The following is a 58,395-nucleotide window of genomic DNA, read 5'->3' as shown; positions in this document are numbered from 1 at the left end:
GAGGGGAAGCCCTCCTGAGGACCGTCATCAGACGACTCGGAAAGACTAGCGTCTATATCCGAGCAACCAGGTGAAAGATGAACAACATCATCGTCCTCTGCCATACCCGCGCCCTCAACGTCCATAGCCTCCACACCATCCAGACCAAAAGCCTCGGGCTGAGGAATTGGGCCAGCCAATGGGGCCAACCCGAGAGAAGGCTCCCCGTACCGGCGTTTAGGTGCAGTGCGCCTAACGGCCGTGGCTGTAGGTTTAGGCTTAGTAGCCAAAACCCTACCCTTGGACCCAGAGACCAACGAGCCTGCCCGAGAGGCAGAAGTCCTAAAGGTCCGACACACCTTCTTAGGACCGGCCGATAAGGCCCCCGAAGTAGCAGAAAGTTGGGGGGGGTCAACAGAACTGCTAACACGTCTCCGCGAGGGAGAGACCAAACCCCAAGGATTCCATGACGGAAATGCCATGGGGTTAAACCCATATCCCGGAGGATAGGGGAAAGGTCCCGCGGGCTGGGAGTGACCCCAGAACTGGCCAAACTGGCCTGCCTGAGACTGGGGCTGGCCAACTTGCCCAAAGGGCGAAGGTGGACCGCCACTCCCTCCAGGTGGAAACCCGGACATGTACGGGCTAAGCCCGTAACTGCCGGGATGCTGCCGCAACCCAAAACCATCCGCAGGCTGGTAAGGGCGGCCCAAGGATGGTTGCCCGCAGGCACCCGTATACCCTAAGCCAGGGGAAAACGGAGGCCGGAAACCGGCCCCCTGTCCAGCAAACCCAACCCCTGGGGGGAAACCCCCCAGGTTCCCAGAAGAATGAAACTCGGGACCGGACCTAATAGGACCGGGTCCGGGTAACTGACCGGGAGGGTATGCCTGACCAGCATTGATGCCGGGATTAGTGAGCTGCGCGTCACTAATCCCGGTAGACACAGACAATCCCGAAAGAAAGTCTGTTGTCACACCAGGACCTGAACCCGAAAGAACAGGCCCGGCACCAAGACTGTCCCCAACGACAGCACCACCTGGAATGCCGGGATCACTGACAGAGTCAGTGACCGGCGGCCGGTAGTCCCTACCCGAAGGCAAGCGCGAAAGCTTACGGGCGTTCCCGGCCAATTCGACCCTTGGCTGTGCCAAGCCAGGGTCAGGCTGCCCCTCCCCTACTCCAGGGAGTTCCTGGACAGGAAGGGCCACCCCCTGCTCACGAGAGGGACTTGCCGAAGCAAGACCCCCCGAGACAGGAACAGAGACAGTACCACCAGACCCCAGAGAGCTGGTGGCACGACCCCTACCTCTCTGCTTCCCTCGCTTACCGGAAGAAACAGACGAATCTGTCTTACGGTAAGTTGAGGGTAGCTTTGGAACAATGAAGTCCTTGTCCTGAGATTTAGTCTGTGAACAAAGTTCACAAGGCGAAACCTCACTGCAAGGACGACACCTGGGACAAGCATCATGAGGGTCCCGTTCCACAAAGAAATGGGAACACCCATGAGCTCTACCTCGTCGCTGTCCCGACCGAGACATACCCTCCAATTTCACCCGTTATATAAATCAGAAAACGGTTAAAATAAATAACGTTTGCCGAAACAAACAACCGTCACCGAAATAAACAGAGGTCGGAAATTAACCCACGATAATGGCGGACCGTGTCACACCACCGGCACACGAGGAGTAAAATAACCGGCCGTAAAAGGCACAAAAATAATTTTCAACAATAATTAATTATATTAACAAGGGCAGATGGGTACACACATACTGCGCAAAAAAAATTAAACAACATTAAACCAAACCAAACCAATCAACAGAATTACTTTATAAGATAGTTATTACATTTTTCCCTGAACACATTCTTAATATTCGAAGGACCTAAGCGTTTTTCATGTCAAATTATTTAAGTTTTACCTGATTTATTACCAAGATATAGGATTTACATCTATTCCTCTATAATCGTTGTCTCCTTGGCTCAAGTACGCTTCGCACAAGTTTTGTTTCAAATCCTTAAATCTGTAATCAAGAAAAAGGATTTTATATCTTTTCCCTGTCTTTCCATGGCCTGGCCTCCTACCCCTTGATGGTTTACGCCCTTTATTAATAAATACATTGTTTGTTGATTTCCCATGGCCATAACATTTTTCGTTCACTAACTATTATGTACAGTGTCTTGATGCAGTATAAAACACTAACTCTCATGTAGAGTATTAATACAGCAGAAATACCATGTCAAATATGTCAATACAGCACATTTCGCGTACATTGCGTCAATTCATGTAATTCTAGTTTAATACGATATTTTGCTTCATGCGAGAGATGAAAATACCACAATTGATTTAACGCTAGAGATATTAGACACAGATATCCTTATTTCAGTTTGATGAGCTGTAGTTTTTGGACGTTCAGGAGGATGGGGATACCGGATCCAACACCTCTACCAATCGTCGGCAATATGGTGGCCATGTTGTCGGAGGTAAATACACCAGGCAAAGATTTAACTTCACTTTTTAAATAAAGGAACTGCTCTGACTACCTTGAAATATGGATCTGCTCTTCTAGGATTTTAATCACATTCAAATTTCCTTTTGATCTAGTGTAACAGGATTTTGTTTTTTAATTTAACGAATTATGGCCAGTTTGAAAAGGAAACATGTATCTGAAATATTGTCAAAATACAAGACACATGTTCATATTGCTTAAGGACCTTTTTCAATTTTTTAATTACCAGTTCGGCAGCCGTTTTGAATATTCTCAGAAAACGTGTGTTTGTTGCCAGCGTTTAACCTTTTTCAAGACTAGAGTCATCACTGAAAAAGTCATAATGTCACCTGTTTTAACTGTTGCTAGTGATTTTTGCTTTACACGTTAAAACCGTTCAGAAAATAATACGTTTCAAAGGGGAAAATTGTAAAGTTTTGGTATTTTAAAACATCTATCAACTAAAAGCCTTTAGTTTTTCCCCTGAAAAAGTTGCAAAATAACAATATAATAAAGCAAAACACAAGCCACGGATCCCCAATACTCGAGAAAAAAACCGCGTATTCTTTCAATGTAGCGAATATTTGATCATAAAGGTCATCGAGACATTTTATATTCATTGTTAACCAGCACAATAAGGTTGTTTGAAAAATAAACATGTGTTTTGTAAACACTGTATGTGACGTCATTAGCCTGGAATGTCTACCCATAGTATTATAACATTAACACCTTATTGATTAGTACATCAACATTAAAACAATTTATGATTGGAATGTGTATTTATAGTTTTAAAATAAACAACTTATTGATACGTACGTGAACATTAAAACAATTTGTGATTGGAATGTGTACTTATAGTGTTTAAATAAACAACTTATTGATAAGTACGTGAACATTAAAAACTAGAACTGTGGCCTATGGGCTTACTAAAATCCCCCGCATTTCGACTGCTTGCTGCCCCTGTAGGGGCTAAATAAACATGGAAAAAAATATAAAGAAAGATCAAGGGTCATGACAAAGTCTTATCTAAGATGTCGTGTCGACAGACCGAATGAAAAGACAAATACCACTACTGTGACCTTTGACTCAATGAACTCGGAATTTCGTCACAATGTAGCTTGCATCAATGCTACATTTACTCAGAGGTATGTATATACAAAATACCAACCATTTCTGTCATAAGTAGCAATTTCAGTAACATAATGCATCTGTGACCTTTGACCTCATAACCTTTGAAGTTTGTCATTATATAGCCTGCATAATTGACTACGATACTCTTATGTATATGTATATACAAAATACCAACTGTTTCCGAGATAATTAGCCATTTCGGTAACGTAATTCATTCGTGACCTTTGACCTCCAAACTCACGACCTCGGAGGTTGTAAGTAGAGTAGATTGCATAAATGCCTACAATATTTTAATGTAATATGTGTATACAAAATACCTTCGTTTCCAAGATATTAAGCCACTGCAGTAACGTAATTCATTCGTGGCCTTTGACCTTTTAAAACGCGGAAATTTGCAACCTGACAAAAAACCCGTTATGCATGTGTAACATTATTGCTTCTAGTATTACTATACTTAATTGGGACGGAATTGAATAAAACATAAACAAGTTCGTGGGTTTTCTATACAATGTTATGGTCTAAAGAAGTTTATAAACCGACGGCCAAAACTTCGTGAAAAGAGGAGATAACCCAATGCAAAGTACTTTACGCACATCTCCAAACTGCAAGGATCGTTTCATCCAGTAGTTTAGGAGGAGTACACGCCAATACATTGCGTCCACAGACGAACGGACGGACAACCTGATTTCAGTATACCCCCTAACTTCGTTGCGGAGGGGTTATACAAATTATGATTGGGATGTGTACTAATAATGTATAACATGAACAACTTATTGATTAGAACATCAATATTAAACAATATATGACTGGAATGTGTACCTATATTGCTATAACATAAACACCTTATTGATTAGTACATCAACATTAAAACAATTTATGACTGGAATGTGTACTTATACTGTTCCTTTATTTACTATCCACTGTGTATATTCTTAGCCTCAGACTTGTATTGTTTTGACATCTTTTTAATGATGGGATTGAACTTGTGACAGTGACATATATCTATGTAACGCTTCTGTGTTTTATCACTAGCAAAGTCATACATATACTATTCCGTTAATCACCACGTATGTCGCATATTGTTAACATACTTTTGTTTTTGTCGGTGATTTCTTCCATCATAAACAATACCGTATATTTTTCAAAGCATATCGATAATAGTTATTTATATTAAGACCGTTTTTTGTTAAGCATACTTTAAAAAATCATATAAGATGTCTTGCTCTGCTTGTATCTTAATGTTATTTTTTTACAGGGTCTCCGCGCTTTTGATCGGAATGCAATTCAGAAATATGGGAAAGTGTTTGGGTAGGTAATTGGTTAAAAGAATAAAACATACCTGTTTAAATATTTAATTGGTTTGAAAAGTAAAACATAACTGTTATAGTATTTACGTTTCGACAGGAGATTTTATATTTTGTTGATGTTGGTATATCTTGTTTCTATTTTATTTTGAAGACATTTCGACGTTCTTTCTACGAATTTAGTGGTAGCAGATAAAGAGATGTTGAGGGAAATACTGGTGAAGCAGTTTAACAACTTCCCAGATAGAAGGGTATGCATCGTTTGCGACGAGGTTAATTATATAGATGTTAAAATCTGTAGACAATTAAAAAGGATGGCAAACTACTGCATAAATATTTGTTAGTTGATATAAATCAGTTTTATAAAACGATGATAAAGAGATCAAACCTGACCACAGCTGTGAGTAAATTATCCATTTGAGGCTTAACGAAGACAGACTTGATCAGGTTTCGCGTAAATATCTTCTACCTCCTTTCCTAAACATTTAGAACAGTTTTATACAGAAAATAAATTAAGACCTCAAAAAACGTATACAAAATGTAAGACAAACAAATGTACATACTATTTATTCAAACATTCTGTTATCAAAAACATTTTTGTTACATCTGCATTTTAAGTACGTAAATGTATCTTTATTGAAAATTATTAACAATCATATTTTTACGCTATTCATATTTTAGACTATTATTATAAGTATGTAAGTGTTCCATTTAAACTAAGGGTAGTTTATCTGTTTTCCCTTTGACAAATTCGAACGTGAATATTGAACTAGCCTGTCTCCAACTCAAACACTATATGATAGGCCTTCGTGTCCACTAAATATGTGCAGGATTGTGAAGTCCTATCTGACAGCGATTTTCGAGTCTTTGTATGTCCTTAACTCCGCATTGCTAGATTCAGGCTTAATAAAGCTTCGTTAAACATCGTGTATTTTAAAGGAACGACACTTAACCATCTCTGTACTCCAGTTGTGTTCAGTGTATCATTGTACGCAAAAGGTTATTTAGTGGAACTTATAATCTTCACGTCCTATTAACAATTCAAACGCGCAAGAAAATCATATGTATTACATGTATTAAGTGAATTAGCAAAAGCAGAATATACATGGGTCAGTTTTATTGAATATGAGATCATCGAGCATACAAAGACACTAAATTGACCTATGTGATGACTTTGATCATGTGTACACGTATTTGATATTTATATATATTTAGTAGATCTAAGATGTGCAACATATCATAGGTTCAATATCAATAAAGAAAATCCCTCCCGTCACATTATGATAGCACGATAAATATTAACATCAAAGTCATTATAAATGAATCAAGTTATTAGATTGAACTGATTTTAAATAAGCAAGATAATGGTACTTTACGCAAACATTTCTATAAACAGGATATATTAAATTATCAACAACAAAATTAGTACTTCATCAATAAAAAACGTTTGTTATCATGCAAAAAGCTTGATTTCGTTTGTGTAAAAAGGTGACTGATGACAATCGTTCGTTTCTGTAATAAATGAGTTAACAATGATATAAAAGAATGAAATACATTCACAAGGGTTCATGTTTTTCTTCACTAGTTTGAATTTTCGATATTGCAGAACAAAAATAAATTACCTTATTGGTATAATATTTACTCGTGTTACACCTCGATATCTTTTCCAACATTATGACAGGGCAATTACATTTTGCTCATGACGAACGCATGCATTGATATATTTCTATTTAAAGACAGTTGATGGATTCGCAGGAGATCTAGAGCATGGTCTGGTTAATGTCAAAGGATCCCACTGGAAACACAATAGAAGAATTATTACCCCGACATTTTCATCTGGAAAACTTCGTCAGGTAGTCTTATAACAACAACACTAGTGCAATGTATTCGACTTCGTCTTAATACTTAACCAATGTTACTTTCCATTTTAACTGATTTATTACGCCTCTGCCACCTTAGCATGAAACACGTTTTCTTTTTTATATAGATGATGCCATTGATTCAGGAAGCGTGCGACACCCTAGTAAAAACATCACAGAATCTCATGGAGAGTGGGGACGATGGTCAAGTGGAAATGAGAAGGTAACTTTATTGTTTCTTAGGACAACATATAAACCGTGTCATCAACACACAAATACAACATATATACCACTTCGTCAACACACAAATACAACATAAACCACATCGTCAACACACATATACAACATAAACCACATCGTCAGCACACATATACAACATGTACCACATCGTTAACACACAAATACAACATACAGGTATACCACATGGCCGATAAAGTACACCAGTGGCAAAATGTACTCGTCAATATACAACCTAAGGACAAAATATAACAAATCATTTATATATCAGAGCGAGCAACAGCTACCGGTATAACATACGTTAAAGCATGTGACCTTTCTTCATCACATGTTTGGCGAACTTCATGCTGTTTGCTATGTGTGCGCTTACTGCTGGAACGTTAAAATCAAACGAGACTGCATTAATGCAGAAAGCCAATTAAAGAGTTCTCAAATCTTTGAAAAACCAAGAAATTGAGCGTTCATCTGGCCATCATAACGACAGATTTAGAAAGATGCGGTTAATCAATATGAATATGTTAAAGTAATCTGTCTATCCCTCAGTACAGTGTACGTAACAGTATCTGTGTTTATGTCCGACGACAATATACAAATAACAATGGGCACCTGTATGCGTTGCCTCTCTCTTAAAATCGGCAGTGAAATCGGCAGCGGCAATTGCGAAAACTTTTATTGAAAAAATAAAGTGGTTTGCCGCTTTTCCACAAGAAACAGCACAAATTGCACGCCAGACTAAAGCTAGCCCGTTATCAACATATTTGTTAACTGCTTGTTATACAAGAAGTTGTTGCATTTTGTTCTCTGATTATCAAAAGGAAAAAGAAAACTATTCAATCGCGAACACTTATCTTTTTCCGTGGTATGGAGAGCAACAAGACGAATACACCCATTAGTCGAAGAAAATATATTTCCTCCTTATATTTGCCTTAAAAAACAAAAATGAAAATGATATACATTTTTCTTGATGGTTTGTTTTTGCTCATGAGTCAATATAAACAAACGGTTTCTTTTATCTGGCGACAGACGTTATAAAAAACTAATCGGAATTTTTCTTCGAAGTTTGAATATGACCTCACAGCATCATTTGACACCAGCTATATCAATAGCACTCATTAGCAATATGATGGAAAGACCATAACATTCTCAAATTAGAATGGATTTATATATGTGCTTTTCGTTTAATTGTTTTTAGCTCACCTGGCCCGAAGGGCCATGTCCGTCGTCCGTCCGTCAACTTTTTCTTTTGAACGACTGCTTCTGATGAACTGTAGGACCTAGGGTCATGATATTTGGTCATTAGGTACCTGGGATGGAGTGCTATAAAGTTTCCTCATTAAAATGACCTTGACCTACTTTCAAGGTCACAGCGGTCAAATATGTTAAAAATGTCAAACAACAATATCCTAAGAACCATTTGAACTAGAGTCATGATACTTGGATATGTTATGTAGACCAGCAGTGCGAATATTTTTCTCAATTACAATAATGAGGTCAAAGGTTGTTAAATGCTAGTCGGAGGTCAAATGTCAACTTTGGTTTAAATCTTTAACAGTCTTCTCCTCAAGTTCCATGAGGCCCTGGGTCATGATATTTGGTCAGTAGGTACCTGGGATGGAGTGCTACATTATGTATCAAGTATTCTCATTAAAATGACCTTGACCTACTTTCAAGGTCACAGCGGTCAAATATGTTAAAAATTTCAAACAACAATATCCTAAGAACCATTTCAACTAGAGTCATGATACTTGAGTATGTTATGTAGACCAGCAGTGCGAATATTTTTCTTAATTACAATAATGAGGTCAAAGGTCAACTTCAAATGCTAGTTGGGGGTCAAATGTCAACTTGGGTTAAAAGCTTTAACAATCTTCTTCTCAAGTTCCATAAGGCCCTGGGTCATGATATTTGGCCAGTAGGTACCTGGGAGGGAGTGCTAAAAATTTCCTCATTAAAATGACATTGACATACTTTAAAGGTCACAGCGGTTAAATATGTTAAAAATTTCAAACAACAATATTCTAAGAACCATTTCAACTAGAGTCATGATACTTGGGTATGTTATGTAGACTAGCAGTGCAAATATTTTTTTCAATTACAGTTATAAGGTCAAAGGTCAACTTTAAATACTAGTGGGGGGTCAAATGTCAACTTTGGTTAAAAGCTTTAACAATCTCCTTCTCAAGTTCCATTAGGCCCAGGGTCATGATATTTAGCCAGTAGGTACCTGGGATGAAGTGCTATAAAGTTTCCTCATTAAAATTACCTTGACCTATTTTCAAGGTCACAGGGGTCAAATATGTTTAAAACAATATCCTAAGAACCATTTGGACTAGTCATGATACTTAGGTATGTTATGTAGACCAGCTGTGTGAATTGTTTTCTTCATTACAGTAATGAGGTCAAAGGTCAACTTTAAGTGCAAATCGGGATTCAAAGGTCAATATGGGTAAAAAGCTTTAAAATTAAAATTTTAAGTTTCAAACAACAATATCTTCAGAACCGTTTAAGAGATGTTAAAATGTCTTGTGTTCTAGTTACCAAATTTGGTCTTAAGTTACCTATATGTCAGTTGCATGTAACAAAAGAAACAGGTGAGCGATACAGGCCCTCTGGGCCTCTTGTTAGTTTTGTAATTTGAAAGGATGTACATAAAGTATGTAAACATTGCATAGTATTGAAGAAATAATCAACGTGTGCTCGTGTATTATAGAGGACTATATAACGAGGATGAGTTAATGTTGGGGAAAAACGTTTTTCAAAGGCCGCTGTTTTGATTATTTTTCAAACATGTTCGCATCCCGAGTACAATTCCGCGATTATGTCAAAACATCGGTTAATTATATTTATTCTACCATGTCAAATGTAACTAAATTCTTTGTTCGTGTCTACCTCAGTGTCCATATGCTTTTACTATGCTAGCTGAGCTAGCTAGCTAATTACTTAAATAAGGCTGCTCTGATGCCGGTGCTGATACTTTTCACGTGGTGCCTATATGTCTTCATTGCACAACAGACTGCGCGTTTTTATCATTTTTTGACTCTGTTCAGTAATCCAATTTTGTCTAATAAACATATTTAGGAAGATTTTATTTTTTTCATTTTCAGTCGCCATTCGATAAACAATAAACACTAACGTAATGCTTTATGCTTTTTTGAAAAAATATATTCAATCAATCAAATCCACCAATCTATCGACATCGCTCGTCAACATATAAATTCAGCATTTGACGGAAACACAAGCACTATTTCATTTCACCTTCGCGATAAGTTCAGCGACACCACCTGACCATTAGTTTTACAGGTTTTAAGTTGATTTAGAGGTAAAATAGATTTTTTTGTTTGTCCGCTAGCAAATCTTCAAAAGCATACACTATTAAATGCGAGTACCTTCATTCGACAAATGAAACAAGTTCTGTTGAAAAAGACACGCATGCGCATGGCGTATCATCCAATAATCCATGGTTATTAACCAATGAAAACTATAACATCGCAAAAGTGGTAAAGTTAAGGAATGCGATATAACTGCGTTCTTCCTTACTACAGGTTATTTGGAGGATACACAATGGATGGGATTAGTTCCACAGCTTTCGGTATCCACGTGGATTCTCAGAGTAATCAGGATGACCTCTTTGTAATGCATGCTAAGAAGATGTTTGACATTTCATTCACCAAACCTTGGATGCTCGTTGTATGTACGTATAAATCTATTTTAACTAACTGATGTATCATGCATTCTTCCTCTCCAACTCCTCGAACTATCGTATATTTTTCTTTCCACACTCCCCGACGTATTATGCATTCTTGCTTTCCTGCTCCTTGAACTATCATACATTCTTCATCCTCACTCAAAGGCCTTCCTTATTCCTTCTCTCCCGCTCCTCAACCTGTCCTGTATTCGTCCCTCCAGTTCTTCAAACTATCATACATTCGTCCTTTCCAACCGTTCAACATTCCCTGTATTTTTCCTCTCAAAGTCATACATTCGTCCTTTCCCACGCCACGACCTGTCCTGTTTTCTTCCTCGTAAAGTCATGCATTATTCCCTTCTCACGCCACGACTTATCCTTTATTCTTCCTCTCCCATTCCACGATACATACATGATTCTTTTCTAGCTCTTCGACCTTTCCTGTTTTTCTTCCTCTCCAATATCTCTATCATTCATACATTCTACTTCCCCGCTACACGACCTATCTTTTATTCCTACTCTCCATATCCTCGATGTACATGTATCATGCATTCTTCATCTCCAACTCCTTGAACTATTATATATTCTTCATCCTCATTCTACGACCTGTCCTTACGTTTTCCTCTCCCACTCCTCGACCTTTCCTTCATTCTTCCTTTCCCGCCCTCGACCTATCCTGTATTCTTCCTCTCCGATTCCTCAAATTATCATACATTCGGCCTTTCCACTTTCCAACTCCTCAAAATATGTACCAAAACGTTTGTCTTTTCTTTGATTTTTGACTTTGCTGACGGACTTACAACAAAGGATTTCCGACGATACAGGTTGATGAAGATTATGGAATATATCTTGGTCGCACTCTGGATCTCTCTGGGAAATCTGTTATTTATTTGTGTGATACGAGAATAGTGAACATTGTGATTCTGCTCATTAGATTGCCTTGCGGTTTTGTTGTTACTACCTACTTTCTCGATGTGAGGACGTGACAGTCCTATTTTACATGGCAGGTGAAATGGATCCAACAACATACGCTGACCCTTCCGGTACACCTTGTCTTATTCTTTTAGTATTTGTTCGATGGTCTTCATGTGAATACTTTCTTTGTTTATATTTTGGCCTAGTTTTATTGATTTTAAGTTTCATTATAGCTTTGTTGACAACTCGGTATTTTCTTGTTCTCTTTTGTTTCCTATCTTTATATAAAGGAGAGTTTATGTATTTTTGGTTACTTTTTGTAGTACAATTAAAATATGAATGCAATTTGTTTTTATTCCCTGTGATTTTGACTTCATTTTCATTGTGACGTTTATAACAGAATGTATATGGTCACCGGCTGGTATTAGCATGTACCACACGATAGTTTTTCAATGTAAAAGCAATCACTTATTTGTCGATGTTATTGTATTTATAAAGCGGCAATCCTAATGAAAAAATATAAGGACTGGGGCGTAATGTTTTATATCTTCATCCTTTTGCAGTGTTTTGTCAGGCGTTAAAGCCTCTATTACTGAAAATTGGGGTATGTAAGTCCCACATGATAGTATGGCATACTTTCGCACACTAACTATTCATCTACTGGAAGAAAGACGGAAACAAAAGGAGGTAGGATACAGAACATAAACTTAATTTGTTTTACAGCGATTAAGAAACAAGTTATTTAATTTATATTAATCACTCTTGTTGGCCCAAAAGTAAGCATGCAGAGGGTCTTAATGTGGGAGAAAACCCACGTGGTCGGGCATGTGACCCGGTACGTTTTCACGTCCAATCGGGGAATCGATCCCGACCACCTGACCACCTGACCACCCTAGGTGATGATAAGGTGACTTATAAGTATATGATTTAAAATAATGATAAAAAGCGGTTTTCGAAGTTGCATCAGCCAGCATGTTACCTGAATAACTTAATGATATTTTACTTCCAAGTATATGGCATTACATGGAACTAACATTTAGGAATACTTTAGTCGCGTAGGTTATTGAGGTAAATGGAAAAGCTACTTCCTGTGTTGTAGACATTACACTTTTTTTCACTATTCAGCAACTCAGAGTGTATGTCATAAACGTTCACGGTAAGACTGTCTTGTGAGTATTTCTCAACTGATTAGGCTGACAATTTTGCGTTTATCATCACAACTTATTCTACTGTGAAATTGTATGATTTCTACTTGGAAGGATTTTGATTGGTGTAGGTAGATTGTGATACTTTATTACTATCGTTATATGTTAGCCTTGATTGTATACTAATAGTGATGTAGGTAGATTGTAGCACTGTATTACTACTGTTATAGGTTTGCCTTGATTGTATACGAATATTGTTGTAGGTACATGAATTATAAATACTGTTATATACTTGCCATGATCGTATACGAATACTGCTGTAGGTAAATCGTAATACTTATATGGTATCCCTAATCGTATACGAATTCTGCTGTAGGCAGTTTTACTACTGTTATAGGTTAGCCTTGATCGTATACGAATACTGATGTAGGTAGTATTACTACTGTTATAGGTTAGCCGTGATCGTTTACGAATGCTGATGTAGGTAGTATTACTACTGTTATAGGTTAGCCGTGATCGTATACGAATATTGCTATAGGTAGTACTACTACCGTTATAGGTTAGCCTTGATCGTATACGAATTCTGCTGTAGGTAGCGTTTCTACTGTTATAGGTTAGCCTTGATCGTATACGAATTCTGCTGAAGGTAGTATTACTACTGTTATAGGTTAGCCTTGATCGTATAAGAATTCTGCTGTAGGTAGTATTACTACTGTTATAGATTAGCCGTGATCGTATACGAATACTGATGGAGGTAGTATTACTACTGTTATAGGTTAGCCTTGATCGGATACGAATACTGATGGAGGTAGTATTCCTTCTGTTATAGGTTAGCCTTGATAGTATACGAATACTGATGGAGGGAGTATTACTACTGTTATAGGTTATCCTTGATCGTATACGAATACTGCTATAGGTAGTACTTCTATCTTTATAGGTTAGCCTTGCTCGTATACGAATACTGATGGGGGTAGTATTACTACTGTTATAGATTAGCCGTGCTCGTATACGAATACTGATGGAGGTAGGATTACTACTGTTATAGGTTAGCCTTGATCGTATACGAATACTGATAGAGGTAGTATTACTACTGTTATATGTTAGCCTTGATCGTATACGAATACTGATGGAGGTAGTATTACTTCTGTTATAGGTTAGCCTTGATCGTATACGCATTCTGATGTAGGTAGTATTACTACTATTATAGGTTAGCCGTGATCGTATACGAATACTGCTATAGGTAGTACTACTATCTTTATAGGTTAGCCTTGATCGTATACGAATACTGATGTAGGTAGCATTTCTACTGTTATAGACTAGCCTTGATCTTATACGTTTACTGCTGTTGGTAGACCGTAAAACGTTTCTACTACTGTTAGGGAAGTTGCCTTGATTGTATACGAATACTGCTGTAGGTAGATCGTAATAAATAATTATTTCTGTTAAGGGGTTTGCTTTTATTGTATATGAATACTACTGCAGGTACTTCCTCCAACTGATGATCGATGCACAGGAAGGTAAATTAAAACTGGATGATGATGAGGAGGATTCTAAAGAACAGAACAATTGGTCTTCTGAAGGTCATCAAGGTAATTAGAATGAACAGTCCTTGTTTATAAGACATATCGAGAATAATTTCAATGAATGCACATTTTCTTCTCATTGCAAAGAACGTATGCCACATGACGCATGTTACGTTATACAATTATTGATTTTTGTGCTGGTGAATATGATGTGATATGAACCTGAAGAAGGGAAATTGATTGAGGCGAAGCCTGTTTATCATTGATAACTTATGGGAATTTCAGGACATATATAAATATGTGGAACATCTATTGTGATTTCAGTGTTGATGTTTAAAGTAAATACATCTGTATTTAAGGCCTTACATTTGATGAAATCCTGGGAAATGCAAAATTGTTCTTTGTTGCGGGCTACGAAACGACGGCTTTGACACCCACCATGAATGCATACAACCTCGCTACGAACCCAGAGTGTCAGGAAAGGCTACGTCAGGAAATTGAGGAAAAATTAGGGTCGGTATGTACATAAAAATAGACCACTTAAGAAAAATAGGAACTGCATTTTTACTATAGATTGGACTTTAAATGCCATACATCACGAGACACACGTCGAAGCGTATTTATTCAACACACACAGGAACTACAATACCCAATGTTAACAAACATGACGGATGCTGTAATATCGCTGAGCATTGTGAGATTTGACAATGTATGTGTGAAAAGAATGGAGATTAAAAAAAAATAAAAAAAATTATTACGACAAAAAAAGACAGGTGTGGAATATCGTACAAAATGCAAATCGGTTGAACTACCCAATGAAAACAATTTAAACACTTATCCAATATTATCAGAAATACCGTCTGTTACACTGCACTGATCTTATCATGACAGAATCAAACGATTTCCAACTTTTTACTAGGATTTACTCGGTGATGAATTAACATCTAGCGGGTTTGAAACTTTAATAAATACAATAACAAATGTATTGAGTTGGTGAACATATATTTTGATACAATACATTGACACGAATGAAAGTTCATCAAAAATCGTACAATGTTTGAATTATCAAAAATTTGAGACAAGGCATATCAGGTTTATGTCTAACCACAAAAACGAATCCTCACTCCGGTCATATAACAGGACCGTTTCAATATCACACAAGGAAGCAATGAGTGGCGCACTTCCTTTTTATACTCATCCTGAGTTACAATCAGCTGTTGTTCTACGCTCTGTCGCAAGATCACACACTTCAAACGGTATCACGCGTTGAACAGCCACGGTTTCCTCAGGTTCTGACGACATGTCAAATAACGAGTCTGTTGTAGCATCTACCAACTGTAGCAAGGTTTACATGCAATAAAAAAAATCACACCTGGTTTCATCGCAAATTCGAACTTTCATCACTGCTCAATCGACTTCTAAAAATAACTCCCTCGTGTCTATGGAAGGGGATCACCGCCATAAATATTTTTTATATAATTAGTTACTTCTGGTTTTGAATCTCATTCTTTGTACATTTGTATTATTTCCCTAGTTGATAAGTTATAGAATTAGTTCCTTCTGGTTTTGAATCTCATTCTATGTACATAGAATGAGATTCAAAACCAGAAGGAACTAATTCTATAACTTATCAACTAGGGAAATAATACAAATGTAGAAAGAATGAGATTCAAAACCAGAAGTAACTAATTCTGGTTTTGAATCTCATTCTATGTACATTTGTATTATTTCCCTAGTTGATAAGTTTTTAGAATTAGTTACGTTCATTTGTATTAATTCCCTAGTTGATAAGTGTCTTTTTTCCATTCTATGTGCATTTGTGTTGTTGCACTCGTTTACAAATCTATTGCGTGTTCATTCCATACTATGCTAGTTTTCTTTCCATGCTATACTAGTTTTACCGATCGCGATTTCGTGTTAGCTTTTAGTATTCAATCAATTCCAGACTTACGTGATGTATATACTCAGTACATTCTAGCGGTTGATCTGAAGCTTTCGTCATTCTTGTAAAAACAGAATTTCGAAACTAACTTTTAATTCAGAAATAGCTAGCTAGTCAACTAGTAAACGAGTAAGCCAACAGTTGAAATACGAGAGGTTTCCTTATTATGACGACAAGCGGCGCTGCGATAGTCTTAAATATACACGGACCGCTCCCCAACCGCATCCGGATCACCGCAAGGACGCAATGTCGTTATTTGTTTACGTTTTGAGTATTGTATTTTTAAGGTTCTTATATTCATTACTGCATAAATTAAATAAATGTTCAAGAACATATTAATGACGCCGTCAATATTGATGTAGACTGGGACAGTGCGAGAAACATTTTAAGGGCCTGCACAAGAAGAACAATTAGATTAGACTTGCTCAAGTCCAGAAAAATAATCACATAAACTAAATGCAAGTCTTATCTCGACAGAGCGTAGAGCTTTTCTTCCCCACTCCAATAAAAACAATAAACAAAAGGAATTGTATCATAAGATAATGTATTCATACATCTATGTAGGTTAAATGTTGCAGTAACTTAACAGTCTCTTGCCCCCTATGACAATCTCATCCCACCACCATCCCAATTACAATTAATTCTTTATCACCTGTACTGTGCACGTCTTATTCTTATATATACATTTTAGCTTAAGTTTGGAGAATTTTGAAGTGGCTTTTGAGGCAAGATTACCAAAGGTCAAAGATAAGAGAAGAATATGAACCAACTTCCTCCACCTAACAAGTTATTTTTAGTGTCAATCAGAGTAAACCATTATGTGTTTTTGTCCATACCAATGAAACAGGCGTTTTTGATAAGAATGTTCAATTGAAACAAAATCATACATACTTTCAAACCCAACAAAAACGTGCTGTCATCAATATCCACTGCTTCATAGACAAGTCCATAGCAGATGTCCATGTAAAAATTTAGTAAATTCACAGACTTAATTTTATGGTAAAGTATACAATTGTGAATGGTTATATATTTCTAACAGAATAATTCAAATCAAATAAATAACCTTTAATTGCTCTAATATAATGACAAATATATTTAGTTTGCAACACTGAACATTTTTTAAAAGTTACTATCTATTTACAATTACCCAAATATGCAATTCCCTTTTAAGGTTAAAGTTTATTTATGTGGCAGGGTCTCAATTGTACATAGGATTAAGGTCGCCTTCTAGCTTCGAGCTAGAGCGAATTTTCCGTTAGCTCAGTGGTAAAGAGTCCGACTAGGAACCTGGAGATCGAGGGTTCGAGCCCCGGTGGAAGCACACTATTATCTTTCTTGTTACAAATGGTGTCCGTGGCCCTTCCTGTAGTGACAGGGAGTTAGAACATGGGTTGTGGTGTTCGAGGGCGAACACATTTAAAAAGGTGGGAGTAGTGTGGCAGGGTTCAATTGTACATAGGATTAAGGTCGCCTCCTAGCTTCCGAGCTAGAGGGAATTTCCCTTTAGCTCAGTGGTAGAGCGTCTGACTAGGAACCTGGTGATCAAGGGTTCGATCCCCGGTGAAAGCACACTATTCTCTTTCCTGTTACATTTATATTTAAAATAAAAGAAAGGCACAGAAGTGTTTAATGAAAGGTCAGCTTAAGCATCCTCACCATGCATGCATGCATTCAGTAGAGCAACCCTACCTGCATCATTAATTGAAGTTTTACCCATATAATAGTTTTTGTTACTGAGATATGGACTTAAACAACTTTTCCTAAAGTGCACTTGACGTACAATGTAGAAGGAAGTCACTCAAGTCTATGCATGTATTACCTAGATGTACCCATAAATGGACCCAACACTTTTTCTTAATGGAAATGGAGGGCAAGACCGAATCCATTAATTCATCCTCTGCAAACTTCGTTGAGTAGGGGCTGGGAATAATAAATGTTACTTGTGAGCAGAGACGTATACGTTTCTAGGCAAACATACAAAGATGAAGATAAATAACAACATACATATTTACATCAGTGAACGATTTAATTTCATAAAAAAATATCAATATGCATAAAAGTTAACAGAACATTCACTACGACAAAGTTATCAACAAGTATGCTGTCATATATTTGATGGAACACTTTTTTTGTTTTTTTTGTTTTTAAACAAAGCAATGCAAAGGAATACTGAATAAAATATAATCATCATGAAATATCATGACTCAAGACCAGTTTTTAAGAAACTGATGCCTGTTTTTGACACCTTCCACTGTGACCTTGAAAGGAGGTCAATGTAATCTACACGATGAAACTTTAAAGTATTTATCCCAGGTACTTGCTGACCAAATATAACGGCCCTGAGCTTTTCAATTTAAAAAAGTAATTTAAAGAAAAAGTTGACAGACAGACTTATGACAGACACTTCACTATACCATAATATTATGACAGTTTGTACCAGAGGAGCTCTTAAGTGTATCTGAAGTTCATGAACCATGATATTTGTCTTTCCCTCACTTTGACTGTATGGTCAAATCAGAAAAATCACAACAATTATCAATCACTAGTAACAGTATACATGTCATTGGTCAATGCTCTTTTTAATTAATGTCCAACAATATGGTATTTTCATCGTCACATAAACAGCAATGTCTTGTTTTCTCCATTCAAAAGGCTTAGGAATTCCAGAAGGACAAAGCTTTTGCAGTGTCTTACAGGACACTGCATCCTGATGGTAGGTCTGGATTTTCCAAGAAAAGTTGGACACTGTATATTTGATAGTTGTAACTGTATGATATGCTTTTGTGGGAGAATAGCAATATATACTCTGCGAGGTCACCCATTCAACGTTTGAAATTTGACTAAAAGTTGGTTCATACTAAACCTACAATAAAACATAATATACAATGTACCTTGAATACATCAGCATCATTTCATAGAAGAAACATATGTTTTAAGTATATATACAGATCCCACTATGGAACTTTCGAAACTGTGTTTATGATAATATGACTAATTTATTATAAATACACCTAATTTTGAATATACTTAAGCTAACCACCTGTTTCAGGACTGTCAGTCACTGGTAGTGAATTACAAAGCAAGTTTCCATCTCATGGTTTGCATGTCTTTAGAAAGCTTCTGTTGTTGTGTCTCGAGGATGTCGCTAAATAAAGAGGACAATTCAAATAACAAGTTAAAACTATGACGGGTTATCCATATAAATCTTGACATTCCATTTAGGTAACTAAACAAAATATTAAATTCTTTTGTTGATCAGCATGCCGTTTAATTGTAGTGTGTTTAATATGTCTTTGTATTAAATGTCACCTAAGTGACAGGCATCTGGTTTCAAAAGCATATCCGATGGTCAGTTTACTGGAAGTAGTAAACTGATGGCTGAATGATTGCATAATTATAAAGTCTATACTTTTATGGTGCTTAATTACTGAATCAATAGACAGAGTTGTTAACTATACATTAGGTTTCCTGCTTCAGTATTTTACATAATTAACTATAACATCAATCATATAATAAATATTGAGCCAAACAAGAAATGTTGTTTGTTTCCAGTTACCCTCCCTAATGATTTGTGCCTCCTCTATATTATAGTCAGGATCACTTCCTACATAAGCGTTGTGGGAAAAAAGAAAAAAACATTACATTTGTAACTACATGTACCCAACCCTAATTCATATTTTTTGTTCAGACATGTAACAGGAAACCATCCTATTTTTTTTATGCCTACCTATTATTTTGGTAAAAATTCAAGGAAGCACTTTTAACATGTAACATGAAGCCAACCTGATTTGTTTTGTTAAGCCTTTAACAAAATAAAAAGCTCAGACTTACAATATACATTTGACACTTGAGTTCAGTAATGGACAGATCAAATTATGGCATTTGTACCCGTAATCAATAATTAAAAAAAAACCAAGCTGATCAATTTTGAGTTATATTATCAAGTATTGGCCTATCACTAGTTACAGTTGTGGGATCGCACAACGTTACACGATGTGCGGTGTGCGCACGATGTGTGCACGGTGTGTGAACGGTGTGTGCACAATGGGCGAACGATAAAAAGCTGAACGATCATTGCTTGCGCACATATGTGCGCACGATGGACGGTCGTTGTGCGATAACAATCGTGGTTGGTGTAAATTGAGGAATGCCTTAACGATTTATACGGTTTCGTGTTTAAACATATAAACTTGATATTTACGTATGTTTCTATATTCTAGCAACATCTATAAACTTATCTTTCTGTCAATATATTCTTATATTTAGGAATTGTGTTTTCTGTGTTTTTAAACAAACTTAATCGACACATGTAAAATTACAACACAATCCCGTATACAGGTAAACATAACCACTTTGTACATGTACCTGGACCGTAGTTTTCTCCCCGCCTGGGGCATTTACGTAACTCGTCGGGTAAGGCCGGGGTGTGAAAATCCAGGTGAAGGGGAGCTATAGGCAAGCGAATGCAAATAACAAATACTATTCATTACGGTCAAACGGTATCGCATATCAGCTCTGTGTGTCAGGCACTGGTCAGGTAAAACTCCGGACACTCATAAAATTGTTATTTACCTGTTCTGTTACCTTGGAGCCAAACCCATTCTTGACAGCCTAACGGTCGCTGTAATACTGTGTAACACGCATTGTGAAATTGTATAATCTTGATTATTGTGATGAGAAATTACAGATATATACACAGTGTACATTATCGCATACAAGCCTTCCGTATTTTTGTCATTCCGTAATTTTGATCTACAAATGATACCAAATCGCACAGTTGTGCGGAGAGAAGCGCACAACGGGGCGAACGATTGCTAAATCGCACAGTTGTGCGCACCATGTGTGGACGATGTGCGGACGGTGTGTGAACGATGTATGCACGGCGTGCGCACGCTATTTTTGGTGCGTGGTGCGGTCCCACAACTGTACCATTAGATGTAAAAAAAATAAAGAGACAAACAAGAGGCCTAGAGGGCCTGAATCCCTCAACTGGATATTTAAACAACCACGGGAACATATTCTGATTAAATACATCATATACTGCAACTAAAGGCTCTGTCTCTCAGCATATTGAAAGAGAATAATTTAAACATAAATATTTCCCGTTATCAACCGGTTCCATATGGTCATTCTCTGTCTTTGTCTATTTAATCACACATTTTTTTCGGAAACGATATACATACTTCACAGTATAAGCGATATTAACCAAAAGCTACATCAAAACAGTATTTTTTATGTTAAACTTTGTACACGAACGCACCGAAAAAAAACCTGAATCATATAGACGCTTAGAAACTCAACTATGAGGGAGGGGTGGGTTCTCGAGTTCTGGCCATCTGCTGACCTGATATACCATGCCATTGTTTATATGCTTGTTTAATGTAAGTGTGTTTCCTTTTGTGTTCATATGTGTTGTAAACCTAGGTCAGTCACTGCACCATCTGCTGACCTGATATATCATGACATTGTTTATATGCTTGTTTAATGTAAGTGTGTTTCCTTTTGTGTTCATATGTGTTGTAAACCTAGGTCAGTCACTGCACCATGCGCTGCGTCTGTCATTGAAAGTTTAAATATTCTATCTGCCAACTGCCAGGGTCTTGGAGATTTTTCTAAACAAAAAGACGTGTTTTCTTACCTAAAAACGAAACAATATACATATATTGTCTGCAAGTTACGCATTTTACAGCTGATAAGGAAAAGATCATTCGTTCAAACTGGGGAGTAGACTGTATTTTAATTCATTTAATTCAAATTCTAGGGGAACTGCTATACTTTTTAATAATAACTTTGAATATCAAGTCTTACAAGAAAGAAGAGACGTAAATGGTAATATACTAGCATTAGATGTGCGAATTCAGGGAGAGAAAATTACTTTAATAACATTATATGGACCCAATACTGACCAACCGTCTTTTTATGATGAAATTTAAAATATAATAGAAGACATGGAAAATAATAAAATATATATTGTGTGGAGACTTTAATATGATTTTCGATCCTAAATTAGATTGTGATAACTATAATTATTACTATATTAAAAAGAGTGACTTACAAGTTCATTAATATAGAAATATAAATAACCCAAATGCAAGAAATAAAGTTTTGGTATTGAAAGACGAATTTAGTTTAATAGACACCATTAGAGAAAAAGAACCCCGAGACCAAAAGATACACATGGCGTAAGAACAACCCACACAAACAAGCAAGATTAGAATATATCTTAATATCAGACAGTTTACTACCAAGTCTCACATCTTCAATAATCAAACCAGGTTACCGCACTGATCATTCTTTCTCTAACATACACTTGTCTTTGAATAACTTCATACGGGGAAAAGGTATATTGAAATTTAATAACTCTCTTTTATTTGATGCTGAATTTTTAAATATTATTAAATCAGCAATAGATAATGTCAACCTGCAGTACTCGATACCCGTTTATAACATAAATAATATCAATAATATACCTTTAAATGATAAAGCATTTACCATTAACGATCAGCTTTTCTTAGAAACTCTTATGATGGAAATTAGGGGTAAAACAATTTCATATTCAAGCCACATTAAAAAAAAATCTAACGAGAGAGAGAAAACTTTAATCAATGAAATTAGGAATTTAGAAAAAAACAGGACCTAACAACACATTTTTAAATGAGTTAGATGATAAAAAAAGGAATTGGAAGAAATAAGAAAGCACAAAATTACAGGAAATATGATACGTTCAAGGGCAAAATGGATAGGGGAGGGGGAGAAACCAACCAAATACTTTTGTAATTTAGAATCTCGCAACTATACCAGTAAAATTATTCCAAATATAACCAAAGATGATGGGACAATAATATCTGACCAAACTGAAATTTTATAAGAAACTGAAAATTACTACAGAACCTTATACAAAGAACTCGATTCACTTAAAAATGTTAATCTTGAATTACTTCTAGAATCATACACTGTACCCAAACTATCTGCCAATGAATCATTAAATATTGAAGGCCCACTTACTATAAATGAATTAACAAACACACTTTTAAAAATAAAAAAATAAAAAGCCCCGGTTCCGATGGTTTTACAGTTGAATTTTTAAAAATATTTTGGAAGCAAGTAGGACCATTTATTATAAGATCATTAAATTACAATTATAGTATATCCGAACTTTCAGTAACACAAAAACAGGGAATTATAACTTGCATTCCAAAAGGTTATAAACCTCGTAATAAATTAAATAATTGGAGACCTATAACACTTCTAAATAATATCTAAAAATTAGCATCTGGTGCAATAGCTGAGAGATTCAAAAATGTTATAAGTAAATTAATCAGTAATACCCAAACTGGCTTTATTCCTGGTAGATATATAGGAGAAAACACACGCTTGATTTATGATGTTATGCAGTATACAGAAGATAATAATATACCTGGACTATTACGTTTAATTGATTTTGAAAAAGCGTTCGACTCTGTGTCATGGAATTTTATCAGTAAAACATTGAAGTATTTTAATTTTGGCCCGAATATTATCAAATGGTTAAAACTTTTTCAGAATAATACACACTCAGCAGTAAATATAGGGGGGAATCTAACAAAAAAATAATAATATAGAACGGGGCTGTCGTCAGGGGGATCCGATATCTTCATATATTTTCATTTTATGTGCTGAAATTCTATCAATAATTTTGAAAAATAATAAAAATATCAAAGGAATACTTATCAGGGAAAAGGAAATCCTCTTATCACAATTTGCTGATGACACATCTGTTATTCTAGATGGTTCAAAAAAATCTTTAGATGAAACTTTAAAGCTCTTTACTACTTTGCTAGTATTTCTGGACTAAAAATGAACTTCTCCAAGACCCAGGAAGTATGGATTGGCAGCAAAAAAATACAGTGAAAACACTTTTACTACAAATTTTGACTTAAAATGGGGAAGTACACGCTTCACCCTATTAGGCATAGAATACGATGTAGACCTACACAGAATAATCAAACTGAATTTCGACAAAAAGCTTGCAAAACTAAAGTCTTTAATATCTGTCTGGAACAAAATAATACTTACACCAATAGGCAAAATACTACTAATATCTCAGTTTAATCATTTGTTTATATCGCTTCCCGATCCTGATGACTTATATATTAAACAAATTAATAATACATTGTACAATTTTCTATGGAATGGTAAACCAGATCAGGTAAAAAGGGATATAATAATAAAAAAATATCAAGAAGGGGGGCTTAAAATGAAACATCTAAAATCTTTCATAACTGCTCTTAAAGCAACTTGGATCAGAAGGATATATAGTAAACTAGGAAATTGGGGTATTGTTGTGGAATCGTTATTTGATAAACAGAAATTAGCAAATATTGGAATAGAGAAATTGAAAGAAATATCAAAAAATTGTATAAAATGTATTTTGGAAAGATGTTTTGGATGCCTGGTATAAAACTATCAATGCAAGCGAAATATACAAAACAAATATTAGTGAAAATCCAATATGGTTTAACAGTGAAATAAAAATAGATCGAAAAGTTATCTTCAATAATACATGGTACAAACAATGGGTACATTTTATCCATAACATTATTAAAAAAGATAGATCTTTATACAGCTTAGAAGAATTTTGTGAAAAATTTAACATTCGTGCTAATTTCTTAAGTTATCAGAGTCTGAATAATGTTATAGGTCAGTACATAAGGAAGAACCGCCAAGCTTTCGATTCAGAAAAAAATATTATGTTACCAAGTATACCCATAAATCTCAAGCTAATGATAAGATGTAAAAAAGGAGCTCGTGAAAGATATACCATATTAATCAAAAATGAAGTTAAACCCACCGCCCATAATAAATGGAATCAAAATTTCAATATTGATGAAGAAACATGGAAAATATATACAAATATCCTTTCAATACCTGTACCATTTCCAGACTACAATGGTTACAATTCAGAATAAATCATAGAATCCTAACCACAAACATTTTTTTTTATTTCAAATTGGTAAATTGGATAATTATATGTACACTTTTTGTAAACTCATCCAGAAACAATATCACATATATTATGGGATTGTGAAAAGGTATCTAATTTGATAGAAAATATAAGAATTACAATTATTGGTAAAAATCTTGGTCTTCGATTTAATAAAAAAGAATTTATCTTTGGCAAGAAAATTAATAAATATACAAAGTTCAACTTGGATAACTTGATATTACTCACGGTAAAACAATACATATATAAATCAAAATGCCTAGAAATAGAACTCAATCTGAATGGTCTAAAAAATCATATCAAATTCGATTTAAAAGCTCACAAATTCTAATATCTAAAAGTAACATTAGAAATAAAACTACAGATTAACACACAAATACTTCACTGGTTGCAAATTTAAAAATTAAAAGAAATTAATATATCATCTCTCTGACCTAGGTTTCCCTTGTCCTTGTTTTGTCCCACATGTCTTGTCCTTTGTCTTTTTTGTGCATTTTATTTTTGTCTGTATACCTAATGTCACGAATACCATTTATTTATTAATAATTTATTTATATATTAATTTGTGTGAGTGTTAAACTGTAAGTGTATGTGTGTCTGTGTGCTAATAATTTTTTGTCTCTGTATATAGGTACATGCTTGACAATTATATATTCATTGTGAATTAAAAATGAATTATTAACAACAACTCTTAAGAAGTTTTAACAGCTTAACAATCATGTATGTGTTGTATCATGTCATGTAAAAAATTTGAAAATGAATAAAAAATAAATTAAAAAAATATATTTCCCCCTATTGGACCCCGCTCCTCTGCCCCCAGGATGGTCACACCCTCTGGTTATACAAAATTGGGTCCCCTTTGACCAAGGATACTCGAACTCCAGGCCAAATGTAGTCAAAATCCACTGAGCCGTTCGACTTCAGGACAAGTGAACACCAAGGTTGATGCTTACCAAGTTTAAAAGATTCATTCCCCGGTTCTTAAGAAAATATAAACAGTTTCAAACATTGTGAAACATGATATATTTTTATATGCAATACCTCCATTGTTCAGAAAATGCCTCTTCACTGTAGGAGTTGTTCAGGGTATCAAGGGAGTAGACGATCTGCTGTCAAAAACCAGTGATCAGGTTGGCAAACTGGCATTTCATAACACTTCATGCTGACCGAACCAGACCTAGGCTACAACAAATATGTAATTGAGATTTCAGTAATATTTGCTAAATGTTGTACATAATGCACATGAAAAAAAATGATAACGACTTAAAACAAGTACTTCTACTTAAATTAAATCAAAAATATGTTTGATAATTGGTGAGCAATATTGACATCCAATATCATTCGATAACCACTGTTCCCATGAACTATAGCTATAGATTTATCATCTCCTATATGAGACAAGTTTTTATATGACATCTGCAACAAATGCATATGGTTAGGCCAGGGTTATGCAAATTTTCCTCGAATGAGGCATAATCTGAGGTCATCACGATCTAATAACAGGGGAAAAAATAAATCTTGATTTCTTTTGCTAATTTTAGGACGTGTAAAGCTCTGTTTCAGGCTGTTAGTTTTAATTAGCTGATCACTGTATGCTGTTCTGAATATGAAATTTGCATCCAATTCTCAAATTTATCAAAACTAATTATGAAGCACACAAAGGAAAACAATGTATAACGTTATATGGTTCCCAGGTATTTGAAATCATTATTGTAAATATTGAGATAAAAATCATATATACAAGGGTATTGCTACTTTTTTGTACTAATACCCTTATTTTTTATATGATTTTTATCTCAATTTACAGTCAGAATTTCAAACATTTCTTCTTCATCTTTATGTTACGGGGCCTCCGTCAATTGTGACGTTTAGTGATTGGATATTTGATATCAAAGTTTTACTTTCTACACAACGTATTTAAAGTGTCGCAACCTTCCAAGACCGACTTTTCCCTTTGTCAGGCTATGACAGCACCAATATCAGTTCTGTATTTCAGACATGCATTTGTAACGAGCCCCTATGTGCAGGGTTGACATTTTGCCAGTTACCAAATACTTATGTGGGATTTCGTTATGGCTACGACATCCTAACTATAAATATGACGATTTTCTGCTACGCTACAAACAATTTTGGCTCAAAGCTACATAGATTACAGTTCAATTGATGTCATAACCAAGACTTACCGCACTGTCGACTGCATTTTCCAAATCTACTGCCACAATCGGGTATGTTTCCGGTTTAAGGGAGCGAGCATTATTTTCCGCGAATTTCGTTGGCGATTTAAGCGCCGGCTGTTGTCTTAATGAGAACTAAAATTCTAGAATAAATTCTAGAATCAATTCTAGAATTTTAGTTCCTCATTAAGACGACAAGCGGCGCTCCATCGTAAATGATGTCGAAATCGCGATCGGTAAAACTGGAATAGCATGGAATGAACACGCAATAGATATGTAAACGAGTGCTGAAATTTTAGCTATAAAACTAAGAAACAATAATAAAATTAAGGGTATTAATGTTGATAACTGTCCTATACTTCTATCACAATATGCGGATGACACTGCACTTGCACTTGATGGTACAGAAAGATCACTGCAGGAAGCTATTACTGAACTTAATTTCTATGCAAGTATATCAGGATTGAAAATGAATATTTCAAAAACTCAAGTGGTCTGGATTGGCAATAAAAAATTTAGCTCAGATAAATTCCTTCCAGAACTCGACTTACAATGGGGTAGGGAAAACTTCACACTTCTTGGCATTGAATTTCACGTTAATTTACATGAGATACCTAAACTGAACTTTGATAAAAAAATAACAAAACTTAAATCACTTATCAGATCATGGAAAAGGAGAATATTAACACCAATTGGTAAAATAAACATAATAAAATCAATTTTGGTTTCACAATTTAATCATTTATTTATCTCGCTGCCAAATCCAGAGGAAAAGTTTCTTTGTAAACTGAATTCTATAATTTATGAGTTCTTGTGGAACAGTAAAGTGGATAAAGTAAAGAGAGAAGTTGTTATTCAAGACTTCATTAATGGTGGGTTAAACATGATCAACATCAAAACTTTTATAGACTCACTCAAATTAGGTTGGATTAGAAGAATATTTCAATGTACATCTAAATGGCAAGCAATTTTAAAAACATATGTTAATATAGACATGTTGGCAAATTGTGGTTCAGATTATATAAAGCTATGTGAAAAAAAATGTAAAAACAAGTTCTGGACTGATGTTTTGAAAGCTTGTAAAAACTTGTATCATGCAAATGAAATTAATATTAACAAAAATGAGGTATACTTGAAGACCCCCTTATGGTATAATGACAAAATTATTATTGATAGAAGGTCAATTTTCATTAAGGATTGGTATAAAAAAGGAGTTATTAATATAAATGACCTGATTAAAGACTATAATTCTGGTTCCTTTTATACAGTTCAAGAATTCACTCAAACTTATCAAATACAGACTAATTTTCTCCAATATCACAGTGTTCTTTCTGCAGTAAAACATTTCAACTCTAATCCAGATTTTCCTAAATTAAGACTGTTATGTCCTTTTATTCCTACACACTTAGAACCATTCTTTAAAAAGTCTAAAGGTTCCAAACATTTTTATAGTATCCTGGTAAAAAATAACATTGTTCCATCAGGACAGAAGAAATGGAATAGAGTCTTTGATTTTAGTAACTTTTCTTGGCATCAGATTTTTAAGCTTCCCTTTGCTATAACTACTAATACAAAATTTCAGTGGTTTCAGTATAGAATAAATCACCATATTCTGACAACAAATTCTTTCCTTTTTAAAACTCGAATAGTTGTATCTCCTATGTGTACACTTTGCAATTCTGAGATTGAAACTATTACCCATATTTTATGGGAATGTCAAGAGACTCAGAATCTTCTTATTAGTTTTGAAACTCTTTTGGATGCACTCATTATTCCTTTTGATTTTAATAAAGAATCTTATTTATTTGGATTTCTTACACAAAATGTTAATGGTAGAATTGATAATGAGATACTCATTATAATTAAACAATATGTATATAAAATGCGTTGTCTTCATAGCTCCTTAAATATAAATGCATTGGTTAACACAATAAAAGACTACCATAATATACAAAGATTTATAGCAAATAGCAAAGGAGAAACTTATAGAGAGAAGTTTGAAAAGGAATGGAAAAAATGGGAAAAACTTCTTGTTTTGTAAAAATAATATTCTGATAGCTGTCTCCTGGGCTTTGGAAATGAATTATAAAATCAATAATTTTCTTCTATTACACTTATCCATACATTCATAAGCTTGAGCTCAAAAATATAATAGTCCATCCCCACCCTCTCTCTCTCTCTCTCTCTCTCTCTCGCTCTCTCTATTCTCTCTCTCTCTCTCTGAACTGATTCATGTAATTTTAGTTTACAGTTTTTAGTAGCTTTTCATTTTTTTTTGCATTTCTATGATTCTATGATTCCTTACTTGTTTGTGTTTGTATGTAAGAGTGTGTGTATGGGTGGGTGTGAGTAAGGGCGATTATGTATGTGTTAATGTTGTGATGCAACTTATAATATATGAAATCATTTCATCATACATGAATGGAGGATGATGATGTTGATGATGTTGATAATGAATGATGATGATGATGATGGATGTTGATGATGATGATGATGCTGATGATGAATGATGATAATGATGATGATGGAGGTAATAACATCAAAATGTATGTGAGATGATGGTGATGATGATGATGATGATGATGATGATGATGATGATGATGATGATGATGTTGATGATGTTGATGATGAATAATGATGATCTGGAGGATGATGGAGGTAATAACATCACAATGTATGTGAGATGATGATGATGATGATGATGATGATGATGATGTTGATGATGAATAATGATGATGAGGAGGATGATGGAGGTAATAACGTCACAATGTATGTGAGATGATGATGATGATGATGATGATGATGATGATGATGAATGATGATAATGATGATGATGGAGGTTATAATATCACAATGTATGTGTGATGATGATGATGATGATGATGATGATGATGATGATGATGATGATGTTGATGTTGTTGATGATGAATGATGATGATGATGATGATGATGAGGATGATGGAGGTAATAACATCACAATGTATGTAAGATGATGATGATGATGATGATGTCGATGATGTTGATGATGATGATGATGATGATGATGAAGGTTATAACATCACAATGTATGTGAGATGATGATGATGATGATGATGATGATTGAGGTAATGGCATCACAATGTTGGTGAGTGAGTGGACGTTTATGTTGTTGTTGTTTTATATATCAATAAAACTTGTGAAAAGAAAAAAAAAGAAAAAAAAAAGAATACTAAAACTACTTTGACTAGCACAGAGACGTATATAAAACCAGTATTTACAACAACAACAACAAAAAACAAAAAAAGATATGTAAACGAGTGCAACAACACAAATGTACATAGAATGGAAAAAAAACCCACTTATCAACTAGGAATTAATACAAATGAACATAGAATTAGGTTCAAACCAAGAAGTAACTAATTCTATAAAAAATAATTATGGCGGTGATCCCCTTCCATACGGGTCGGGCAAGGTCGGATAACGGTGTTGACTGTATTTATCTTTACGCGAAATTTGTTCCGGGTTAAATATCAAAACAATTTCAAATCTCAGATTTCAATTGACAAATTAAATCACCCTAAAGACATATCATGCGCATTTGTATTGATACTAAATTGTGGAATAAAATTCAAGTTGATTTTTTTAAAGCACTATTTGTTTGCCAATCAGCATGCAACAACACGCTGTTCCAGCTATTGAACATATTTGTGTGGACTGTCAATAAGGCGGGAATTTTAAATTTAAGATAACTTATAAATTAAAAAGATACATAAAAGTCAGAGAAAACGTAAGTATAAGTATTGAACTGTTCTTGTAGGACATTTGACGTACGATATATTTGAATGACACAGCTTTGAAAACAAACATCATTAATTCAAATAGATCTTTTTATTCTTAACATGTCCTAGGTGACATGGTGAACTACATAATGACTATACTACTTTACGCTTGCTTATTTTTTTTCAAAATTGCTGCATAATCTGATATTAAAAGCGTGACCGATATATTGATTAATACACATAGATGCAAATATGCCATTCAATGTTTGTTTTCCTATAAATGTTAACTATCACGTAAAACACTATTACCAGTGGGTTTGTTCCTCATAAACAGAACGAAAAGTTTAGGGCATGACATATTTCAACAGTTATATTCAGTTTATCTTACAGAATGATATAATGAGTAGACACTCTGTTAAATTATTACAGGAAGTAATTGACTTTGAAAACGTCAAAAAACTTCATTATCTCGACATGTGTATGAACGAGACACTGCGAATGTACCCTCCAGCAATGAGGTAGGTGAACAGCCGTTTTATGGGAAAATTCAGTATAGTTACATAATTGTGTAATTTTGAAATTTCAGAATATTTTACGAAACAAGTTACCTCCCCTTCTATATAAACAGTTTAGCACCGATGAGTCCTAGAAGGAAGAAACAGCTGTATGGTGCAGTGTTATTCATTTCCGGGATACTTTATCTTTTACTAAAATTTATATATGTACGTATTAGGTTCACTTTCCTGTCTTCTTGACACTTTTTCCGATTCTTTCTTTAACGATTATGTTTTATGTTTTATGCAAGCCTGAATGAGTTTATAAGTCATTTCTAGAACATGATTATCAATGGAACATGTGCATTTATAGATCAATCTTATCAATTTGTCAGTATTGTAATTACAGAGTAAACAGAATGTGTGTCAAAACTACAAAGGTCAATGACATTACGATACCAGCTGGGATGACGGTGACTGTACCAATACTTGCAATGCAGCATGATCCGGAGGTTTGGGAAAAACCCGTTGTTTTCAATCCAGAAAGGTGAATATGTCCCAAACAATAGATAGAGACACTTATGTACATTATGAATGAATTACTTTATTCAATACGCTAATTAGTACCAACGCATATGTATATACATGTACATACACAGGCTAAAATCAATTAAAATGCTGTAACATTAGACTAGGGTAATCTTCCTGTGACAAATCATGCATCATAAATGGAAGAGACTGTTAGTAGTACTATCTTGTCCGTCATGATGCTTGGGGTGTACAAAATATTGTGACTTATGACTTGTTCAGGCCTCACACTCACGATCCCCTGGGAATGGGAACATATCTGCAAATCTGACCATTAGCGTTGCAGCTTGTTCAAAAGAGGAGGTTTTGAAGTTGCATATTTACGACATGATCCTACTAAGACATTTGAACAGCTCCATAGCGCTTACACTTCTGCATTAAGTTTGTCAGGGGATGAGTATTTCCAAACAATCACGTCTTATGACTTTAAATGTTCCCCTGAAACACACACACACACAATTTTCGGGCCATGTTCTATACATTTTCACAGTATTCAATTATGTTTTGTGACAAGCTTTGGTGGTATTTTAATTTGTATCGGGGTATGAGACACAATACATACCGCTCTTCTTTGATATTCAGGTTTTCGGCATCTGAGAGAGATAAGCACGATCCAATGGATTTTCTACCTTTTGGATATGGACCCAGAAACTGTGTCGGCATGCGACTTGCTTTAATGGAGACTAAAATGGCTACAGCTCATATCGTGCGTAACTTCAAAATGTGTGTCGGAAGCAAAACTGAAGTACGTATATATGAACACGTATTAGTAATCATAATCGAAGAAATATAATAAAATTACTGAAACATCGAACCAAAAGACCTTGTCAATGGTTTGCAGTGTTCTGTAGATACTGTTAATGAACTAAATGGTGATTCGATGTTCATCTTGCATACATTAATAATGTAATGTTCGTTTTTCTAATGTCTCATACAATCAAAATGAAAATGCAATAGGTTTCAGAACGATCAACAAAGTACTTGGAAATCGATAATAAGGATTTGTGTTTTTATCTTTTACAGATACCTCTGATAATGAAAGACAAGTCTAACCTCCTGAAACCTGTAAGTGCATGGTTGAAGCTGGAACAGATAAAGTGAGATAACAGATGTTTCGGACAGTGAACACTCTTGTTTATAACATCCCGAATGCAATTTCAAACTTTACCTGGTCAACAATGTTGCAAATCTTGTTTATTATTTAAAACATTGTAATATAACCTTTTTGAAGTAATTGAGAGATAGTCAATTTTTATTTAAAGTGCTAAGATAGATCCTGACAATTCTATTTGTACGATAATTGAAGATAATTCGCATTGTATAGACATGACGATGTTTTTGTTAAGAGGTTGAAAGACAGGAAAATTAATAAAGAAAATCCTTGTCTTAAATCCTATTCCATGCGCAACTTTGCACCTGCAAAAAGATTCACATCATTTTATATAATAAAAAATATGAAACACTTACAAATTACATCATTATTATAGAGAAATCGGAATTAAAACACATTTAAGTGAAATATATATTATTGCAGGACAAACAAAATGCCATTTGGAATTTGGTTTTATCCATTAAATATCGACATGGAAATGAAATATACAATGCTTCCTGGTCCACATGGAATAAAATAACATAGAAATAAAATAACATACTGGATAGTGTTTGATGTTTGTTCAATTTTCACCAGTATTATTGTTTTACTGATATAATTAACGTACACATGTAACAATCTAAAAGTAAATTTGCATCATTTTAGTATGATAAGGTTTATGAACATGTGAAACAAAAACACTGTCGACAAATAGTAAAAATGTCAAAAAAGGCATTATTGTTACTATATGGCATTATTGTAACTAAATGGCATTATTGTAACTATATGGCTTCTGTGTTCTTCTTCTTCTTCTGTGTTCTTCTTCTTCTTCTTTTTCTTCTTCTTCTTCTTCTTCAGCCATGAACTTGTCCGGAGGTTTTCTCAGAAACTACTGGGCGGATCATCATGAAACTACACACATATACTCATTAGGGGGTCTTGGTGTGCAACAGGCTATTTTTATATCGAACGGAAGTCCAATATGGCCGCCATGAATTTTTCAAATTTTTGGGTATATCAAATTTCTAAAGGTGTTCGCCAAAGATAGCCTATGCCACCTATCCTATTTTACATGTTTTAAAGATATTTTCCAATGCATTCCAAATTTGGCATGTAGGTGTATGATGGTATCGCGATCTCAACTATGACATCCGTTCTCTAATTAGACAAAATGGCTGCCATATACTGGTTACTGATTGGTCGAAGCTCCGTTGTAGTTCGAGTTCGTTCAAATTTATCATGTAGGTGTAATATGGCATTGCAAACTCAACTGCGACATTTGTTTTCTCATTTGACAAAATGGCCACCATATACTGGGTTCTGATTTGTCCAAATATAGATGTTGTCTGATTGTCCCCGGAATCGGTTCATAAGGGTTTTGAGTGATGCCGAACACAATGGTAACAGTTTCGAAAAGCTCAGTTATCATGATAATGAAATGGTGGCCTCTGATTGGTCGAAATTAAGAAGTTGTCTGATTCTGTCCAAAATAAGTACATAAGGGTTTTTAGCGATGCCAAACACATTGGTGACAGTTTCGAACAACTCAGTTGCCATGGTAACGAAATTGGAGTCCTCTTATTGGTCGCAATGTAGCTGTTGTCTGATTTTGCCTAAGTCCAACAGGGGTCGTTGGGGGGGTTCTGTAACGGCCATCCGTTACAATTAGTACTAGTTATTATTATTATTCTTCTGTGTTCTTCTTCTTCTTCTTCTTCTTCTTCCTCTTCTTCTTCTTCTTCTTCTTCAGCCATGAACTTGTCCGGAGGTTTTCTCAGAAACTACTGGGCGGATAATCATGAAACTACACACATATACTCATTAGGGGGTCTAGGTGTGCAACAAGCTATTTTCATCTCGACTGGAAGTCAGAGATGGCCGCCATGAATTTTTGAAATTTTTGGGAATTTAAAATTTCTTAAGGTGTTCGCTAAGGTTAGCCAATGTCACCTATCCTATTTTTACATGTTTTACATATATTTTCCAATGCAATCCAAATTTGGCATGTAGGTGTATGATGGTACCGCAAACACAACTATGACATCCGGTTTCTAATTAAACAAAATGGATGCCATATACTGGTTTCTGATTAGTCGAAGCTCCGTTGTAGTTCGATTTAGTTTAAATTTAGTATGTATGTGTAATATGGCATTGCAAACTCAACTGCGACATTTGTTTTCTAATTTGACAAAATGGCCACCATATACTGGGTTCTGATTGGTCCAAATATAGATGTTGTCCGATTGTCCCCGGAATCAGTACATAAAGGTTTTGAGTGATGCCGAACACAATGGTAACAGTTTCGAAAAGCTCAGTTACCATGATAACGAAATGGTGGCCTCTGATTGGTCGAAACTAAGAAGTTGTCTGATTCTGTCCAAAAAAAGTACATAAGGTTTTTTAGCGATGCCAAACACATTGGTAACAGTTTCGAACAACTCAGTTGCCATGGTAACGAAATTTGGCCCTCTGATTGGTGGAAATTTAAATGTTGTCTGATTCTGCCCAATATTGGTGCATAGGGGTTTAAAGGGATGCAAAACACAATGGTAACAGTTTCGAACAGCTCAGTTGCCATGGTAACAAATTGGAGTCCTCTTATTGGTCGCAATTTATCTGTTGTCTGATTTTGCCTAAGTCCGACAGGGGTCGGTGGGGGACTTCTGTAACGGCCATCCGTTACAATTAGTACTAGTTCTTCTGTGTTCTTCTTCTTCTTCTTCTTCTTCCGCCATGAACTTGTCCGGAGGTTTTCTCAGAAACTACTGGGAGGATCATCATTAACTACACTTATATACTCATTAGGGGGTCTAGGTGTGTAACAGGCTATTTTGATTTCGACCGGAAGTCCAAGATGGCCGCCATGAATTTTTGAAATTTTTGGGAATTTAAAATTTCTAAAGGTGATTGCCAAAGATAGCCTATGCCACCTATCCTATTTTACATGTTTTATAGATATTTTCCAATGCATTCCAAATTTGGAAATGTAGGTGTATGATGGTACCGCAAACTCAACTATGACATCCGTTTTCTAATTAAACAAAATGGCTAACATATACTGGTTACTGATTGGTCGAAGCTCAGTTTTAGTTCGATTTCGTTCAAATTTAGTATGTATGTGTAATATGGCATTGCAAACTCAACTGCGACATTTGTTTTCTAATTTGACAAAATGGCCACCATATACTGGGTTCTGATTGGTCGAAATATAGATGTTGTCTGATTCTGACAGGAATCAGTACATAGGGGTTTTGAGGGATGCCGAACACAATGGTAACAGTTTCGAAAAGTTTAGTTGCCATGGTAACGAAATGGAGGCCTATGATTGGTCGAAATTAAGCTGTGGTCTGAATCTGCCCAGAATTCATACATAGGGGTTTTGAGGGATTCCGATTACAATGGTAACAGTTTCGAACAGCTCAGTTGCCATGGTAACGAAATGAACCCTCTGATTGGTCAAAATTTAGATGTTGTCAGATTCTGCCAAAGATTTTAAGTCCAACAGGGGTTGTTGGGGGACTTCTGTAACGGGCATCCGTTACAATTAGTACTAGTTGAGTCCCCCAAAACAAAGGTTTGGGGGCCTAATTTTTTTTCTCCGTTTCTTATTATTAAGCCCCCCAAAACAAAGTTTTGGGGACTTATTGTTTTTACTCCGTTTCTTCTTCTTATTAATATTATTATTCTGTGTTCTTCTTCTTCTTCTTCTTCTTCTTCTACTTCAGCCATGAACTTGACCGGAGGTTTTCTCAGAAACTACTGGGCGGATCATCATGAAACTACACACACATATTCATTAGGGGGTCTAGGTGTGCAACAGGCTATTTTTATCTCGAGCGGAAGTCTAAGATGGCCGTCATGAATTTTTGAAAGTTTTGGGAATTTAAAATTTCTAAAGGTGTTCGCGAAAGATAGCCTATGCCACCTATCCTATTTTTACATGTTTTATAGATATTTTCCAATGCATTCCAAATTTGAAATGTAGGTGTATGATGGTACCGCGAACTCAACTATGACATCCGTTTTTTCTTATTAAACAAAATGGCTAACATATACTGGTTACTGATTGGTCGAAGCTCCGTTGTATTTCGATTTCGTTCAAATTTAGTATGTATGTGTAATATGGCATTGCAAACTCAACTGCGACATTTGTTTTCTAATTTGACAAAATGGCCACCATATACTGGGTTCTGATTGGTCGAAATATAGATGTTGTCTGATTCTGCCCGGAATCGGTACATAAGGGTTTTGAGTGAAGCCGAACACAATGGTAACAGTTTCGAAAAGCTCAGTTACCATGATAATGAAATGAAAGCCTCTGATTGGTCGAAGTTAAGAAGTTGTCTGATTCTGTCCAAAATAAGTACATAATGGTTTTTAGCGATGCCAAACACAATGGTAACAGTTTCGAACAACTCAGTTGCCATGGTAACGAAATTTGGCCCTCTGGTTGGTCGAAATTTAAATATTGTCTGATTCTGTCCAGAATTGGTGCATAGGGGTTTTAAGAAATGCAAAACACAATGGTATCAATTTCGAACAGCTCAGTTGCCATGGTAACAAAATGGAGTCCTCTTATTGGTCGCAATTTAGCTGTTGTCTGATTTTGCCTAAGTTCAACAGGGGTCGTTGGGGGAGTTCTGTAACGGCCATCCGTTACAATTAGTACTAGTTCTTCTGTGTTCTTCTTCTTCTTCTTCAGCCATGAACTTGTCCGGAGGTCTTCTCAGAAACTACTGGGCGGATAATCATGAAACTACACACATATACTCATTAGGGGGTCTAGGTGTGCAACAAGCTATTTTTATCTCGACCGGAAGTCCAAGATGGCCGCTATGAATTTTTGAAATTTTTGGGAATTTAAAATTTCTAAAGGTGTTCGCTAAGGTTAGCCAATGTCACCTTTCCTATTTTGAATGTTTTACATATATTTTCCAATGCATTCCAAATTTGGCATGTAGGTGTATGATGGTACCGCAAACACAACTATGACATCCGTTTTCTAATTAAACAAAATGGATGCCATATACTGGTTTCTGATTGGTCGAAGCTCCGTTGTAGTTCGATTTAGTTTAAATTTAGTATGTATGTGTAGTATGGCATTGCAAACTCAACTGCGACATTTGTTTTCTTATTTGACAAAATGGCCACCATATACTGGGTTCTGATTGGTCAAAATAGAAATGTTGTCTGATTCTGCCCGGAATCGGTACATAGGGGGTTTGAGGGATGCAGAACACAATGGTAATAGTTTCGAGAAGGTCAGTTGCCATGGTAACGAAATTTGGCCCTCTGGTTGGTCGAAATTTAAATATTGTCTGATTCTGTCCAGAATTGGTGCATAGGGGTTTTAAGAAATGCAAAACACAATGGTATCAANCAATGGTAACAGTTTCGAAAAGCTCAGTTGCCATGGTAACGAAATGATGCCTCTTATTGGTAGAAACTTAGATGTTGTCTGATTCTGCCAAAGATGTTAAATCCAACAGGGGTTGTTGGGGGACTTCTGTAACGGCCATCTGTAACGGCAATCCGTTACAATTAGTACTAGTTCTTCTGTGTTCTTCTTCTTCTTCTTCTTCTTCTACTTCAGCCATGAACTTGTCCGGAGGTTTTCTCAGAAATTACTGGGCGGATCATCATGAAACTACACACACATATTCATTAGGGGGTCTAGGTGTGCAACAAGCTAATTTTTTTTATCTCGAACGGAAGTCCAAGATGGCCGCCATGAATTTTTTAAATTTTTGGGAATTTACAATTTCTAAAGGTGTTCGCTAAGGTTAGCCAATGTCACCTATCCTATTTTAATAGTTTAACATATATATTCCAATGCATTCCAAATTTGGCATGTAGGTGTATGATGGTACCGCAAACACAACTATGACATCCGTTTTCTAATTAAACAAAATGGATGCCATATACTGGTTTCTGATTGGTCGAAGCTCCGTTGTAGTTGGTTTTAGTTTAAATTTAGTATGTATGTGTAATATGGCATTGCAAACACAACTATGACATCCGTTTTCTATTTAAAAAATATGGCTGCCATATACTGGGTTCTGATTGGTCGAAATATAGATGTTGTCCGATTCTGCCCGGAATTGGTACAAAGGGGTTTTGAGGGATGCCGAAAACGATGGTAACAGTTTCGAAAAGCTCAGTTACCATGATAACGAAATGGAAGCCTCTGATTGGTCGAAGTTAAGAAGTTGTCTGATTCTGTCCAAAATAAGTACATAAGGGTTTTTAGCGATGCCAAACACAATGGTAACAGTTTCGAACAACTCAGTTGCCATGGTAACGAAATTTGGCCCTCTGATTGGTCGAAATTTAAATGTTGTCTGATTCTGCCTAAGTCCAACAGGGGTCGTTGGGGGACTTCTGTAACGGCCATCCGTTATAATTAGTACTAGTTCTTCTGTGTTCTTCTTCTTCTTCTTCAGCCATGAACTTGTCCGGGGTTTTTCTCAGAAACTACTGGGAGGATCATCATGAAATTACACACATATACTCATTAGGGGGTCTAGGTGTGCAACAGGCTATTTTTATCTCGAGCGGAAGCCCAAGATGGCCGCCATGAATTTTTGAAATTTTTGGGAATTTAAAATTTCTAAAGGTGTTCGCCAAAGATAGCCTATGCCACCTATCCTATTTTACATGTGTTACATATATTTTCCAATGCATTCCAAATTTGGCATGTAGGAGTATGATGGTACCGGAAACTAACTCAACTATGACATCCGTTTTCTAATTAAACAAAATGGCTGCCATATACTGGTTACTGATTGGTCGAAGCTCCGTTGTAGTTCGATTTTAATTTAAATTTAGTATGTATGTGTAATATGCCATTGCAAACTCAACTGCGACTTTTGTTTTCTAATATGACAAAATGGCCACCATATACTGGGTTCGGATTGGTCCAAATATAGATGTTGTCCGATTGTCCCCGGAATCGGTACATAAGGGTTTTGAGTGATGCCGAACACAATGGTAACAGTTTCGAAAAGCTCAGTTACCATGATAACGAAATGGTGGCCTCTGATTGGTCGAAACTAAGAAGTTGTCTGATTCTGTCCAAAATAAGTACTTAAGGGTTTTTAGCAATGCCAAACACATTGGTAACTGTTTCGAACAACTCAGTTGCCATGGTAACAAATTGGAGTCCTCTTATTGGTCGCAATTTAGCTGTTGTCTGATTTTGCCTAAGTCCGACAGGGGTCGTTGAGGGACCTCTGTAACGGCCATCCGTTACAATTAGTACTAGTTAAGTCCCCCAAAACAAAGTTTTGAGGACTTATTGTTTTTACTCTGTTTCCTATTATTATTATTATTATTATTATTATTCTGTGTTCTTCTTCTTCTTCTTATTCTTCAGCCATGGATTTGTCCGGAGGTTTTCTCAGAAACTACTGGGCGGATGATCATGAAACTAAACACATATTGTCATTAGTGGGTCCAGGTGTGCAACAAGCTATTTTTATCTCGACCGGAAGTCCAAAATGGCCGCTATGAATTTTTTGAACTTTTTGGGAATTTAAAATTGCTTAAGGTGTTCGCTAAGGTCAGCCAATGTCACCTATCCTATTTTACATGTTTTACATATATTTTTCCAATGCATTCCAAATTTGGCATGCAGGTGTATGATGGTACCGCAAACACAACTATGCCTCCGTTTTCTAATTAAACAAAATGGATGCCATATACTGGTTTCTGATTGGTCGAAGCTCCGTTGCAGTTCGAGTTCGTTCAAATTTATCATGTAGGTGTAATATGGCATTGCAAACTCAACTGCGACATTTGTTTTCTAATTTGACAAAATGGCCACCATATACTGGGTTCTGATTGGTCGAAATATAGATGTTGTCTGATTCTGCCCGGAATTGGTACATAGGGGTTTAGAGGGATGCCGAAAACAATGGTAACAGTTTCGAAAAGCTCAGTTTCTTCAGCCATGAATTTGTCTNTTTCGAAAAGCTCAGTTACCATGATAACGAAATGGAGGGCTCTGATTGGTCGAAGTTAAGAAGTTGTCTGATTCTGTCCGAAATAAGTACATAAGGGATTTTAGCGATGCCAAACACAATAGTAACAGTTTCGAACAACTCAGTTGCCACGGTAACGAAATTTGGCCCTCTGGTTGATCGAAATTTAAATATTGTCTGATTCTGCCTAGAATTGGTGCATACGGGTTTTAAGGGATGCAAAACACAATGGTTACAGTTTCGAACAGCTCAGTTGCCATGGTAACAAAATGGAGTCCTCTTATTGGTCGCAATTTAGCTGTTGTCTGATTTTGCCTAAGTTCAACAAGGGTCGTTCGGGGACTTCTGTAACGGCCATCCGTTACAATTAGTACTAGTTCTTCTGTGTTTTTCTTCTTCTTCTTCTTCTTCTTCTTCTTCGTCTTCTTCTTCTTCTTCTTCTTCTTCTTCAGCCATGAACTTGTCCGGAGGATTTCTCAGAAACTACTGGGCAGATCATCATGAAACTACACACACATATTCATTAGGTGGTCTAGGTGTGCAACAGACTATTTTTATCTCGAGCGGAATCCCAAGATGCCCATCATGAATTTTTGAAAATTTCGGGAATTTAAAATTTCTAAAGGTGTTCGCCAAAGATAGCATATGCCACCTATCCTATTTTACATGTTTTATAGATATTTTCTAATGCATTCCAAATTTGGCATGTAGGTGTATGATGGTACCGCGAACTCAACTATGACATCCGTTTTCTAATTAAACAAAATGGCTGCCACATACTGGTAACTGATTGGTCGAAGCTCCGTTGTTGTTCGATTTCGTTTAAATTTAGTATGTATGTGTAAAATGGCATTGCAAACTCAACTGCGACATTTGTTTTCTCACCAAACTGCTTCTATCATTGATTTTTAGCAGTACATGTACTTACAAAAAATGTACAAGCGCAACTACTTTGTATCTCTAAATTTTAATTTCTTTCACTTTGTGTCCATACATGTTGCATTAAACACGAAATAGATTTTAAAGATGTACTACATACAATTTTATATATTTTTATTCAATTGTTTATATACTGTTGAAGTTTATTGAACTATCCAAACAATTCTTATCTTAATCATGTTTCCCTTCTCAGAAAATATATGGTTAATATACGGCCCCCTTCAACCTTATTATTTAAAAATCGCTGTTTTACTACAAGCATAACACTTCCTTAAATGTCCATATATTTTTAGGACTTGTTGGATACTTTGATACTTGCATTTACACTGTATTGAAATATTTAACATCTAATGAATTGTGCACTTTTACTTTGTTGCAATTATAAAAATGAATATACTCATTTTGAGTAGCATGACGAACAACTGATTTGGAAAACACACCTACTCTGTACCATAATACCATCATTGTATGCATTTGTACAAATGCTTGAAATTAATAAATGATGTGGTACAGTGTAAGTATAGAATGAAGAGGGTCACCAGCCAGTCCGTAAAGGGCGGTTAACTCCTCTTTTCATTAAAAATATTGAGATCAAATACAGAAATACAAACCTATTTTCATTACTTGGTATGGTGGTTATGTGTATATGCATATGGACAGACAAACGTCATCTTTCTTGTTGCAAAAACAGAAAACATGTCATGCTTTTCATTACATGCATGTAGACTGTTGATGACTATTGTTGCACATATAAAGGTATTCAACATTTCCTGTATGATAAACATAGCTGACTTTTTATTCCGCTTAATTTTTAATCAACACTCAAGACTAAACTATTGTAAATGTGACTTTCATACAACTTAAAACACAACAGTATTTATATGTAAAATGTATGTATGTGTTATGTCGTTTGTAAGACGACGCTGACTCGACTTAAAAAATCAAGTCTATTAATGTTATTATAAAAATGTTGTATGATTTAATAAAACATTTAAGACTATCACAATGTGTCCAGTGTTTATTTATACATGTCACTTACCGGTGATTACTTTAGTATATAGAGGGAAATAACACTTTTGGGTATATTTTGTCAATTTTCAGCAGGAAATTATTCAAACTTTTGAAGCCAGATTGCAATTAGAGATTGGTATGAGAGAAAAGATCCTGCTCCATGACTTTGTTTACATGTTGATTTCTACATCACATCTCTACAATGAATTTGACCTACCAGTACCTATAATGTAACTCAGGTGACCGCTAAGGCCCGTGGGCCTCTTGTTTTATCTGATTACCCATTGCATTATTATTATAGCAGCATGTTAATTATTTATCTATCGATCTCTCTGAGTTTTTAAAAAGTGTCAGAAATTTATGTTTCGATAAATATATTTTAAAATAATTGATATTGCTTTCAACTGAATATATGTTAAAATTATAATTTCTATCGAAGTATGGAACAACAACAAATTGCTGGTGAAACTTGCTCTGAGGCTGTCTTGTTTTTCAGTTACGACGAGTGTTTACAGTATAAAGTGTGTTGTTATTGCATGTCGTATTACACGCCTGGAACATATTGAACATTACTTTTTGATTTATTAAGTTGAATAATATATTTGTCACACATTATGCTTTCTTCTTCTAATTTCTGACCATTTCGAGAAAATCAATTCGAAAGAACTAAATTATGATAATTGCAACCAGGCTCCCTTGAGAGTAGTGTTTTCCTAGCATGGATAATCCAAGTGACATTATAGAACTTCGGATATTTAAATATAGGCTGATTGTACTTGAGTGATTAGAGGATGACGTGTATGATGCCGCAACAATCCGGATGACTTTTAGGAAATACAAGTAAACTTCTACGATGATGTGATGACAAGAACAGAGGCTAGTGAGCTAAAATTAACACGACTGGATAGTGAACTAGAGGAACATCGCAGATATAAAGACACTATAGAAAGTCAGCGTAGGACACAACCGGTCGCCTGGTCGCAAAAGGCGACCAAAACCTTGATTGGGCGACTAGAAATTGTCAAAAGATGGATAGTTACTGGCCAAAAAATAAATCATTGGGCGAGTACATTATTGTTCTCAAAATCGTAGTTTACTCCCATAAATTAACCACCCCAACTTCGGAACACCCATTTTCGGAAACCCTGTACTCTCAAGAGTCTGGGTCACGTCGTTAAAACGTGCAAGTGCATCAGAATTGACACAGACATTCAACATGGCGGATACAAACAAGGGATTAAAGTAAGATAACTAATGTTTTTTTATAAGTCGTTAGTTTCCATCGCCGTAAGCTACTATTTTATGTTGTGTGATCTGCCGTATCACCAGTACTGGTTGCCGACCAATTCTCGCCAAAGCGCTTGTATTGTGCGATGTCACGCGAATTATCGTGTTTTTTCACACATAATCCAAAGAAGCTGTATTTTTAACCATATAGGCAAATTTTTAAGACTTAGCTGTCCTGTACGCCGGAGATATCAGTTAATGAACCCTAAGTCGCCCTAAAATCGCTAGCTGATCATCAGGGGGGGTCACGTGACTATTTTATCTAAAAAATGTTGTGTTAACTTCAACAATTCAATGTCTTATTTCTTCGAATGCATGGATGGTTTGTTCCAAGGCGAATTATTGTCACCGATTTTATTTTCTCTTTATGTGAATGATTGTGAGATGCAATTTTTAACTAATAACTGTCTTTCTATAGAACTCAAAACTATTAACTTATTTTTTCTAATGTATGCAGATGATATGGTTTTGTTAGCTGAATCAGCAGAGGGATTGCAAAAAATGTTAGACACACTATTACAATACACTAAGAAATGGAATCTAACTGTTAATGTTGAAAAAACTAAAGTCGTAATTTTTAGAAATGGTGGTAAGTTGAAGGAGGAAGAAAATGGCTTTATGATGGTAATGATTTAGAAAATGTTGATAGTTTTAGCTACCTTGGAATTCTAATGAAATTCAATGGTAAATTTAGAATGACACAAGAGAAATTAGCAGAACAAGGTAGGAAAGCACTATATGCTGTATCCAATGTTTGTAAAAGGAAATATTTCAATATTGAAACCAACCTTAGTGTTTTTGATACTTTTGTGTGCAGTGTCCTAAACTATGGAGCTGAAGTTTGGGGCTTTCACAAAGCTCCAGATATTGAGAAAGTGCATTTGAATTTTTGTAAACGAATTATGGGGGTTAAGAAATGCACACCTAATGTAATGATTTATCAAGAATTAGGGAGGCTACCTTTACAAATGATTAGGAAATTCAGAATTTTTAAATATTGGCTTAAACTTAGAATTTCGGACAATTGCATTTTAAAGCTTGTTACGATGAGATGAGTAAAAAGGGCAGCGACTGGACAAATAACATAAGAAATGAATTATAAAGGTTAGGTTTGGGATATGTATCGCTAACAGAGGGTCAAAATCTGAATATTATTAAATGTAGAATGCATGACATTTTTCAACAGGAGTGTCTAGATTTAATTAATTCATCTGCTAAGTGTTCTCTGTATAAATGGATCTGTGGTTCTTTTTTGTCTTAAACAGTATTTAATTAAAGCGATTACAAAATATAAAACAAATTGCTAAAATTCGGTTGTCATCGCATACGTTAAATATTGAAACGGGTAGATTTCATGGTTTATAGAGAAAAGATAGAATTTGTATATATTGTAACACTGGCGATTTTGAAGACGAATTTCATTTTATTATTAGAGGTGGTCATTATACTGATTTAAGAAATCGTTTCATTAAAAAATGTTATAAAAAACCTAGTATGACAAATTTTGTCGATTTGATGACAACAGGAAATAATAAAGAACTTTCTAATAAGCCAAATATCTGAACCAATGTTAAAAAAAGAGATGCAATACTGTTTAAGATTAAAGGATTCACTCTCTACACTTTCTCTGTGATTTTATCGTGTATGCATGGTCGGAAGGTTGTATTCTCTGTACTCTTATATATATATATATGTACTGTATAATTTGCACTGTTACTGATAGACCGCAAGGTTTAAGGTTATACTGAATGAATGAATGAATGAATGTATAATGATTGTATCTTAGAGTAACGTCCCCCATGAGTGCATATTAAGCAATTATCTAATTATCTAATTACAGAGAAAACAAGACTTTAAAATGGTTTAAAAAAACATTTACTTCGACAAACATCTGCAAACCTCCTGAATAATATGTGAAACGCGACAATACACATTGGTTGGGTTTGGCGGACACAAGGCCGGGATTCAATAACTTGTTTCGTCAGAACATTGACTGTTCATATATAAGATACCATCGGGAGCTCCACCACAAAATAGAATATATTTACATAAGTGAACTCGCATTGGTTAATAGTCAGCGCTTAATAAGGCCGCTATTTAGAATTCCTCCGGCTGTATTGATTACTATATGGTATTGAGTGTATGAACTATATTTCTATTGTGTTTAAATGTGAATAAGCTCGACATGTTCTAGCAAGATACGGTTTTTATCATACGTCATATGATAATGATAAAATACATTCTTTTGGTGCTGCTTTTGGAAAATGCCTGAGTTATTTTATAAGATGTAATTGATTATTAATCATTTTGTAAACTATTGTTATAATCATTGATAACAGTTAAATTGTTTTGTTCCGATGTTAACATTGTAATACGATAATAAGCAGAGAAGTACGTTTTATTTTACGACATACCTATTATATTCCCCTAAGGTGTACACTTCCAATATTGGGCTCGTATCCTCTGAAGTTCCACGACCTACAGATTTCGTTTGTAACTAATAGTTGTCAAAAGTCTTTTAAAACGATAAATCATTGCAATACGTCTCCCGTTTTGAAAATATGGATTAAACAATAAATAACAAAAACTAAATTATGAAAACTAATTACATATCATTACGCGCAAACGATTTCGGTTGATGCACTGGTAATTCAAGGACACACACACAACACGCAAAGGATGCGAGTGTGTGGTGTGCATGTATACATGTATAAGTGTGTTATAGAACACACACTGCAGTAAATGATCTCGATATATTGCTGTGACCCGAAAGCAGGAAAGCAAAATCGAAATATATGACAAATTATTCATGTCAAGTGAAAATTATTAGCTTCATTTACATATAATGAATTTTGTTGACATCGTTTGTACATATATGATAGAATCACGAATCATAAAGATGCACATATTGCATGCACTAATATTTGGACAATTCGCCTGACAAATAAGAGTTTAGATATTCTTATTATACATCAACCAAAATATAAAACGCTAACGCACACGTGTGCGCACATTGTTATCGCACAGCTTGTCATCGTGCGCACGTGATGCGCTCATCGTGTAATGTTGTGCAATCCAACAACTGTATAATGAGTTGTTTCAATATAACACATTAAGCTGGTTTAAGTCGTTAAGATATTCCAAGCACGATAAGTCGTGATAGTATAATTAGTGGTTTGGATGCAGTAAAGATAGCAAAACAAGTAAAGCTACTCTTGTTTACACGTTAGTATTCGAGGGCTAGATATGACGCATAAAAAGTATGAATGGTTTACATCTAACACGCAAAGTAAGTAGTAGTGATTTAGATATAACGCGTACAGTTAGTATTAGTGATTTAGATATAACATGTTAAGAAGTATTAGTGATTTAGTTATATCATGTTAAGAAGTATTAGTGATTTAGTTATAAAACTTATAGTTAGTACGAGTGTTTGTTAATATTTGTTATATCATACGTAAAATAAGCATTGATGGTTTAAATGTTTCCAGTGCTGTAGTTCTTGCTACTTAAAATAAAACAAGTAAATATATTGCTATGTACTATCATGTGTTTCCTGATTAATTATGTCCCATTATGGGTTATTGTTCGACTTTCAGACTTATGTCTGGGTTTGTCTGATTTCCTCCAACTTTAACCACAAATGTAGCGGTGATTGGACGGGGGATCTGTCGTGTAATTTCGGACGAATCTGTAAAGTAAGCATTGCATATTCAGAATAGTAGTAATAGAAAAATGTTCTGCATTCTGCTAAAATTGTTCCTTTGCTTACAATGCGAAAATGATATGCATGATCTCAAATATGTTTATTAAATAATTCGTTTTAATTCAATTAATCAGGGCTAACTCCAGGGCTGAAATATTAATTTATGAATCGAAACCCAAACTATATTGCTTCAAGTAAAATGTTATATCTGTACCATGTTGATTTCTCAATAAAAACGAACAAAATGGTTGTGATACTTGTACTTACGACAGTTTTATTGCCCACACTCAACCGGAAGTTGCGCACGAGTTCAGCAGTAATCATTTTGGCCTCCAGAAATGCAAGGCGCGATGCAATACACTTTCGGGGACCGTGTCCAAAGGGGATGTAGTCCAGCGGTTCATAAGCTTTCTCCGCTTCAGAAAATCTTGAAGACAAAGAAACAAACTTGTTATAGCCATATGGTAATTGATGAATCCATGTGGATGTGGGATGAGGTTGCTAAGGACGGCCGCCATCTTGTATCCGCCATCTTGTTTGTTGCTAAGGCAAACAAGATGGAGGATCCAAGATGGCGGCCGTCCTTAGCAATCCCATGAACCTACGGCCCCACATCCACATGACATCATCATGTTTGTTTTCATTGTGACGTCATCAATTTTGAGTTACTCACCGGATTATTGACCCTGTTTTCGTACTCTCCCTGTTTTCCAATATTTGTGTATATTTAGTGTGACGTCATATTGACGGAATTAATTCCCCTTGTTTCTGACTTTTTACCTTCTGATTTCAGGTATCGCTTCCATGGACGGTCTCTATCTGTGTGATGCTTGACGGACCTGCGAACCCTTGTAGTACGAGAAAGAACGCATACAGAAATGAAAATCGCTATTACTTGTACATTGTTTTCAATAGGTGTGTGTATTGCGTGTAACGTCATCAATATGGCATTTACCGACGGAATTAGCTCCCCTTGTTTCTAACTTTTACCTTCTGTTTCAGGTATTCTCTGTCTCTCTCTCGGCGAGGCTGTTTCTTTGGGTTTTTTATCTCTTTTCTTTTTTCCTCTTTTTCTGCTTTTTTTAATCATGTATTTCATTTTCTTAATAATCTTATGCAGAAAATAAAAAGTTACAAAATGCGTTATTTACAATATAAAATCCACGGCATATTTACAATGTTTTCGAGTGTGGTATTAAAATGAGATGAACTTATTTTTCGTGTAGGAAGTGAGTGTGTCGGTGCTGTAGCAGGTGGTATTGCGTCCTTGTTTGAACTAAAAATAATAGTTAACACGTAGACAATTCACAATTATACATTAACTAACAGTATAATAAAGGAATGAGGTAAGTGATTCTATTCCGACGATATACTTGTCTATGCATTCTTTGGCGATGTTGTTTCCTAATGCGCTCCTTCCTGTACGTGTCTGCTTGCCGTTGTATTAATTCATTAGCTTGTCTTGTGATTCGGTGAAGAAGAGTGTGTAGTCTGAGCTTGTCAGAATCGTACGGGAAGCTTTAGATGACGTCACGGTCGTCGAACGTGACGTCACTATCGTCGATCGATATCGGCTTTTAAGACCGCCCGCAAGTCGCAGGGGTTAGAACGTTAGCGTACAGGGTGTGTGGTCACGGGTTAGAGGCGTGTCGGCGTCATTTGTAACTTTTTTTATTTTATTTTTTTGTATAGAATCCTTCATACCATCATCGGAATATTTTCTATACACTTAATTTTTAATTTTTAAGGGTTGTATTTGAAACTTGATTTGTTTAAGAAGTTTAAAACGAAGGTTCTAATAATAGATAGATAGTTAAATCAATAAATATGAAAGAATGTATTTTGAGACTAAACTTATTCATAATATAAAAACAAATACGAAATAATCTCGTTTGACGTAAAAATATGCGGATACTGATGAATCTGTATTGTATTCTGTCCTTATTTTGTCCACATTTGTCCACATTTGTCCACTATTTGTCCATATTTGTCCACTTTTGTCCACTATTTGTCCACTTTTGTCCACCTTTTTCCACTATTTGTACACATTTGTCCACATTTGTCCACTACTTGTCCACTATTTGTCCATATTTGTCCACTATTGTCCACTATTTGTTCACTATTTGTCCACATTTGACCACATTTGTCCACTACTTGTCCCCTGTTTGTCCATATTTGTCCACTATTGTCCACTATTTGTTCACTATTTCTCCACCTTTGACCACATTTGTCAACTACTTGTCCACTATTTGTCCACTATTTGTCCACTACTTGTCCACTATTTGTCCATATTTGTCCACTTTTGTCCACTAGTTGTCATCTTTCGTCATAAGTCTCCAGTTTGACAGTATCTTGCTAATCGAGCTAAGACTTTCAACAAATCAATGTGGTGCTGATCGTAATATCTGCTTCTCTATTCTGCCTGACGCACGACTATAAAGACAGAGAGTTAGGGATTGTTTTACTAGCGTCGTGCCTGGGGTTTGTAATACCGGCACCGAAACTGAAGACAATGAACAACATGAAACTACGCAATGAAGAGAACCTTTAACTTACGGCTGGACAATAACCTTACAATGTACAGGCGGAACATTAGTAAAACATTCGTCTTCAGAGCGACGTTTCTTTAGTAGAAATATATGCGTAACTGACTGCGAACGTGTACTAAAAAGGGGGATTGATTTACCGGAACGTGCATCCGTAAAAGTGTATCTCGTAGCATATGAAATTATAGACCTAAATTGCTAGTAATTTTATAAACAATCAGAATTCAACCAATCAGATTTAAGGAAGTAAAAGTGTCAGCCAATCAGAATTCAACCAATCAGATTTAGGGAAGTAAAAGTGTCAACCAATCAGAATTCAACCAATCAGATTTAGGGAAATAAAAGTGGCAGCCAATCAGAATTCAACCAATCAGTTTTAGGGAAGTAAAAGTGTCAACCAATCGGATTTAGGAGGGTAGAATAGTCCTGATAAAAAGAGAGAGACCCTCAATGCTTTGTGTTCATTTAGTATTGTAAGCTTTGTCTTTCCTGAAGAGATTACAAATTGTTGTCAACATGGAAAATTGCAACGATTGTCCAAAAACTTATGGTAGCAGGAAATCGCTTAGACGTCACGTCACCTTGAAACACAAAGGGTAAGTTCCACTTATACTTTTATTTATATCATGATACTTTATTTATATGATGATACTTTATTTATATGCTGATACTATTTTCTTTATTTTATTTTTTTTCCTTTTTATTTTACAGGAATACCGATAGGTTTATATCTACAGAACCCACAACGAACACATCCCTACAATTTAAAACGCCCGTAGAGGAATTAGCCGCGTTAACACAAGAAATTCCTGAATTTTCCGAAATAACAACAGATAATTTAATAATTCCAGTTTCGACTCAGCTCAGTCAACCGACACAACAGTTATTTTCTGATGAAATCGAACAAGAAGAGGTTGAACAAGAAGGAGAAGGAGAAGGCGACAGCCAAATGATAGACAACAGCGTGAGTACTAAAACTGACACAGCTCTACAGGAATCCAAAGACCATACAAAACCAAAATTACCTACAAAACGAAGGGGACTACCCACACTGTGCGAGTCCGTACAAGTCTACACACTCGGAAAAGACTGTTTTTGTAAAGTTTTCCTTATTCCTCACACTGCTGCTCTGATAAAGGAATTTACTTTTATGAATATCACACCTGCTGCTATATTACGCATAAAATCACTGGACAGCATCATACGCGAGGCCATACAAAGTTTCACCGAGGGAAAAGATGTAATCTTGTTTAGTCACATTGGAGATAACATTTACGTTACGGTACATAACCCCTACACGTGTGTAGACATTAGGAAGTTTCAAGGCAGTAGCTATAGTGACAATGTTGTACCGAGCAAACACGGTATATGCATAACTTTCTGGGAATACTATCAGCTGGCCACCCTTTTGAAGAAGTTTGGAACATGTGGAGACATTTGATCAAACGCTACAGGAACTGGTGTTTTCTTAGGAAAGTGTGTGCAAATCCATATTGGAACCACTTGATATTAAATGTTAACAGTGAAATTGATTATTTAAATTTAGTGTTTCACATGTTCTGTGATAACAAAATTACACATTACAGAGTTAAAGTACTGCTATTATTAGCAAAGACTTGAGTAACAGATTGAACAATCCTTTGTACATTAACAAATTTAATAAGTTATTCCCCGAGTTTGATTTGTCTGATTGTAAACATTAGTTTTATTGTTACAAATATAAAAACGTTTAGTTGGATAAAGACCAAGCATAGTTACGGGTTATACTTATATTGTTACACGTGTTGCATACTCCGCAACATACGTTCACGCATTATTAACGTATGTTGCTCGTTTTTCTACCGAAGAAAAGCCCTTAATTGTCACTGCACCACACAACGACACACTCACCAAAATATAGGCCTTCTACCACCTCCGAACCGAGGGGAGGTTTTTTATATATTTATGCTGGGACCTACTTTCAAATCATGTCCAATATAAATGCTAATAGGAAACAGCAAATACCTCGTCCATAGAATATAAAACTCAAAGCAATACTACTGTGCTCAATCCTTGTATGATCACAGGTACTAGCGTCCTCTGTCAATACACCCTTAATATATGTTAAGTCACCTTGGTGACAATATCTATATTTCGGTAAGCAGACCCTACGTATGTGTAGACATCAGATTTTTTTAAGGAGGTCACAGCAGCGACAATGTCATACCTATCAAACATGGAATATGCATGACATTCTGGGAATACTACCAACTATCCAGTGTGTTGAAGAAGTTTTAACAATGAACTAACATGTTGAGCTACTTAATTAAATGTTACAGGAATTGGCGTTTTCGAAAGACAGTGCGTGCAAACCCACATTGGAACACTATGTTATCAACTGATAGCAATGAACTAGATTACTTAAGTATAGTATTTTACATGTTTCGCGACGAAAGAGTCACGTATTATAGAATTAAAGTACTTTGATGGAAGGGCTGACACGGATGGAAAGACTGATATGGACATGGATGGAAGGACTGACATGGACATAGATGGAGGGACTGACATGGACATAGATGGAAGGACTGCCATATGGACATAGATGGAGGGACTGACATATGGACATAGATGAAAGGACTGACATATGGACATGGACGGAAAGACTGACATATGGACATAGTTGGAAGAACTGACATATGGACATAGATGGAAAGACTGCCATATGGACATAGCTGGAGGGACTGACACATGGACATAGATGGAGGGACTGACATATGGACATAGATGGAAGGACTGACATATGGACATGGATGGAAGGACTGACATATGCACATGGAATGAAGGACTCACATATGGACATGGACGGAAAGACTGACATATGGACATAAATAGAAGGACTGACATATGGACATAGATGGAAGGACTGACATATGGACATGGATGGAAGAACTGACATATGGACATAGATGGAAAGACTGCCATATCGACATAGATGGAGGGATTGACACATGGACATAGATGGAGGGACTGACATATCGACATAGATGGAAGGACTGACATGGACATGGATTGAAGGACTGACATATGGACATAGATGAAAGGACTGACATATGGACATGCACGGAAGGACTGACATATGGACATGGATGGAATGACTGACATATGGACATGGATGGAAGGAATGACACAGGGACATAGATGGAAAGACTGACATATGGACATAAATGGAGGGACTGACACAAGGACATAGATGGAGGGACTGACATATCGACATAGATGGAAGGACTGACATGGACATGGATTGAAGGACTGACATATGGACATAGATGAAAGGACTGACATATGGACATGCACGGAAGGACTGACATATGGACAAGGATGGAATGACTGACATATGGACATGGATGGAAGGAATGACACAGGGACATAGATGGAAAGACTGACATATGGACATAAATGGAGGGACTGACACATGGACATAGATGGAGGGACATACATATGGACATGGATGGAAGGACTGACATATTGACATGGGTGGAAGGTCTGACATATGGACATGGATTGAAGGACAGACATATTGACATGGATGGAAGGACTGACATATGGACATGGATTGAAGGACAGACAAATGGATATAAATGGAAAGACTGACAAATGGACATATATGGAGGGACTGACACATGGACATAGATGGAGGGACTGACATATGGACATAGATGGGAGGACTGACATGGACATGGATGGAAGGACTGACATATGGACATGGAAGGAAGTACTGACATATGGACATGGATGGAAAGAATGACATATCGAAAAGGATGGAAGGACTGACATATGGACATGGATGGAAGGACTGACATATGGACATAGATGGAGGGACTGACACATGGACATAGATGGAGGGACATACATATGGACATGGATGGAAGGACTGACATATGAACATGGATGGAAGGACTGACATATGGACATAGATGGAAAGACTGCCATATGGACATAGATGGAGGGACTGACACATGGACATAGATGGAGGGACATACATATGGACATGGATGGAAGGACTGACATATTGACATGGATGGAAGGACTGACATATGGACATGGAAGGAAGTACTGACATATGGACATGGATGAAAAGAATGACATATCGAAAAGGATGGAAGGACTGAAATATGGACATGGATGGAAGGACTGACATATGGACACGGAAGGAAGGACTGACATATGGACATGGATGGAAGGACGGACATATGGACATAAATGGAAAGACTGCCATATGGACATAGATGGAGGGACTGACAAGTGGACATAGATGGAGGGACTGACATATGGACATAGATGGAAAGACTGCCATATGGACATAGATGGAGGGACTGACATATGGACATAGATGAAAGGACTGACATATGGACATGCACGGAAGGACTGACATATGGACATGGATGGAAGGACTGACAAAGGGACATAGATGGAAAGACTGACATATGGACATAAATGGAGGGAGTGACATGGAGAGAGATGGAGGGACTGACATATGGACATGGATGGAAGGACTGACATATTGACATGGATGGAAGGACTGGCATATGGACATGGATTGAAGGACAGACATATGAATATAAATGGAAAAACTGCCATATGGACATATATGAAGGGACTGACACATGGACATAGATGGAAGGACTGACATATGGACATAGATGGGAGGACTGACATGGACATGGATGGAAGGACTGACATATGGACATAAATGGAAAGACTGCCATATGGACATAGATGGAGGGACTGACATATGGACATGGAGGAAAAGACTGACATATGGACATAGATAGAAGAACTGACATATGGACATGGATGGGAGGACTGACATATGGACATAAATGGAAAGACTGCCATATGGACATAGATGGAGAGACTGACACATGGACATAGATGGAGGGACTGACATATGGACATAAATGAAAGGACTGACATATGGACATGGAGGAAAAGACTGACATATGGACATAGATGGAAGAACTGACATATGGACATGGATGGAAGGACTGACATATGGACATAAATGGAAAGACTGCCATATGGACATAGATGGAGGGACTGACACATGGACATGGATTGAATGACTGACATATGGAGATAGATGGAGGGACTGACATATGGACATAGATGAAAGGACTGACAAATGGACATGGACGAAAAGACTGACATATGGACATAGATGGAAGAACTGACATATGGACATAGATGGAAGGACTGACAAATGGACATGGACGAAAAGACTGACATATGGACATATATGGAGGGACTGACATATGGACATAGATGGAAGGACTGACAAATGGACATGGACGAAAAGACTGACATATGGACATAGATGGAAGAACTGACATATGGACATAGATGGAGGGACTGACATATGGACATAAATGAAAGGACTGACATATGGACATGGAGGAAAAGACTGACATATGGACATAGATGGAAGAACTGACATGTGGACATGGATGGAAGGACTGACATATGGACATAGATGAAAGGACTGACATATGGATATGGATGGAAGGACTGACATATAGACATGAATGGAAGGACTGACATATGGACATAAATGGAAAGACTGCCATATGGACATAGATGGAGGGATTGACACATGAACATAGATGGAGGGACTGACATATATACATACCTGTAGATGGAAGGACTGACATGGACATGGATGGAAGGACTGACATATGGACATGGAAGGAAGGACTGACATATGGACATGGATTGAAGGAATGACATATGGACTTAGATGGAAGGAATGACATATGGACGTAGATGGAAGGACTGACATATGTACCAGCGTTGCTTAGAAAGAGAATACATGAAATCATAAGATAAAAGTTAGAAACAAGGGGAGCTAATTCCGTCAGAATGACGTCACGCGCAAAATACACATCTATTGGAAACAGGGGGAGATAATTCAGTCTGTAACACTAAATTTGATGACGTCACAGAAATACACACATCGATGATAGTGACGTCACGTTCGACGACTGTGACGTCATCTAAAGCTACCCAATGTGAACACATAGTTGAATTCGTTTCTGCCGGAACTAAGAACTACGCGTACCGCACAAACAAAAACAACACTACGTGTAAGGTCAGGTGATTTTCCCCGAACGTACAAAACGACAGGACTGTCAACTTCTCTGTGATGAAAGACATTGTATTGCCGGACCGCGGTAGACTCGAAAATACTTAAAGGGTCATTTAAACACGTATCCGTACGGTTATTATAGTGTAAAGAGCTGTTTTCACTCCTTTTGTCGTTACAGGTGTTACATCTGAATCAAAATCGGCGACACTCTTTACCTTGCGAATCGATTAAGGACCCCTGTACTATCTTTGTAAACCACTTGTACTCCATAGGGACCAAAAGTAACTCTTATACTTTTCACCTTCGATTAGGACGTCACACTAACGGAGAGTTGACACGACACAAGGCTTTNGTTTTAAATTAATAATACTGGTTTAATAGATGTGTTATTTTGATTTTAAAATACATTGTATGCACATTTTACAGATACACATATTAGGTTTCCCGGCCCACACCACTCATTTGCTGCAGCCATGTGATGTNCTTCAGCTACAAGTTTACCGGCAATTGACAGGGTTGTCTAACAGCTAATATGGAATCCTTGAAACAACCCTTTACAAGACATGATAGATGTCTTACAAAATAGATGAATACTTATGCATGCAATATGCTTATAGAAATATCTAAACTTTCGTTTTCGTGGGGAAAAAAATAGCTATTTTCGTTTATGATTCCCATGGATAATCCTGGAGGGGGCCATTGATCCCTCAAAACTGAAATTGACCCCTCTNTGGTTGTACCCCTCAATAATCTTGGACTAACATCGGTTTGAAGAGGTGTAATTATACAGCAGCTGGTTGAAATGTCACTGATACATTGTTTTAAACTATACTTACAGAAAGGCAGGTCTTATNAATATGCAGTCTATCCGACTTCCTCCGCCAACACCAATTAATTCAACGGCAAGCAGACACTTGTCGTACAGGAAGGAACGACAAAACATATCAAACTATTGAGAGAAGAACTACACGTGACAACAATGACCGCACGCTTTTAACAGCTCCAGGTAAATCTTGGGATTTATCATATTTTACTATAATGTGAAGACAAACTTTTATCATACAATGATCTACATCGATGTGAACCTTGGAAATCCTTGATGAAATGACATTTATGCCGACCTAAAAGGTGTTTTGTGGCTATGTGTTTGAACTGCATACCTGCGTACAGGTGACCTACACGTACACGTACCGGCGAGCGGGGTGAGTGAGTACTTCTCCTTGTTTACAATATCAGCGCATATGTCGGATATTCCTAACGCAAAACGTTACAAAGTTCAAGCACAATTACGTCGACGTAGTTCTCTACCTGACATGTCTGTTATTTCTAGTGATTCTCAAAAGCCTACAATGTCCACCCCAGGAAACCCCCCATCGGAATCGTTCGTTATCCAGAGCCAGGGTCAAGTTATTAACTTAAACCAGCTCGTTCAAGCTACTATAACATCGCCAGGTTTTGCCAGCAGCATAGCCCCCTCCCTAGCTACGGCTCTTGGCCCGTCTATTAATCA

General features: G+C 36.1%; 2 protein-coding genes across 2 annotated transcripts in view; one reads left to right on the top strand and one right to left on the bottom strand.

Annotated features, from left to right (window-relative positions):
* Nucleotides 1-2,368: 2,368 nt before the first annotated feature.
* On the top strand, nucleotides 2,369-33,304 carry LOC110454673 (cytochrome P450 3A8-like). Its single transcript, XM_021504316.1, has 13 exons — nucleotides 2,369-2,460; nucleotides 4,852-4,904; nucleotides 5,055-5,151; nucleotides 6,637-6,753; nucleotides 6,888-6,982; nucleotides 10,539-10,683; nucleotides 13,895-13,923; nucleotides 14,224-14,330; nucleotides 14,624-14,781; nucleotides 31,551-31,639; nucleotides 32,025-32,162; nucleotides 32,786-32,948; nucleotides 33,227-33,304. Exons 1-13 carry the CDS (start codon nucleotides 2,398-2,400, stop codon nucleotides 33,302-33,304), a joined length of 1,332 nt encoding a protein of 443 aa, XP_021359991.1. The 5' UTR covers nucleotides 2,369-2,397.
* A 14,748-nt stretch (nucleotides 33,305-48,052) lies between these two features.
* Nucleotides 48,053-58,395, bottom strand: part of LOC110454672 (cytochrome P450 3A29-like) — a gene marked incomplete at its 5' end in the record, with an annotated part of 26,396 nt that continues 16,053 nt past the window's right edge. Inside the window, 2 exons of the mRNA XM_021504315.1 lie at nucleotides 48,053-48,203; nucleotides 48,486-48,645. Coding sequence (XP_021359990.1) covers nucleotides 48,114-48,203; nucleotides 48,486-48,645 — 250 coding nt within the window. The remainder of the gene's footprint in view (nucleotides 48,204-48,485; nucleotides 48,646-58,395) is intronic.

Source organism: Mizuhopecten yessoensis, unplaced genomic scaffold (genome assembly GCF_002113885.1).
Source record: "Mizuhopecten yessoensis strain PY_sf001 unplaced genomic scaffold, ASM211388v2 scaffold8009, whole genome shotgun sequence".
NCBI lineage: Eukaryota > Metazoa > Mollusca > Bivalvia > Pectinida > Pectinidae > Mizuhopecten > Mizuhopecten yessoensis.
This window is presented reverse-complemented; position numbering and strand designations above follow the sequence as displayed.

What these genes read in the sequence shown, in the direction of transcription:
- LOC110454673 (XM_021504316.1), top strand. Translation starts at nt 2,398, where the DNA reads ATGGGGATACCGGATCCAACACCTCTACCAATCGTCGGCAATATGGTG. An exon ending in GATCGTATACGCATTCTGAT is followed by an intron (nt 13,924 to 14,223) that starts GTAGGTAGTATT and finishes ATACTACTGCAG; the next exon opens with GTACTTCCTCCAACTGATGA. An exon ending in GTGTCGGAAGCAAAACTGAA is followed by an intron (nt 32,949 to 33,226) that starts GTACGTATATAT and finishes TATCTTTTACAG; the next exon opens with ATACCTCTGATAATGAAAGA.